The 60,948-nt window shown below is 36.0% G+C and overlaps 1 protein-coding gene across 1 annotated transcript; it reads right to left on the reverse strand.

Annotated features, from left to right (window-relative positions):
• Positions 1 to 9,656: 9,656 nt before the first annotated feature.
• On the reverse strand, positions 9,657 to 58,624 carry LOC129757182 (uncharacterized). Its single transcript, XM_055754314.1, has 5 exons — positions 58,446 to 58,624; positions 29,922 to 31,067; positions 12,664 to 12,901; positions 10,639 to 10,724; positions 9,657 to 10,577 (listed from the first exon to the last, which is right to left on the reverse strand). Exons 2-5 carry the CDS (start codon positions 30,259 to 30,261, stop codon positions 10,033 to 10,035), a joined length of 1,209 nt encoding a protein of 402 aa, XP_055610289.1. The 5' UTR covers positions 30,262 to 31,067; positions 58,446 to 58,624; the 3' UTR covers positions 9,657 to 10,032.
• Positions 58,625 to 60,948: the final 2,324 nt, after the last annotated feature.

The following is a 60,948-nucleotide window of genomic DNA, read 5'->3' on the forward strand; positions in this document are numbered from 1 at the left end:
TTGCTACATTCGTTATTCAACTCTACCATATAGCGAATTTAGCAATCGAACTTCAGGTATCAGAAATCACTTCTCAAGCATTACTTTTAATCATAACATACTGTGTTTTGAGAATGTTGGCTCACATCTCAACCGTTCATATTTCAATCACCAATTAAAGTTTTTATTTTCCATTTTGAACTGTCTCGTATTGGACCATTCTTGAGTGTTTTACCGAACAAGGTAAGCGATTATGGCAAATGTTCTACCCAATACTCCAACCTTACTACATTTCCTATCGAAATGTCGGTCAATTTCTTTTTCCCGGTACTTCAACCCTCTACGCAGCTACCAAAAGTCGATAGTTTCATCGCGATTTTCTGTCCCAGTACACAAACCTTATCCTAACGTAAAAATATGGTTACTTATGAAGGCAGCGCTATCTATTGCAGTTTAGAGTTAAAATCGATCAACTAACGGACTAACGGTCAAGCGTTTTGCTCTGCCAAAAAAACGATGTTAGCAAAGCGATGAATAACAGTATGCTCAACCAGCACGGAACCGGAACTGATAAGTCAAATTGACTCGATTGCACGCCGTGTGTAAAATAACAGTTACGTGCCACTATTTATCTGAATATATATGCTCCAAATCGATATAGCTCCAAATCGAATAGCGACAGTTTGACTAGCGACACTTTTTACTAGCGAGATTTCTGTCATTCGCAGGTTTGATTTTTTTTCAGTCCAGTAGGCTATATGTAGAACACAAACATGGTTTACGTTATTTACTGTTCAATTTCCCTTAGGTCATCAATGGCATGCTTCAAGTCTCTTCGGAAACTCGCGATGCGTCGTAATGATTTTAGCTGTAGGCATGTCGCTAGTATAGGTATAGCTGGCAATCTCAGTAGAACAGTTTTTAGTTATGCTTCAAATAGGAATATTTGGAAAAATACAAAAAGTACTTTAACTTAGATTCATATATCTCGGAATGCATAGCAGTAATTCGAGATCTCTTTTTCGCATACTAAAGGTGAATAAATTTTCTATCGTTCATCTGAACTTCATTTTGGCATTTTAGCAACAGTATTGTTGATATGAGTGACTTTATAAAAAAATTATAAAAAATGTATTTTTTTCAAAGAAAATTTTGTTTCAGGGTACCTTGAGACTCGATGGTAACATTTGAAAAATCTGATTTGCTGTTGGCCTTAAATGTCAATTTAAAACAAAGATTTCAAGTGGTTATTTATCAAAATCGTTTGAAAGTTGAAGAAGCTATGGAAGCTTAACAGTAATTTTTGCATTTTTGAATAATTTAACGAACCGCAGAATACTAATCACAGTATAGGAAGAATAAAAAATGATAAATCTCACTCCCAAAGTTAATTGTCAGCTTACCAGAAGGTAACATGCCAAATTGCAAAAATATATGACCATGTGGAGTGATTGCTTGAGTCTCAAACGTGAAAAGGATTTTAAGGTATTTTGTTCAAGAGGAACAAAAAAATACTGATTTTTCATGAATAACTTTTTTCTTGAAAAGCCAATGAGTACTTTTTACGCATTGCCTTTTTTGCGAGAATTTTCGGCCAAAATACAATATTTGAATCGCAATTACTTTTTTGTTTGAAGTCCAATCGTGTTGCAATCGTGTGTCTTCGAGTGAAATATTTGTCTTAGTTTAGACTTTAAGAATCTTATTCATAAAAAGCAATCGGCTTTTGAAGAAAAAGTTATTCTTGAAAAACCAGTATGTTTTGTCCTCCCGAACAAAATTCCTTAAAATGCTATTCACGATTGAGACTCAAGCAACCCCTCCCAGTGATCAGATCTTTCTGAAATTTGGCCTGTGACCTTCTGGTAAGCTAGTAATTAATTTTGGTTTGGAGCGAGTGAGATTTACTACGTTTAATTCTTCCTATACTATGATTAGTATACTGCGGTTCGTTAAATTTTTCAAAAATTACTGTTATTGTAAAGTAACCATTATTTCTTCAATTTTCAAACGATTTTAATAAATAATCACTTAAAATTTTAGCTTTGAACTGACATTTAAGGCCAATAGCTAATCAAACTTTTCGAATGTTACCATCGAGTCTCAAATTTTCGCTGAGACAAAATTTTCTTAAAAAAGCGTACGTGTTGATCAAACGCAAAAATGAAGTTCAGATCTGCCCATATTTGATAAACGGTCTAATGTGCTATGAACACCAATGCGAGAAAAACGCAAAATAAATGTTTTAACAATTTTTTTGCATCTTAATACTCAAAGTAAAGTAGATTAATGTGTCATTGTAGGTCATAGGCGGTTAAATTAGTTAATTCGTTAAATTGCAAATTTAGATAAAGAATTTATGAAAAAAAAATAATTTAAATCTCAGTAGCCACTTTATTGAATAAAACGTGAACAAAAGTTGACAAATAGCTTCGAATTTGCCTGCTGTTCATACGTTTTCAAATATTGCTGGGGTCTCATCTACAAAATGGTTTTTAATTATTTAAAAAACTATAGAAGCTCTAGTGAAAGCGAAAAGGAGGATGAAGTTAGTAGCAGATGCTTTCCAGGGCATAAGAGGACAAAAAGGAAGAAGCTGCGTTGGAAATTAAACGAAACGCTTGGAGCATCCGGTGCTGCCTGGCCGTTCAAGTTGCCCTTTCGACTGCCATTCCAAAATTGATAAGGATTCGCGCTACCGGATGAATGAAGTTTATTGGGAGAAAACGCAGGCAGGACAAAAACAATTTATTCGGTAATGTGTCCTCCCTGTAGAAATCAAATGGAGACGAAAGACACCGGTTGCTGCGAATTTTGATTCAACACATCATGCACATTAGACAATTTATCAAATATATTGCACATTAGACAAATTTTCTTTGGGGTTGAATGACTCTACCAATGGATTTTTTGATAAATGGATGAAGTAGGGATATTATATAGAGTATAAGCTATCAAATGGCACAATTTTCTCCATTTTGAAAAAAATGGCATATTAGACCGTTTATAAAATATGGGCAGAGATGAACATTTGAATAATATTCAAAAATGAGATCTCGAATTACTGTTAGTGTTATGCATTCCGAGATATATGAATCTAATTAAAAGCACTTTTTTCCAAATTTTCATATTTGAAGCATAACTAAAGAACTGTTCTACTGAGATTTTTTTGAATTCATTTTCGGATTCAGCGCTCGATTGTACATTAAAAATATAGGTCAATCAATAAAGTTTACGATTTTTTTAAAATTTAAACTAGAAAACGTCTTACTATAAAGATTTCAAGAATATGGATTTCGAAGCTACACAGTAAACGAAAATTACCGAGTTCGGTAATTATTTTACCGAAATCCTAACATGTGTAAATCGTTAAACTGTACGGTAATTTTTTCGGTAAAAAACAAACGAACATCGGTAAATGAAGAATCGATTTACCGATGTTCGTTTATTTTTTACCGAAAAAATTACCGAACAGTTTAACGATTTACACATGTTAGGATTTCGGTAAAACAATTACCGAACTCGGTAATTTTCGTTTACTGTGTAAACCTCCTGCAAGACAAAGTACAATAGACCTCTCGTTCCTCTCATTCTATCATTTGATTGCCAGTGGAAGGTGATCCATTATCCTAATGGTATAGTGAATTTAAATAAAATTTTTAGAAACATCGCTGGTGAACTGGCAATGAAACACAGACTTCCGACAATCTAGTACTTTACTTTTCTTTGTCGGAAGTCTTTCGCTGCCGTTCTAAGCAAGATTGTCCCATGTGGAATAACGTGCAAACGAGAAAAACGCGATTGAAATATCAGCTATATTTCCAATTTTTCTCTCAAACTAAAAATTCACCGACAGTTTCTCGTAGTGAACAGTTCAAGTTAATCATTTTGCAATGTTTTTTGCCAAACAAAATTACATTTCCTACAAAAAACAGCAAATTAGAGCCAAAAATGCTCCGTGTGACACTTTTGCGTAGAATCAGAACGCATGCCAATGCTAGTTCTACGAAAAACTGTCACACGGCTACAATTTTTCTATCATTTTAAAAGCTTGCGTACTTTATTTTTTTCCAAAAACACAGCCCGAATACGAAAATATTGTAACATGACGGTTCCTGTAGTAGTTATAAAACGTTAAGAAATAGTGTAAAAAAACGTTTAGAAAATGATATCTGAAACCATAAAAAACATTGCACTTAACTTGAATTCCAAAACGACGGTCTGTTGAATATGGCGTTAAGTTATGTTACTGTTTAAAACTATTAAAACCTCTATATGGAGGAACTGTAACTAGAAACAGTTCAAATAACGTCCAGAAAACGCTCTTGGAAAACGTATTCAGACAACCAAACTGTTAATATTACAGTTTTTCGAAGAGTAATGTTTTATCTAAACAGTAACATTAAAAGTAATCAAACGATTCAAAATAACGTTTTTTTCCAACGTTATCCAGAACCGTATACGTCAATGGCGGTCTCACATACACATAGATGGGAATATTTTGGAAATTTTCGGATGTTTGATATGAATTCAATTTTTTTACATTATCTTTATTGAGCTTAATTAACTTACATACGGTGAGAAATTAAAACCGATTGATATCCCAGGTTGATGATTCTTGCAGGGAGATCCTACCCGGCCATGAGCATAGCATATACATTCTTGTAGCTCCAGCGCTACGGAATTCCGGAAAGCCATCGTCACCCGGGTGATGAATGAGCGAGGAAGCTGAAATTAATTTATGATCATTAATATTATTAATATATTTAGAATTTATTATGTTTCTATACTTACGGTAATTATTTCCGGTAGCTTCCGCAGAACGAAAGAAACAGCCAGTAGAACCCCGATTTCGGAGGGGCGAAAAATTGTTGTTGTGTTTTTGTTGTGTTGTGTTGTGTTTTTTTGCAGTTGTGGGCAGTGGTGCCGATTAGACCGATTTTTCAAAATTGTACGGATACGAAATTAATATGTGAAAGTAAAAAAAAGATTTATAGCTTTGATGTTTCTAAGTCGTCTTTTTGCATGCATGCATAACACCAAATTTGTAATTGTTGGTTGTTTCTTTAAAATATGCAATATTTTTAAGGACAAATGAACTAAAATTGTGATTAAGTCCATGGATTCGTAAAGAAAGTTTCATAATCATCTTGCATAATCAGCGTTGTCAAAAACATCTTGCAAGGCCGATGACATAGGGAATTGGCGAACGCGATCAATGCGATCTGATGTGGCGGAACAAATTGGCATTTCCTTCGTCGCATTTAATATCAGGTTTAAGTGAAACTTTGATCGCGTTTTCAAGTACATATTAATTTTTTTTCTTGTTTTGCTGCCAGACATGCTGAAAACAGTTAGCATCCATTACCAGGGGGCTCTAATCGAGCTTTTTGGTGCGGGGGAGTGTGGTTGGCCGCTAAGAAAAAAAAAGTGATTCACATACATTTCCTTCAAATGTGGTTCACCGCATTGATTCGCATCGGATGGTTCGCATTGCGTCGCGTGCACTATGTCATCGACCTAAACCAAGAGCTGAACTTCATTTAGTATAATGAGGCTGGAACAAATATCAATTTCTTCTTTTGTCACCCCCTCCTTCGAAATTTACAAAAAACTCGAAGGGGGGAATAAATTAAGTTTGAAGTATTTATGTAAATTTTGACAAAATATTCTAATATCCAAAAGATTACAAGACAAAAAACTAATTTTGGAAAATGGAAGTTATTTCATTATTTTTTTCTCTTGATTTTGTTGAATTTTTCAATTAAAAATTACTTGATTTATAGGTTTTGTGCGATGACATAGAATGCAATTTTGCTGCATACAAGCTTTCGTGGAATTTATTTCAATTAATTTGTTCCCCCTCGCGATGTTCCAACTTCGAGCGACAAAAGAAGGATTTGAAATTTGTTCCGACCGATAGTAAAAAAAATTAAATTATTTCCATTATTGTGTACTAATTTTGCAAAAAACCAACTGGCATCTCTAGCCGGGTGTTCCGTTGATTTTGACGTGCGAATGTGACAAGTATGACAGAAGGGATGAATGGTTTGTTAAGCGGTTCGAGTTCAGTTTTACGATTAAAGAAAAATTGAAGGAAATCGTTCATATCGTTATATTACCTTTTCAGATACCATCGCACGTTTTCATATTTCGTTCATTTTTCGTTGTTATCGTTGGCGAATTAAAGTTTGGAAGAACAGCTACGTTTACAGATACAATCACTATTTCTGAAACCGTAGATGTATCGTAGAGACTGTTTAAGATACGGTTTTTTAGTATGCGGGAGGCTAAACCGTAATTCGAGAAATACGTTCTGGAATCCATTGAATGGGAAGTCGAGCACGATCTTTCTGATCCCAACGCAGCTGCAGAGACATTTACGAATATCCTTAGTTACACCATCGATCGCCATGTACCGAAACGTAGCTTAGGTGCTATTCTACGGACTCCGTGGGTCACTAAAGAACTGCGGCAACTCAAGACAGCTAAAAAACGTGCTCTTCGTAACTATAACAAGCACAAGTCGCTCTACGCTCAGAACGAATACCGCAAACTGAACTCGGCATATAAAAAGACCAGTAAGCGCTGCTACCAAAATTATCTTAATCGGCTACAGCGAAACTTCAAGACCAGTCCGAAAAAATTTTGGAAGCACGTAAAAAATCAGCGGAAAGAAACAGGGCTCCCGTCCCACATGTTTCTGGACAACAACACAGCTGATTCCGACCCCGAAATTTGTGAGCTCTTCGCCGGGAAATTCTCAAGCGTCTTTACAACTGAGGGCATTTCTTTAGAGCAACTAACCAGGGCTGTCCGGAATATTTTACCTCTAGGTTCATCTTTGAATGGATTCCTTATTGAAGATGCAGCCATCTTGAAAGCGACAGCAAAGTTGAAAAATTCAACCTCTACGGGCCCGGACGGTATACCAGCAACTTTTTTAAAACGTTTTATGCCACTTTTGCTGACTCCCATCAAATATATTTTTCAATCATCGCTGGACAACGCAATTTTTCCCTCATTGTGGAAGGAAGCTCATATGTTTCCTGTCCACAAAAAAGGGGACAAGCGAGATGTTAGCAAGTACCGTGGGATATCAGCCCTATGCGCGATATCCAAACTCTTTGAACTGGTTGTTATGGATCCTGTTTTCTCGTTCTGCAAGCCTCACATTTCCAACGACCAGCATGGATTCATGCCTAAACGATCCACAACTACCAACTTACTGAGCTTCACATCTTTCATTCAAGAGCAAGACTGCTTTGCCCGGAAGACCCAAACTGACGTCATTTACACTGATCTCTCTGCTGCGTTCGACAAGGTGAACCATGATATTGCTATTGCAAAGCTCGGACGCTAAGGATTCTGTGGATCTCTTCTGGATTGGTTCCGGAGTTATTTAACGGGACGGAAATTATCCGTTCGAACTGGTGAATCCTTTTCCAGGCAATTCCCTGCCCCTTCAGGTGTGCCCAAGGAAGCCATTTAGGACCGATAATTTTCGTAATCTACTTCAATGACGCACTCTCGCTTCTGGACGGCACCAAACTCGCTTATGCTGATGACCTCAAACTTTTTCACGCCATAAACAAACAAGACGACATCGACTTTTTACAGCAGCAATTTTCTGAATTTGCTCACTGGTGCGACATCAAATGCTCGGTTATGACATTTTCCCGTAAGCGGCACACTCTTCATGCTGAGTACATCCTTGGAAGCGATACCATCACCCGAGTCGAACACATCAACGATCTAGGAGTTATCCTCGATCAACGACTGGAGTACAAGACTCACACGAACTATGTTGTTGACAAAGCTTCTAGAAACCTTGGATTCCTGTTTCGCATGGCCAAAGACCGTCTGGTGCCCCTTCTATCAGAACGGAGCTGAACGAATCGAGGCTATCCAGCGGCGCTTCCTGCGGTATGCACTACGTCACCTGAATTGGCACGATCCGTTTCGTCTGCCAAGCTACGAAAATCGTTGCCGCCTCATAGATTTGGATACGCTTCAAGTTCGTAGGAAAGCTACTCGAGCTCTGGTTGTGGCTGACCTGCTGACATCAAGAATTGACTCTCCCACGCTGCTGGAGGCTGTTCCTCTTAGTGTACGACCCCGAGGATTAAGAAACCAGCATTTTCAGCTTTACGTTCCCATTCGTCTGAACAACTATGGGGCCAACAAAGCTTTTGTGGGAATTATAAAAACTTTTAATCGTTTTGCTGAGCATTTTGACTTTGACGTTTCGAGAAATGTGTTACGAAGGAAAATATTAGACGTGTCTAGAACTGTGTCGAGTGGATTTTAAGTTTAGAAAGTTAATTAGGATTAAGTTATCATTTGGATCAACATGTGATCCGTTGATTTTTTTTATACAAATAAACAAATAGTGTTATTAGCGCTCATATTTGGTTTTTTTTATCTGCATGTATAATATTTATCTAAAGAATTATAAATCCAAATAATACTTATAGAAATACCTAGGATTTTAAAATCAGGGACAATTGAAAAATGTTTTTATGTTTATTGTAAAGACATCACTTCAGATGCCGAAAAACCAAATGATGCCAATGTAGACAATTTCATCAGTGATGTCATCAACGGTTTAGTGAGTAAACAAATTCAAATAAAATAACATTTATTGCATTCCTAAATCTCCTAAATTCACTTTGCATAACATCAAAAGTTAAGTCGATTCCGAGACGAATTTGATTAAGTAACTAAAGCTTAGTTCTTTTAGAAATGGGACAGTTACGAATGCCTGTATCTCAAAAACCATTCGTTGGAACCAAATACTTTCTATGAAGAAAAAGAAGGTAATGTTATGATCTTTCATGAAAAAATTTGAAAAAAAATATTTACCGTTTTTTGTTAAAGAAATTTCTACTTTATTCTTGGTATCTCCCATTGGCCGACGCACACTTTTTTCAGTCGTGGTATTGATCAGTTTCTCCAACTTATACTTCGTAAAATCTATATTTAAGGTGGCTTCACCCTCCTTCTTCAATTTCTGATACTTTTTGGTCCAATACTTCTCTGGAAACTGGAAACTGGAAGCATTTTAGTGGATTCAGTTGTTTCGAAATGAACAAATTTGATTATTTTTTACCACATTTTTGAACGTTTTTTTTTTCGGTATCGGTTTTACAGCTTAAGAGCTTTGGAACTATCAAAAAATGGTTGTTTGAGGTTGGATTTCAATGAGTCATTACTACGCAACACTTTCAGTTTATCGGAGAAAATTGTTTTGGACATTTCAGCGATCTACCCTTAGTTTTTCGTTTATTGAAAATTAAAAATGCTGGTATGAGACTTGACTTCCTTGATGATCCTTAACCGTTGTTGCCGATCATGTGCTTCACTTCAATGCTTGATTTGAACTTTGTGGACATTATTGACAGTGTTTGCATACTTATCCACCACAAAAACTCAGTAATTCTTTGAATAATCAACGGTTTTGTCAGCTATCAATTTGATGATGACGTATTTTCAAGGAAACTGTGCAAAATTATTTTTTTCTTTTTCTCTTGCATCGTACATATCTCAAAAACGCGTAAATTTTAAATTTTGAAAAAAATAGGTCGAATAGTACTTTTTACAGGCAACAAAATGCTGTCAAAATTTTTAATATCCAATAACTAGTTAACGAGCTATTAGCAAATGAAAGTGTCCCATTTCTAAAAGAACTAAGCTTTAGAGTACACAATTCAGATCCTTACTTTCATCAATATAAATAAATAGCAATTCAACAGTGAATTTTTACACGACTGTACACGACATATTCACTATTTCTAATTACGTGTTACGAATATACTTTGTACATTCCATTTAAAGGTAGGTATCCTAATCTTAGATTTAAGTTTAAAATTAATGTATTTAAAATACGTTCCTAGTGTTCCTAGTCTGGGTTTTGTCAAGTAGGGTATTGTAGTTTTCAACGCTTGTCTCATGCAACTTTTTATTTTCCTACTAACTCAAACATTTTCAAAAACTTGCTGGATAAAACACTAAAACGATAACAAATGGAATTAAGAGATTAAAACTTCAGTCTCACACAAGCGTAGACAACTCATGTGGCGAGTTTGTTGCAGTGACATTGCTAATATCGAGAGTGGCCGTGTTTAAATTGGCTGGCATTCCGGGACTAACGGAACCGCTGGCATCCCGCCCTAGAAGTGCATTGACCTTGGGCGTAGGCGGAGTTGCCGTAGCCGCCCGAATCCCTCCGTAGGATGGCAAGTACGAGTGGTTAAAACTGATGTGGGAATGATTACCCGAAAGTGGAGTTACTGGAGTTAGCTGCGTTACGGGCGTGTGGTTATGAGTAGCGTGACTGTGATTCAGTCCCATATGCGGACCATGGCCGTTCTGGTTGAGATATTGTGCAGGTTGGGATATCGTACTGATCTGCGGCGAGAGTGTTAGGTTCAGATTGAGGGGAGTGGATTGTCGTACGCTGATCGTTTTCTCCCGTTGCCAGACGAACACATTGTGAACCATGGCGCCGCCACAGAAAACAATTCCAACTCCTATTAGTATGCTCGTCACAATAGCTGGAGTTGAGTGGAACTGTGTGAAGGTGTACAAAATAATTCCTGTAAGAAGCAATGTAGAATTTAGGCGAAATTTCAAAATCAATATTCGTTTCAAATTTACCTGTTAAAAATATAGGTATTGATATGAAGAATCCGCCAACCGCACAAACTCGACTAACGCTCGATTTCTGAAGATATTTGTTACCTCTGAAAATTGAAAAAAGAAACAGTTGATTAAACATGGATTAATGCCGCATGGAAATACTGAAAGATTCAACTTTACTACAAAAAAATGAGAATTACATTCTGGCCGTAGATTGCCCCAAATTTGTATGAGAAATTTCAAGCTTGTGAAATGTTATGCGCTGCAGGCTTAAATTGATCCTAGGCCTAGTACAAGGTCTCATGAAAAATTTGGACCAGATCGGATCACGGGAAGGGGTCGCTCAACGAGCCCTAAGTTTGTATGGGATTTTGAGACATTTTGTTCGGGAGGAACATGAAAATCCAGTTTTTCATGAATAACTTTGGCCCCCTTTTTCTTAAAGCTCAAACTATGACAAATATTTCATCCGAAGACAGCATTTCGATTCGACTTATGGTAAAAAAGTTATTAGACTTAAAAAAATGGGGTAACTTTTTTCAGGGTGATATTCATCACTGTTAATGCTGCGTCAAAATGTTCGAAGCAGTGTCTCTCCTGAATAGTAATGAATATCACCCTTAAAAAAGATAACTATTTTTTGAAGCTTAAAGGCTGGAACAAATATCAATTTCTTCTTTTGTCACCCCCCCCCCCGCCCCCCCCCTTCGAAAGTTCCAAAATCCTGAAGGGGTGAAAAAATAAAGTTAGAAGTATTTTAAGTAAATTTCAAATAAAAATTCAAATATTCGAAAGATGACAAGACCAAAAACCAAATTTTGGAAGATGGAAGTTAATTCACATTTTGTATTCTTGATTTTATTGAATTTTTAGATAAAAAAAAAACTTGATTTATAGGTTTATTAAATCAAGTTAAATAAAAAAATAAATAGTTTTATGCAATGGAATAGTATGCAAATTGGTTGCATACAAGCTTTCGTGCAATTTATTCCAATTTATTTGTTTTTTCACGTTATTTTTTATTGTCCCCCCCCTCGCGATGTTCCAACTTCGAGTGACAAAAGAAGAATTTGAAATTTGTTCCGGCTAAACTTTTGTTTCTTAACTTGAATCGAAATGTAGTCTTTGGATGAAATATTTGTCATAAATTAAACTTTAGGAAAAACCCTTTTTAAAGAAATCGGCCGAAGGGTACCGAAATTATTCATTGAAAACTAGATTTTCGTGTTCCTCCCGAACAAAATGTCCCAAAACCCCATACAAACTTTATGCTCGTTGAGCGACCTCTTTCCGTGATCCGATCTGGCCCAAATTTGGCATGAGACCTTGTCCTAGGCCTGGGATCAATTTAAGCCTGCAGCGCATAACTTTTTCAAACGTCGGGTCATTTGGGGCACTCTTATGCTGATGGTTTAACTGAATTGAGTTTTTTGTCACAAAATATTACTTCTTCCACTTCCCTTCAACCCCACTGATCAATATCACGATCAACTAATCCAGATATCAAATTGAGCAAACCCTAAGGATCACCCCAAACGCCCTGACGTTAAAAAATTTGTGAAAAAAAGTAAAAACTTCCATTAAAATTTCCTAATTATTTCTGTAAACACAGTAAAAAATTTAAAAACTATATTGAAGTGAAGGTCTAAGTCAGGGAGCAACTATTGAAAATACGATAAGTAGTTTTGATCAAAACAAAAATTAAATAATTCTTTTTATTTATATTTTATTGTTTAATTTTTTGTCATTTCTGTCACTTTTTTATTTTTGTCGTTTTCGGTAATTTTTGTTAGCGTCTTTTATGTATGTCTTTTATTCTCATGGAATTCTCACCCTAATTTTCAAATGTGGTTATTGGTAAGCGTTGTACAATAACTTTTTTTTATGTCACGATCGATGAACCTGACATGTGAATGCGCGCATATGAGGAATGTAACATTCAAACAGCCTTCTAGCCAAAAAAAACCAAGGGACCGTCGTTATTCTTTACGAACCCTCGAATTTTTTTTTTTGTCCGTTTGCTTTCTTTTATTATGTACTCACCTTCCGGTTGTTGCAGGTGCACGGACTAATTTAACAGCGAACAAGAACTGGATGGCACACACTAGCAAACAGCAGAGGTTCAGCGACAGTGAAAGGGCACACAGTGCCAGGGTGACGTCGTACACGATTGCATAGTCCTCGAGCACCGTGGGTCCAACCGTAGGTGGTGGAGGATCTCGACCGCCAGGAGAAATTTTCAACAAGAAAATTAACGATAATAAAGCTAACAGAAGAGACACTGTAAGAAAATAAAAGAAAAAAACAAATAAACATAAGACAATTTGAAATTGCTGTCATTCACTTAAATTTAAAGACTTCATCAGCCCTTAATGTTAGAAAGATAAATAGACACAACACATTCCACCAATGAATCTTTGAAAATATTTTAAATCAAATTGTAAAATAATTCATAAGCAACCGCTATAAAATGAGAGCTGCAGCTGAGTTGTAATCCAAAAATAACTTAAAGTAATATTCTGAATCTTGATCTATAAATTTGTGTTAAAGATCTGATAATTTTAATCTGTTTCTTTAAGCTTCGCCCTAAAAAATGAGGGTCTCAAATAAATCGTACGCAAACAATCCAACTGATAAAATATGGTTGTTTTTGCTTGATATATTCTGGATTTATGCTAAAAAACTGATAAGAGAGCCCCTCCCCTGTCCTTACCTTCCCCCCCTGCTGAATGGGGGGGTGGTTTTTAATAATCATACCCATTTTATTCATTCCCAAAAATCTTCTTGTATCAAATATTGTTCCATTGGTTGATAAGTTCTTAAGCTTTACACCAAAATTTATATGGAACCCCCTCCTTTCTTCTCCTTTCTACACTGTAAAGCGTAAGGGTCAATAACAATCGTAGAAACATATCTCATAACCAAATACCTTTCCATGCCATATTTGTCTCCATTTGTTGGCTTCATTAGCATAAATTGAGAACTAATGCTAACAAAATTGTATTGGGCTCACCTCCCTCCTCCTATGTACTTACTTACTCACTGAAAAGAGGATGGTGTGTCAGATAATCATAGAATCATACCAAAATGATTTTCCATGTTAAGTTTCGTCTATTTCTCGGAAAAAAAGTTAAGTGTAAGCTTTTCTCTTCCCTTCCTTTATTCCCAATTCTATCATCCCACCGTTTGACATAAAAATATTTCTCGTATTAAAATACCATCCCATGGCAAATTTGGTTTAGTTGCGTTGTAAATATTTGAGTTATTCATAAACTTGAAAGGAAGTACAATCCCCCTTCCGTTCTCCCCATTGAATGGTGGGGTGAGAACTTAATATTCATAAAAGTATTTTTAGTTCTCAAATACTTTTTGATACCAAATTTTATTTCATTTGCTCTATTAATTCTCGAGTTATGCAAAAAAAAATGTATGGAACCCCCCTTTCCCCCTTTAAATCTTTCCGTTGAAAAAAGGCGGGGCTTCAATTTATAATAGAAACATTTCTCGTATCCAAATACCCTCACATGCCAAATATGGTTCAAATTCTTCTCCCCCTTTTCATCTACCTTTTCGAAGGAGTGAGGGATACGAAATATTCATAGAAGCATTTCTCGTACACAAATATCATTCCATGCCAAATTTGGTTCCATTTGTTGTTGTAGTTCTTGTGCTATGCAATAAAAATTGTATGAAACTTCCCTCCCTCTTTCCTTTCTCTCCGCTGGAAGAAGGAAGTGGTCTCAAACAATCATTAGAACATGTCACGTTCTCAAATACCCGCCGATGCCAAATTTGGTTCCATTTGCTTAATAAGTTTTTGAGTTGTGTAAAAAATTATAAAAGAGGCCCCTCTACCCTTTATTTCTCTCTACAGGAAAGAGGAATGTGTCTCAAATAATCAAGAAATATTTTTCGAATCCAAATAATCTCCCATGCCAAATTTGGTTCCATTTGCTTTATTAGTTTTTAAGTTCCCGTGCCAAATTTGGTTCTAATATCTTGATTAGTTTTCGAGTTATATGAAAAATTGTAAGGTAGCCCCCTTCCCTCTTCCTATCTCCCCACTGGGAGGAGGGAGGGGTACTTTATATTCGCAGAAATATTCCTCGTACCGAAATACCACCCCATGCCAATTTTGATACCATTTGCTTGATGGGTGCTCGAGTTATGCAAAAAAATATCTTTTATTTGGGAGGGCCCTCCCCTCCTTCATGAGAGAGGGAGGGGTCCCAAACCATAATAGGAACCTTCCCTTGCCTCCAATACCCCCACCTGTCAAGTTTCACGCAAATCGGTTCTGTAGTTTTCGAGTCTATAGGGAACAGACAGACAGACAGACAGAAATTCATTTTTATATATATAGATATAGATGAAAAATTATGTCATGAATTAATTAAATTCTACTGAGTTGTGAAATTTCAAAAGTTCAGTAGTTTGAAAATTCCTTAAGGTATCATATTGATATTTGTTAAAAACATTTAAATTTAGCTCATAGTTCATCACAACATTTGTTGATGTTCTTAGAAACTTTAATTTGAAGTTGATAATGAATGGACATAATTCGAAAGAGCAATATACGTGGGAAAACCCAGTTGAAAGGATTTAAAAATATACCAAATATGTATAAAGAGTTCAACATATTTCAAAACTTTGATTAGCAAATTATTCCTGCGAACCTTTGCATTGCATCATGACACATAGTAGGAGTTTCATAAGGAAACTTTAAGGAGCTCAAGAGCATAGGTTTTGACTAGGGTGAATTCCATGTCACATTACCCTCACCCCCAAACATTCAGCGTGAGATTTGTAGAGGGATGGCGTACAGCAAATCTCCGCAAAACAAATCATCACATGTGCTGCACTTCCCTTCTTCTTATCGACTACATTGACTTGACCGGCGTCATTATTGGTTCATATTAAAGATTGAGATTCTCAAAACCGCACAGTGAGGCACATTGCTTGATCCCAGCAACCTTTCATTTGGTTCATTGTGCAATGTTGATTATTTCGAACCAATCACGAAGTGCAACCATTATGCCATTGGCCAGGAGGGGCCGTAGGTGGACCGTAGTTGATATCAAGATCAAGCTCAAGCTCAAGCTGACTGTCAAACAAACGATTAAAAATAGTGTCAAATAAGTGAATACACGTCACGAAAAAGTCTTTGACTTTTTCCTTATAAGCTTCACATTCAAGATTCGGCTAGGGTTCAGGAGAAACATCTGGAGCTATCATCATTTGGAAATCATTCAAAAATAATAACATCGCTAGAACGCGCACAAAGAACGCTAAACTGAACCGGATTGTTATGGTGTTACTTTACCCGAGCTTGCTCGGATATTTGACACAAAATTTAGGAAAAGTTTGGTGCGGTCAGTTTCCCGGATTTCGTGAAAAATGTCTGGATTCCTCACAGATTTTTTCACTTTATTTCAAAACTGATCAAAAAAAAACTTGAATTGAGTTATTTAAATATAATAGTTTTTATTTTTACTTCCAAAAACAATTTTTAGAGCATGTTTTATTTAAATAATCATGATCAGTTTTTCGGAAGCCTAAAATACGATGTAAAATCTGCTGATGTGTTTTGTTGAGAAAATATGTGTATTTTTATTGAATATCTCCGTAGTTTTGACCAAATTTGCCCAGATATTGTCCGGATTTTGCGTTGAAAAAAATTTTGCGAGATAAAATAGCTCGGATTCTAAACCTCCTAACCTACTAAGAACTCAACGAGTTATTTAATCTTGAATTTAATTTAAATTTTGAGAAGAAAAAATACATAAAAAAATATATTTGAATGATTTACTGTGTTAACCTTACGGAATAAGCTTACTTATTCAAGTAAATACTGAGGGATGAATGACGAAAAATTGCTGGAAACGTTCAGCAATCCAAATTTTTGCTGGAAACCAGCCATCGGTTTTCGAATTGCTGGATTTTTCAGCAATCGGTTGTGTTCTTGTCATTTTTGCTGAAAAATCAGAAATCGGTTTTCAAATTGCTGGACTTTCCAGCAATTGGTCTAGTTTGCTGGAAAATCAGCAATCGAATTGTCACATTGGAGTTTGTTTGTTTTCGTACGCTGAAGCAAGGTGAGACTCTATTTTACGAATTTTGGTTAGATTAATATAATTATTTTCATTTTCCTCTATATTCTAGCAACCAGACATAAGTCAAGGGTGAGTTTTTATTGGACAGATTTCATAAAAGGTACTAATCAGAGCTCTTTTCTCAGGTGTCGAATGATCAACACTTTGGCACAAAGCTGCCACTCCAGGGCCGGTGTTGGAAAATTAAAAAAAACAATCTTGGAAATAAATGCAAACATAATTTAAAAATGAAACAGCAAAATTTTGCTGGTTTCCAGCAAAAAAAAAATTGCTGTGTATATATCTTGCGTGAGCTTTCATTATGTCGTATGAAACATCTTAAGAATTCACAGAAAGCTGCTGCAAAACTTATAAAAAAAACTTGAAAATTTGTATCTCACATATAGAATATGTTGTCCAGGCTATGATGATTCTAAATGGATAGAAATTGCGACTAGTTTATGTCAGTTTTTGTAATTTTTCGTTATTAAACTGTTTGTTTACATTTTGTTTTTGTTCCTAATGAAAGCTCACGCGAGATATATAAAAATGAATATTTGTCTGTCTGTCTGTTCCCTATAGACTCGAAAACTACTGAACCAATCATTGTGAAAATTGGTTCAAAGGGTTTTTGGGGCTGGAGATGGTTTCTAAAATACTTTAAACGGCTCCGACTTAACGGAAGGGGGACTCCCATACAAAATTAATTAAAATATGACATAATTAGAACAATTTTCAGAAACAACTGAACCGATCAATACTTGGTGTGTAACCGTTTTAAAGACTGGGAATAGTTTTCAAAATACTTTCCAACCCCTGCGGATCCGAAAGAAGGGCTCCCTTACAAAATTAACAATAATTTTTCACAATTCGTACAATTAACGGAAATTACTAAACCGATCAATGTGAAACATGGTGTGTAGACGTTTTAAAGGCTGGGCATAGTTTTCAAAATACTTTCAAACCTCTCAAAATCCAATCAAGGGGGGCTCTCATACAAAATTATCAGAAATTATACACATTTTGAACAGTGTTCGAAAGCTTCTGAACCGATAAACGTGAAATTTTGTGTGTAACCGTTTTCGAGACCGAGAATGGTTTTGGTAATAGTTTCAAACAGTGTTCAGAAAATCACTAATTTTCAATGAATGTTTCTGCACTTCGCACCTGAACGTACAGCAGTCGGGTTTCGTTATTGATTGCTACTGGACCTACCCGATCATCGATCGTTCAATTCATCGCTGAAATACAGATCACCTTGCTGTCAAAACAGTGCAGCACCATCATCAAATTGGAATCTCACCAATGCGCAATGCATATGGCGAATCATGTTGGTCTTCGATCAGGAGTGAATGGATCAGGCAGTGAGTGAGTGATATATGAAACCGATCATTAGCGTATTTTGTTTGATTTGAAACATAGCTAATTAATAAATTTATTTGTTGTTATAACGTTTTTTAACATCAGTATGATCAAAATCAAACTGTAGTTGTGTTCGTGAGGGAAAGATGTTCATTTTGCCATGGTTTTCCATTTTTACAAGTTCTCTTATTAAACTGTCGTCCGTCACGTTAAAATTACAGAGAATTTATGGTGTCACGCACAAGTGTTCGATTTTTCTCGTCCTGCAAAAAATAATTTTGAATTTCATATAATTCAGGCAGATACTGAGTGAGCTACATTCAGAATGGATCAGTTTGTATCTCACTCGTCTCCGATAGGCGATGTTTGCTAAACCGATGATTCTGAATGATGCGACTCGGTTTGCATAGCTGATTGGAGCGCTGATCGAGATTGCATACCAGCCAGGCGAAGCAGTTGCGAGAGGCGCTATCCCATTATACAATCAGAATGTTTCCAACAGGAAACGCATCCTGAGTGTTTGTTTTGATTGACTTCCGGAACACAAAAATTAATACATAATTGACAAAATTTTAACAATCCTTGAAGGATTATTGGTAAAAATTGATAAACGTAAGCGTTTTGACTAAATGAGACGATCTTTGGAATTGACAAACAAGTTTTTCTTAACCAAATTGGATGATATATTGTATTGATAGACGCTTCCCATTTTAATGAAAGAAGATCCTCATCTAAATAAATAAAAATGAATTTCTGTCTGTCTGTCTGTTCCCTATAGACTCGAAAACTACTGAAGCAAGTTGCGTGAAACTTGGCATATGAAGGTTTTGGAGGCCGGGGAGGTTCCTATAATAGTTTGGGACCCCTCCCTTTCATCCTACGGCCTTGGTGCGTACATTTTGTAATAGTACAGCTTAAAAAAACAGATTTGTGCAAAATTTCAGCTCAATCGGACCTGATTTTGGACGTATGTCATCAACGAGCTCAAAGTTACTATTTATTACTCTAAAAAACACCAAATATGGTCCAGTGAAAACGGGAAAATCAAAATTTTAATTTTGATGCCAAATGACTTAAAATTGTCTAAAACATCTAGATCTGATTTTGATTTCAAAAAACATTTTTTTGTCAAGAATCAACTTTTTAAAACTTACCGTTTATCGAAAAAAAACCGATAGATTTCTATGAAATGTTTAAGAATGTAAAATAAATTACAAATCGCGACAAACCACATGAAGGCATGTTTAAAATGCATATAATATTTAATTTTTCACTAGAACGTTCCATTTATTTTCCTTTGGAGGGTAGGTGAGAGCTGGGAAGGAGATGGGGAGTGTCTTAAAACCCTCTAGAACCCAAATTTTTTTTTGCTGAAAAATTCACAAAAAGTTGTATTTTGTGATTGAAAACAACTTTTGTTCTACGAAAAACCATATTAATGGAAAATATTTGATTTAGCAAACAAAATATTTTTAAACAAGTTTTGAATCCATCATTTTTAATCAACTTCGGTTATTTTTTTTTTTATTTTATCAATCCAGCATTTTTGTAACACTTAAGGCTACAGATTTATAATTTTTTTGATCGAAAAATTATATAAAACTATGTGATCTGAATTTAAAATTATTACAATTATTGTGTTTTTTTAATGTTGATTTTTGAAAAAATGGGCCATTTTCTCGTTTTTATTGGTTTTTAAGCTTCGCATAGCTATAGCGAATGCCAAGCGCATGCGTTTTTTTGTAAAATAACTATTCGATGCGGGTTTTTTTTTTGTCTATTTATGAGCAGGGAAAAGCCCGCGGGAGTGTTCCTCCTCTTGAGGTCCTTCTCCAGTGGGCGCAAAACCTCCTCATCATTCTTTATTTTTTATGTTTTTTTTCAATTTTTGTTTTTACAATAGGTGCATTCACTTCGTTTGTTAACACTTCTTTCAAAGTACATTCAAAATTTCACTTTTTTAACACTTATAACAGTTTTTAGCGTTGCTCTCGGGTGAAGTTGATTGATGCCGGCAGGTGATGTTGATGGTTGGTGGCGGTGGTTGATGAGGGCGGTTGGTGGTGGCGGTCGGAGGAGGCGGTTGGTGGTGGCGGTGGTAGTGGCGGAAACGAAATAAATTTAAACGGAATTGTAAAAATTTTGAATTGTTGGGGTGGCTGTTGCCTATTCAAAACAGGCGAATGATGGGAGGTATATGTTCACATTGCTTCCAGCGAGACAGATCTCTGTAAAGGAAGCGCTTATTGGCTAGGACTCACTAATAGAAATCATCGGATTTCGGAACGTTAATTAAAATAACTCCCTAGTTTATTTCTTATGTGTCGTTTCAGCATGGCTTTGAACTTGTTCATATTCGTTTCATCCCTAAGGGCTCTAGGGAGATTGTTGTAAACGAGTTTACCGTAGTAGGGAAATGCTCGCCGAGTCATTTCAGTATTCGGTCGACTTATTGAGATGGTGGCTTGGGCACGAAGGGCATATTCGTGGCTTGGTTGTTCATATACAACGTTGTGATGAGCACGTTGGTCATTCAAATGCGAGTGGATGATCAAGATGGCTTGTAGTTCTCTTAATGCTTTTATAGGTAGAGTTGAGTTCAATGCTTGAGAGTACAGCAGTCTTGAGGCGTACATTCTCGGTCGGTTGTAAATAGCTTTTAAGCAGCGGTTTTGTGCAGCTTGAAGCTTTTTCAAATGTGTCTCTGCTGAACCGCCCCAAAGAAACACCTGATACTGCAGCCTAGACTGGACGAATGCTTGGTACATTAACAGTAATTGTTTTCTTGGGACATATCTCTTCATTTTCCATAACAAGCCACATGTTGCGCTTACTTCTGTTTGTAGTTTTTTAATGTGGTTGGACCATTTTAACTTGCTATCGATGTTTAGTCCAAGATAAGTAAAGTTTTCCACTTTTTCGATTGGTACAGATTCAACCGTAAGCTCTTCATGTAGCTGTTGTGATCTATTGGACGCTGATACAATCATATATTTGGACTTCGTTAGGTTTAACGATAATAGGTTTTCATCAAAGTAATTACACAATACTTTTAAATCGTTACGCATGCTTTCCACTATTGAATCAGCATTTCTTCCGGAATAAAACAACGAAGTATCGTCAGCAAACAAACGAGGTTTACCAATAAGATTGAGGTTAGGCAAGTCGTTTATGTAAACAAGGAATAGCAGTGGACCCAGGTTACTGCCCTGAGGTATACCAACTCTCAATGATTGGTTACAGCTTCTAATTCCTTTTATAGATACGTACTGGCTTCTACCGGTGAGAAAACTCTTTATTATTTCCAATGGTGTACCTCTTATGCCGTAGAATGAAAGTTTTTCGAGTAATATTTCGTGGTCGATTGTATCAAAAGCTTTTTTCAGATCGAGGAAAAGAAGTCCTGCGGAGTTTTTCTGGTCTAAGGATTTGTAGACATCTAGGAAAAGCTCGTAGGTGGCTGTTGTCGTGCTAGATCCTTCTCGAAACCCATATTGACACTCATATAAAACGCGTTGGCTCTTGAAAAAACTCGTAATCCTAGTGACCAGCAACTGTTCTAGGATTTTGCTTAAAGCAGTCAAAATTGAGATCGGTCGGTAGTTGTTTACGTCAACCTTAGATCCTGATTTGTGAATTGGTATAACTTTGGCAACCTTTAAACAGTCCGGATATTTTCCTGTGTATAGGCTTTCATTGAAAACATCTCGTATCAATTCAGAGAAAAATCGATAATGACTTTTAATGAAATGAGTGGGTATACCATCGGGTCCAGCGCATTTGTTAGGATCTAGATCTCGTATCTTTAAGATAATTTCTTGTTCGGTTGTTGGTTCCAAGAAGATCGAGTGACGCAGGTTTGAAAAGGTACTAAATCGATTAGAATTTCGCTGGCTCGTGATAGTGGAGGCTAGTTGGGGGCCAATATTGCTAAAAAAAGTGTTGAAGGTATCAGCAACAGTTTTCTCATGACTTGTGACATTACCGTTGACTACTAGTTTCAGCGGAGCAGTTTCTTTGGATCCGTTTCCACTCAGGCTGTTCAAACACTTCCATATATTTTTGCTGTTGGAATTGTGGAACAGATTACTGTAGTAAGTTTTTTTTGCATTTTGTTTGCACAGATTGAATTTCTTTGATGCATGTTGCAATAAGTTTTGTGTGTTTACATCGAAAGGATTCCTTTTAAATTTAGCGAACAGATTATTTTTGATTTTCATCCATTCCCAAACCTCAGCTGTCATCCAGGGGCATATTCCTTTAACTCTGGCGTTTACTACAATAGTTTTAGAACATTTGATCTTGAGTTCTTCGTACAATGAGATTATTTTAGCAAGAAGTTCTTCTGCAGAATTAGCTTGAAGATCACGAGCTTTTTCAGCAAACATTTGATTTAGCATTGTGTTGTTAACAATCACTTTTTCAAGTTTTCGAGTGGTTACCTTTTTTTTAAAGGATATTGAGGAAATAATAAGGCAATGATCGCTGATGTCGGACAAAACGGTATCGTTTATTATATTGGATTGTACATTTTCCGAGCAGACAACATGATCTAGTATGTTGCTACTAGAAGGTCTTGTTATGTGGTTGTTTGTGACTTCATGACAATTTATGACAATTTATGACAATTTAAGTAAAGGCGGGGTTCGGCACTAGAGAATTAAAAAATTAAAAAATTGGGAAAAACATAAATATTAATGATAAATTATACAAAGTTTGAAACACATTTCAATACATTAGAGTTGCTCATGATTATACTAGGCCCGGGATCCCCCACTCCCCCTTCATGGTAAACATTATTCTAGGCGTACCAAACAGTTGGCAAGCCAAAAAGGATATACCGTCAAATGGAGCAACATGTAACACTTTTCAACTTATATGGCTTCTAAAAACTTAACGTCCACAGATAATCATTCTGCTTATACATCAAAAGTTTTAAGGTTGATGGGACACCAAATTGACGTAGTCAGAAAAATTATTGGTTTTACCAGTTATTTTTAAATTTTCAAAAACATTTTTTTTTGTTTCGATTATAGTCGTTTTACAATCATTATGGCATTCGCGACTTTATCAACGTTGCAGTTGGCGGATCGTTATTGAAAAACTTGTCCGGTACAACTATATCGATGTTTACTCTTCGGCTCGGACTCGCGGACATCTGCTCAGAAGACAACAGACTTGCCAACTGAACTATATCACAAGCCATTTTCAAAAACATGCGATTTTCACCCTACTAAGAGAAAGGGATAAGTTGCAAAAAATTCTGTTATTAATGAAAAATCAAATGAAAACGTTTGAAAATTTACAGTATTTGATACATTTGTAATGTCATACATAACGCATAAAGCACCAATTGCAGTTATTTTTATTTGTTCGAATAAAATTTCACATTTTTCTATCAAAAATGTTTTTAAGAAAAAAGTGTAAATTTGCTGCATACGTTTAGGGGTAACAAAATACTACAAATATTCTATTAGCTTAAATCATGAAAATAAATCTTAGGATGGATGAAATTTGAATGTTTTCAATTGGTGATTGTCCGAAAAATATTTTTACACCAACAGTGTTGGTATAGGATAATGAAAGTAATATAAAGTTTGTAGGTGATGCAGGGCCGGATTAAGCCATTCGGGGGGCCCGGGGCAATTTTTCTCGGGGGCCCCTATGATTCGCTTTTTTTAATGCTATCCCACACTGAACCCAAATTCACTCTTAAAATACACATGATTTTTCACTTAAAAACAAGGATCCAGTGATTTTCTTCCATTCAAGTGCGACATATACATTTCACTTGGCAGTCACTTAAATTTCAAGTGAATTCATCCCCATTCACTTCAGTCGTCACTTGAATTTGAAGTGAGAAAAAATTTTCACTTCCCCATCACTTGAATTTCAAGTGAATGTCAGGTTGTAATTGTGTTTATTTTCAGAGTTCAAAATGGCAAATTTTAAAGATCAGCGTTAAAGCTTATGCTGGATTTGGATTTTCCCGATTCTTTAATAGACGATTTTGGCGGTAGTTTGTGTTAAACGTGATGTAAGAAAAAGTTATTTAAAGGTGTTATCATGTTTCAGCTTGTGGGTTGAACGGGACAGATTTTCTGGTTTGCAGCAGGGAAGATTTAGAAGTCGCACTATCCGCAGTAACCGATCTGCCTTGGGATTACGATAGAATTTTCCTTTCGCCATAAATTTATGGCGAAAGCGTAATGTAAGTATTTGAAATCGTAGTGCTGTTATATTAAATGTTCTTTTATTTAAAAACGCGAGAGATAATTAACTAGAAACTTACTTAGAAACTCAGATAAATTTCACTCGAACGTCATAGTGTAATTCACTTGACCGGTCACTTAAGTGAATTCACTTGACCCATCACTTAAAATTCAAATGAAATTACGTATGGCGAGAATTTACTACAGATGCCACTTATTTTTTAAGTGAAAATTATTTTGGGTGCAGAGAAAACAAAATATTTTAAACGTATAAAAGAAATGGAGATGAGTTCAATATATTCTCTTCAAATTGCCATGATGTCTGTGTAGAAGACTGTTTCTGATATCTTCAAATAAAAATTGTTAATCAATCACTTGCAAATATTGCGGAAGAGTTTAGCAATTTCTCAAAAATTAAAGCTCTGATTTGAGCTTCCAAATGCAAAATTTATTTCTCAATTTTTTATACCCTTATCTTTTTTTAAACTGTGACCCAAAGATGGGTCTTGACTCAAACATTCAGTCAGAGAAACTTTTTTTGTAGAGAAATGAATCCAACTTAGATGAAATTTCAGGGACTAGATAAGGGAAGATTGATGTTGAAAAACATGCGAAAAAAAAAATTCGCCTTGTCTCCCGGTGAGACTTGAACCGGGGGGGGGGGGGGTTCAAGATGTGGGTTCAAGTCTCACCGGGAGACAAGGCGAAAATTTTTTTTCGCATGTTTTTCAACATCAATCTTCCCTTATCTAGTCCCTGAAATTTCATCTAAGTTGGATTCATTTCTCTACAAAAAAAATATACCCTTATCATTTACTAAAATTTTCTGATTTAGAATAAATACCAGATAGATATTTTAAATGTTTTTTAATTCATCATTGATCGTCTGGTTTGTGCTTCATCGAGAAATTTTCACCTTATGACAAATGGAAAGTATTATGAAAATTTGAAACATAGAACACTCAATTCAAAAATATAAACGTATATATTTGCCGCAGCCCGTGGCGTAGAGGGTAGCCTTCAAGTCTTCTAAGCCAGTGGGTATGAGATCGAATCCCGGCCACGGCAGACATAGTACACTTTCTGTGGGTTGGTGGTTTTAGCATTTGTAAGATGCCTAGCTATCATATCCTCGAAAGATGTACGCTTAGAGTTAAGAAGAAAAGGATTCTCTTCGAGGAAACTTCAAGTTTCATTGAGATCCTGTATGTGTTTGTGTTCATAAACAAAACAAATAATTTCAAATTTCATAGAGATACAGATATAAGAGTTTAAGAATTCAAAACTTTAAATTAGGTTATTTTCAGAACCACAATTCAGTGTCTCAAAGCTAAATCATAATTTAAAATCAAGTTTTGAGAAAAGAAATATGAATTAAACATAGAAAAATAAATATTTAAAGTTACAATCAGAGCCAAAGCAGAAGTTGGACTAAATTTTATTTCAAATTTTTTATCTTTGAAACACAAAAAAGCGTTTTCATGAGATGCTTATGAATATGATTCTCATCAGATAAAAAAATGTTATCAAATTGTTATTTTAAATGTGACAAAAATTTCATTAGATTCCCCCAAAACCAAAAGAAGTGAAAAAATGATCGTTTGAAAAAAAATCTGAATAGAGATTAAATGTTTAAAATACAGAATCAGTTATCATTGAAAAAAGTCAGATTAAAAATCCATTTGAGTTTAGTACCTTAAACAAAGATCCTTAGTTTTCAAAATTCAGAAAAACCATGAATCTGAACTTCAATAACTGAACAAATAACACAAGACTTGAAAATCTCAATGAATTGAATCTGGAAAAATATAAGATGAAAAAAAACATAGAAATATTCATGTTAAGAGAATCACTCAATGATATTAGCAACTCAACTATGAGATCATTTTAATGATAATTTGAGAATGATCATTCATAATTGATATGATGAATTCATGATATTTACTTCAGTAGATGGTAAAGTTTTGGTTGAATCAGTTGAAAATTTTCAAATACGAATTTTAAATTTTTTTTTCCGAGAATTTAACAGCACGGTCATTTCCCAAGACCACGAATTTTAAACCTAATACAGAAATTTAGATGGAAATTCAACAAAGAAGCTCATTTCTGTCGACTGGTGCTATTTAAGCAACTGCAGTTTTTTTTATAGATTTTTTTTTCAAAAATCTGGAGGGAAAAGGGTTAGAATTTATCAAACCGGTAATTTCAATAATAATGGTTGAAACGTGAAAAGTTTTAATAAAACCCGGTATTAACCCGGATACTGCCCGGGTAAAATTCTGAAATGTTTATCATAAAGCTTTTCTGTTCTCTTTTAGCACTGTGAGCCAGTTTCGACGAAATTACCTGCTATTTTAGAGCAGTAACCATTACTAGGAAAGTTAGCGTAATAATAAACATTATAATTTTGCAAGCCGTTCGAATGGAATGTAAATGAGAAGATCCTGACAGAATATCCTGACAGAATATCCTGACTGACAAGTTTCGATAAGGACAATTTGAGGTAGTTTTCTTCATTTTCTTCTTAATTTTTTTTTCGAATTCGGTTTACATATTTTTTTCCAGGTTTTGGGTTGAAAATTTTGAAATTCAATACCCAGATTTTGATGTTATCAGTCCAAAAAATACGGGAGAACTTCATTACTGCTTACTTGTTTGGCCCCTTCATTTATGTAACAGAAAAACTATTCTAGATATTATTTCACGGGGCCCCTTTAGTTGTTATATTTCAAGTTTTCATTCCGATTTTCTTGTTTTGATTACTTTTCATAGATATGCAGAAATTTAGGTAGTATGATTAAAGTAATGTTTGAACTTTTTTCCCTCGGGGGGCCCCCCTGAGCCGGAGGGCCCGTGGCAATTGCCCCTTTTGCTCCCCCTTTAATCCGGCCTTGAGGTGATGTCATTAAGCCAATCCGTCATACTTGGAAAAGTTTTTTACGGCATCGAAAAATGTAAAAATTAATAATTTTATTGCTCGATTTTTTTAATTTTTTTAAGAGAATTAGAAACTTTTAAAAACTCTTTCACGGTGTTAAAAGCTATGTCATCATCAATTTGTTATCATTCAATGATAACTTTATTACAGTATATTGAAACAAAAATTGAATGAGTGTTGTGATATACAAATGTTGCATCTTTTAAGAGTACATGTACCCTTTTTTAATCGAAACATGAGCGTACTCTTCTTTTTGTGAAATTTTACGAAATGTACTCTTTTTTCGTCGAAAGACATTTTAACATTAAAAACAAACTTATTTCTTCCAGTTTATGAAGTTTTTGTTCCTCATCTTATACAAAAATTACCCAAGAAATATAACTCACATAAACTTACTTAAATATCCTGTTTTCATAAGGGGCATCTTTAAGTCATAATAAATGGTGATCGCGATAAGCGCCTTTGAGTATGCAATAAACGCTTCAACAGTAATTAAAGCGACGATTGCAAAAGCGACCTTCTTAATTGCATCGTATACAAATAAAAAGCAAACAAATAATGTTTGTTAAAAGCAAATATGCGTGTCTTTAAAAAATATCTTTTTCCATTGCGAATTCTGTCATGTTTTGTGTGGTTTGTCAGCTTAACATCATACACTACAATCCCTTCGTATGCTGTTAAGGGGGGAGTAGGGTCTAACACTTCCGAAAAATCGATTTTTTTTTTAATTTTAAAACATTTTAAGAATGTTGTGTCAAATTTTCAAGTCAATCGAAGCAAAACTGTAGAAAATATAGGCCTTTATCTTCTCCTATCTAATACTGCAAGAATTCTAGAGCAGAAACTTCAAACGCGTTTTTCTCGAAAGCACATTTTTAAAGTCAGTGGACATCGTCATTTGAAAACTACTTCACCGATTCTTTTCAAATTTGAAACATATTTTCTACATATAAAATACCAAACTCCGACGATTTTCTTTTTTTGTTTTTTTTTTTTACTTTGAGGAGATTTTACAAATAAAAAATGGCGGATTTGTTCGTGAAAAATCGTAGTTTTTACTTCAAACAGCCACAAAAATTTCATAAATTTTTTTTTAAGTTAAATAAAATCGTTGAGGTCCAGAAAAATATCTATTAAAAATATTTTGCTCTGATTTTTTGACTTCAGATGGTTCTGTGCTGAGATACAGTGTCCATCGCAAATCCTGTTTTCTAAAAGGCATCCTCGAAAGTGCTCCGTCACCGGCACATTTTTCAATATTTTTCTACGAAAAAATTACTTAATGTTCTTTTAACAATGCTTGGTATAATGCAAAAATTGTTAATACATTTGTTTGAACGATAGCTCTAAAAAAAATCGTGAAAATGGTGTTTTTTTTACCCATTAGACCCTACTCCCCCCTTAAGCTAAGAATATTTAGCTCCTTCTTTAGAAGAATTAAGCTAAGCTAAGAATAAGAAGAACTAATAATATTCAACTCCTGACTTTTCACTTTTAAACAGTTGAAGATTATTTTACACGCAAACGTCTAACTATCATGTATGTCACAAAACTTTCAACAAATTGGTGGTACTTGAATTACTCTAGGGAACAGCATTTTTGGTGCTTACGTTTCAATTATCGTTTTTGGATGATTTTGGTCTCCTGATTTCGAATCATTTTCCGATTTTGTCTATTAGCTCTTGTTGAAATTTTGAAATTGATCGATTTCGAGTAACATAAAAAAATAATAAGACCTTTAATTGAATTGATCGAATGATTTTTTTTCCTTTTTCTCCAAAGTTATATCGGAAAAAAACTTGCCAGGAAAAAAAATTGCATATTTAAAATCAGCGCCCCGAAACTAGTGTTAGACAGCTCCTCCTAAGTTGTTTACAAATCGGAAAAAGGCAAATTTTGTTACCTTGTGTAATCTCAAATATCTCGGGTAGTCAAACTCTGTAACTTTCCCCTTACTTTTTGGAAAATTATCTTAACGTACTCTTTTTGGCGTTGCAGGATAAGGTAACCCTAATCTAACCCTGCTTTTGCATGATGCCCCGTTTGACGGTATCTTTAATGGGTGGACACTTCGAAGACCGCTATGAAATCTAAGATGAGAAACACCAAAATTTGGCATTTTTTATTTCAAACGTCGATGGACTAAATTTGTGTTCAATTTTGTAGAATAGTTCTTTTAAAAAAATTATAATATAAGAGTTTTGCTTCGAAGAGTAGCATATTTGTGGTTAGCGAAAAAACGAGAATTCGTTGAGAAAAACCTGTATTTGAGGTAATCCAGTCATACCATTTTTATGCCATCTTTGAACATGGTTTTTGTTTTGTTTTGAAGATGTGCGATTCGCTAGCAAATTTTATTTTTAAAATTCAGCCTTTCTGTTAAAAATGTTGACCATTCATGGTTCAATGTGAAAAAGTCAAAAGTTGTGTTAATAATAAATCTGATAACCCCCGGCGCCAACCCGTACAATTTTGAAAACTTTCAATTTGTAATATTTTTATTATTATTATCCGTTATTGTGTAAATTGTAGTTTAGTTTAACTTTTGAAAGAGCCTGAGTTGCTCGACACGACGGTTCCCAAAAACCTTGACCTTTTTATTTTAAAACCAAAAAATTGTTAATAAGTCACCAATTCAAGTCAGCAGGAAAACATTAATCATCAGCATTAGGTATTGTTGAACTTCAAATTACTTACCTAAACATAATAAACCTAAGCTCGTTAAAGCTTCTCGAGCACCTAGCCTATCCTTATTAATATTCACAGTCGTGCTGCTTAGAATGTTGTTATTCGTCGTAGAGTTGTTATTAGTGGTAGCGTTGTGATTGTTGTTATTGCCGGATGACGACACTGACGGCAGAGGCGTGATGAACGATGACAACAATCGGGGAGGCCCTCCATTCATATGCTTCACCGATGTCGGAGTGGCCGATGTTGCGGACACCGTAGATACATTGAGCGGCTGCGGTGCCCTGCTCAGACCCCGTGTTGACCGATTTTGGCCAGACACGGGGCCAGAGTGTATGTGTTTCAGCATTTAACTCGTTCCAATTCCCAGTGGATTACATTTTCACTTGTATAACGGAATCCGAAGTACTGCTGCTGCCTTAGCTGGTTCCTTTCAGCCGGTTCTTTTACTATTTCAGCAACATTCATATTGGGTACTTTCATCCTCATTAAAGAGCACATTTCGATCATCACAGTTGATTTGGGTTCCTCCGCCTGTTTTCATTCATTTGGAGTGGCTTATGTTAACCCGTTCTATACATCACTTAAAACACACCCACTCAACTGAACTCTTCAATCCATCCAAAAATGGATACCTTTTACGATATATTTCACTAAATCTCACTTGATGCACGCCTTACATCTGGCGGTAATTGCATTTACGACGGGAATTCACCTACTTCAGACACCATGATAGATTTATTACTCTTCCGGTATCACGAAATTCTTCTTTGGGCAAACAACAATAAAAAAAAGTAGATTGATCTAAACACACTTCCTGGTTGGATGAGCTAACCATTTATTCTTGCTTACACCAGAGCTAAGGCAAAGGTGCCAGAAGACGCAAACCGTTTCACGCTTAATTGCATGAGCTCACATCACTACTAGGTATACATCCCAGACCCTGCCACCTCATTCACGAAGCATCATCTTTCTCTCAGCCAGCAGCTTCTCAATGGTCATCATTCTGCGATACACCGGGGAAAAGAACGCCTGTTGATTCGCCGAGCCCTACTTGATGACTGGTCTGGCGGCGCAATGATCGGCGGAATGACTGCGCGCCGGTTCTGGCGACTGAAGAATGTGGTTGAAATCTTGTTTTACGATGTGGAAAAACTGGAATTGAAGCCGAACATGCAGAGTTAGTAGGTAGGTATGCTGGTGTATACAATTGATGGCTGAGAGCGATTCTCAAAGGTCCAATGAAGGAAACTGGGAAGAAAAATGTCAATATAGGCGTACAACTACAGTTATATTTAGAGAGAAAGGCACACAAACTAAGAGATGCTACGTGGTACCTTCGATGCGCGAAGATCGCCGATTGAACTTTTCAGATCAAAACTATCAATGCGATCCACTAGTAAAAGATAGATGTCATAACACATCTCCAATTGATTATGCACAACCAGTACAAATACCTAAAATTCCTAACAAACGATCAAGGGCCTATGCACTCACTGCCAGAAGACAAGACAAGATGCGGCCATGATATCAAATTTAAACTTAATGATTACCTACTCTTGGTTTCGATACAGAACCTTATGGCGAGCATGATGAAACAAACTTGTTCACTTCACTACTTCTGAATGTTACACCAGCTTCACTTAATCGATCAAAATAGTTTACGCGTTGGAAATTAAAAATAACACTCGCCAGTAGTCTGTCGTCTAACGTTAATTTACTTTTGTCTGGATAGATTTGATCAGTTGCTCATCTCTAAATTTGGTAAAGTTACAAAACAATGAAAAAATACAAAGCATTTCGCTAAAAAAAAAACAAAATGTAAAACGAATAAACTGTAAAGGTTGAAAAAAAAGATAGAATCATTTAAAATTTTGTAAGTTAATTTAAATAATTTAGATCGATACATATTAAAGTGAAATGTTTAGGCCTGTAGGTATAAACTGCTCGAAATGGTTTCACTTTTTAAAAGATTGTTCTTTGGCACATTCATTCAACCGTTATGAAAAAGCTTAAAAGTACCAAAATGTCCCTTTAGGTTGGTTCCAGAAGACAATGGCTTATTTAGGTTAGTCTTACTGGAATCTATGTCTAGAGTTTGAACCAATTACTTTTAGAAATGATTGGCCTTAAGTCGAAAACACTTTGAGGCTTCTGAAGAAGCGTAACAGCAGACAGATTTTTTTTTTGTAACATTTCTTTAACGTTTTTCCCATACACGGGTACGGTTACAAACATTGCAAGCACCAGTAGCATGAATAATATTACATACATATTGAGTATTATTTGCATAAATAGCAGTTTCTCACACAAACACCGTCTCTGATAACTCAGCACTAGTGCCCCGATATTCAATGCCACCTGTTTAATTTATTCAATCATAGGGTTGCAAAGTTTGAAAAAAAAAATGTTGTCTTGACACTTACAAAACTAAAGTTGTAAAACTTTATGCATATCGCAGACGACTGAAAATGGTAAAACATGTTCAATGGGGTCTTTAATCGACCTCTAGAATATTGACGGCAACCCTAGATGAGCCACGCTAAACTTCCACCTTGCCAGTAAAAAAAAGTACCTACATAAGATTGAAGAACTGGCTCAAGGCGACGAGGTGGTTCATCTTATAAACTGTGTAATAATTATCTAGTAAGCACATACGGCCTGTGGCGCAACAGGTAAGAGCATGAATATTAAATATCGCGTTATAGATATTTACTGGAAGAAATAACTGTCGCATCCACCCGAGAAAACGGTCTTATCTGATATACAAAAACAACATTAAACTTTTTCCATTTTTTCCCAGATAGTTAAAAAGTAATTCCAAAAGTTTTTTTCAATATAAGCATTATCATATTTCCTGCATGGAAACTTAACCTTTCCAAATTATGAAAATTTATTGCATCATCCTGGTATCTATCAATTTAGCTTTTTTTTGCAATTTTTTTTTTCATCTGTGTCATTTTGTTACTTTTTGTATAATTTTTATTCATTTTTCAATTTTTGTCATTCTTGTTGTTGTTGATTTTGTTATTTTTGTCATATGCGTATGTACTACTTAATATACGTTGTAAATCAGTTTTGTCGTGTTTTAATAATTTTCAAGACATTTTTAATATTTTTATTAATTTTAATATTTTTATCTCTTTTAAATAGGGTAAATACTCTAGATTTCGACAGGAGCTAGTTTTCGACAAAATTTTAATGAAAGGCTTATCTTTCTGTTTGGTGGCTCAATCTATCTATGTTCATATTTTTCTAATTTTGCTCTCCCACTTTAGTATACGTTGAATATAAAAATTCTTCTAAATAGGTTATTGAATAGTAGTAAATCAAAATTGAAAAGTAACATTCTAAATCACCTGTGAAATTCAATGCCATCGACCAAATAAGAATGATTTTGAATCACGAAAAAAAACCCCTTCTATTCGATTAAAAGCAGCATAAAAGGAATCAATGGATGGATAAGGTTCTGAAATCAATATTTTCGGTAATTTATTTTATATTTTTGCTAACATTTAATGAAATTTCAACTGTTTTTTGAGCTGTCGAAAACTAGCGCTGCAAAGGAGGTGGAAATATGCTTGTCGAAAACTAAAACTTTTTGTGTCGGAAACTAAAATTGAGTGTCGAAAACAGATCTTCGAGAGGTTTTAGTAAAATAATAATAAAAACTTTGTTTTGAAACTTTTGACCAATAAAAAAGGTAGATAATGAAGAAAAGAGTCTGATTCACATAACCAATCATATTTGAAATGAAAACCTTAAGTCAAATAGTTTATTTACATGGTTTTTCTGACAAATCAAGCAAAAACTGTCGAAATCTAGGTATTTTACCCTATATTTATTTTTATTTTCAATAGTTTTTGGGTCCACCATAGTGAACAAGTAGGCCACGTTGAAAAAAAAACAATTTTGAAATGTCATTTGAACATTCAACGGCTAAAGTGTGGCTTGGAGCGAATTTCGGATTCACATTAGAAGCAATTGAAGCCTCAGAAAATTGATTGTTGACATTATTTTTTTCAATGGCTCCCGACTATTTGTGTATCGTGAACTGGGGGAACTTTGATCACTTTTTTCATTCATTTTTTAATACTTTTTCGTAATACCTAAAAGTTTTAAAACACTTACTGAAGTGAGGAGTATAAAACATAATCATTGATTGCAGTAAATTCAAACGACATTGGTAGTTATAATTAAATGTTTATTACAAAACCAGATTTCGAGTTTCGGGGTAACTTTGATCACTATGGTTTTTACGTACCGTCAAACGGGGCATCATGCAACAGCGGGGTTAGATGCAACATTTATATAACACCACACTGAATCAATTTTTAATTTAATGTATGTATTGTGATAAAGTTATCTTTGATGATGACATAATTACCCTCATCTTAAGCTAGTTTTTCAGAGTTATTTTCTTTTTATACAAAATTTGAAAAAACGAGCAATAAATGTACAAATTTTAACATTTTTCGATGCCGTAAAAAACTTTACCCATTATGACGGATTGGCTTGATAATATAACCTACAAACTTTTTACTGGTTTCCCCATGCTATACCAACACTGTTGGTGTAAAAATATTTTTCGAACAATCACTCAATTTTTTTATATAAATATTTTTATAATTCATTTAGGTGTCTGGGGTGAAATGCAACAAAATGCAAATCAAAGAAACACCTTTAAATCTCGTTTCCATGTGCTGGAATGTGCATGTTTTGCATCACGCGTTTGTATACATCAAAGTTTCATTCATCCAAACATTTATTTTTATGATTTCAGCTTGTAGAATTTTTCGTAGTATTATTTAACCCCTAAATGTATGCAGCATTATTATTTTCAGAAAAAAATTAATTAATTTTCAAAGACCAAAAAATTACTACAGTTGATGTTTTCATGCGTTAATGGTCTTTAAGGCACCGCAAATATATTTAAAACTATAAATTTTCATACGTGTTCATAAAATTTTTTCACTAAAAACAAAGTTTGTTGCAAGTTACCCCATTTTAAAAGGAGGGTGAAAATTGCATGTTTTTTGAAAATTAAAAATAACTAAAGAAACCAATAGTTTTTCCTAACTACGCCAATTTGATGTCCCATCATCCTTAAAACTTTTGATGCATGGGGTAGGATTAACTGTGATCATAAGTTTTTTAGAAGCCATTGAAGTTGAAAATTGTTGCATGTTGCCCCAGTTGACGGTACCTCAACATCTCCAAAATTACTTAAATGGTGCCATTTAGCACAGAAGGTATGAACAAATAACAGTTATTTTTGTTTGGACTAAACTGATTTTATCAATGCGTTTTTTTAAACATTTATAATCAAAAGATGGGCAATGTTGCTGCATACATTCAGGTATAAAATTATAAACATTTCTCAATTTTTTTTTACCTCAAAAACAAATGAAATATGGTCTTCATGCAATTCCCTAGGTTTTCGCACTGTTCCCATGTTCTTTTTTTCATCAAATTGAACCTTTTAATAGGGTTTTAGCCATTTTTATTATACGGGCTTTCTCATGGAAATTCCCCTTTTTTTCAATATCCAAAAATTATCACCATATGACCATAAAAATAACACTTTAAGCTAAACCTAAACAAAGAAAAACAGTTGAACTTTCACATAAAACAACCCATTTCCTCCTAAATGCTTAAATTTCATCAGGAGAGATGTTTGTTTGAGAGCCTTCGAAAAAACCAGATATTTTAAGATTCTAAAATTACATTTTGAGGAGTACCAAAAATCTTCTTATAAAAACCAAATTTATTATATTTGTAACTCAATTTATAGGCTTTCAAACGCAGCAAACAGTTTTCAAATATTTTAACTTTTTACTTAGTTAATGATGATCATCTGGAAAAAAAACATGTTGTTAAAAGTTACCCCGGTGATCAAAGTTTCCCCAGTTGTATGTTAAGTAATTTGGATCGGAAGCAATTTGTGTGATTGCGGCCCATAGTACATGGGAAATAACAGGTAGGCCATTGCGCTTAACCTCACTTGAAAGCTCCGTGTATGTACACAGCATGCTTGCATACCAACAAAAATAGTTATGAGAATTTGGCAGTTTTATATAGAAGGGAGTTCAAAATTATTGATTTCTCCGTCGATAGCGATTCGATTGCTTTGAAAAGGGCTTCAGATTAAAGATTGATTCTTCAGGCTCATCGGAAACTATTTGTTGCTCTGAATTTTTGGATCTGAACCACAAATACAGAGCATTCAAAAGAAATTTTCATCGTCGTCCCTCTTTTTTTTATGTGCCTAAGCAATGTAATATTGTCTTCTGTCTATGTTAAACATTTTATAAATGATTTCTATGATAAAAAGTCAACTTGTTTGGATTTTTATTCAAATCACGCAAGAAAAAGGGAACACAAAGCAAAAATATTACCAAATTTTAGTTTTAAATCGACAAAAAGCCTATTGCATGTTACTTTTAGAGGTGTTAAAATATTGTTCTATGCATTAAAATGCATCAGTGCATATTTTTCTCATAATTTTATCGCTTGTCAATTTTAAGACAAATATGATTTTTTTGATAAATTCCATACATTTGCCGGATTTTTCCATAACTACTTTTCGGGGCCTCTTACTTACCAATACGTTGAAAGAGAGCGGAATGGCCTACCTTGTATGTTTCAAAATACTATGGTTGCGGCCAAGGTTATCATGACATCGAGCATAATGTTTGGTCGTGCGAGGTCCATCTTGTCGCTCCAACGAATTTCATAGACTCCGGTCGGGCCCTAGGAAAACCACCCTATGTTCCAGTGAGAGATGTGCTGCCTGTGATAGACTTGGAGTACATATTCGAAATAAACCTTTTCCTAGAAGCTATTGATCTTCGTCTATAATTCTTTTCATTTTCATATTTTCCTATCTATTCTCTTTTCTCTTAAAAAAAAGTGAACTAGAAGTAGGCAAACTATTGTAAAAAAACGAAACGAGTTTGACTCCTCAAAGCCTAAAGGTTTGAGCCGTTTCAAATAAAGAATTTATAAAAAAGAAGTAGGTAATTTGGATTTCATTTATTTATCGATTTTCACAACTTGTTATTGTTAAAGGGTGAAATCGTTTATTTAAAAAAACAAATTAAATTTCTTTTTCAAGTTTAATTAGTATAAAGTTCAGGAAAAATATTCAGTTAGGCTTCCGCTTTTCCAAACCCGAGTTGCCGGGCCTTAGGCTTAAACCCTGCCATCACATTTTGTACAGCCACCTTGTCCACCTTTTTCGCTGCAGAAAGCCAGTTTGCCTTGAACTGCTGCTCGTCCTTACCAGTTTTTTTTTTCTTCTTTAGGTTCCGCTTGACAATAGCCCAGTATTTCTCAATTGGGCGGAGCTCTGGCGTGTTGGGAGGGTTCTTGTCCTTGGGAACCACCTGCACGTTGTTGGCGGCGTACCTCTCCATGGCCTTTTTACCGTAATGGCAAGATGCCAAATCCGGCCAAAACAGTACGGAACAACCGTGTTTCTTCAGGAAAGGCAGCAGACGTTTATTCAAACACTCTTTCACGTAAATTTCTTGGTTGACAGTCCCGGAAGCTATGAAAATGCTGCTTTTCAAGCCACAGCTACAGATGGCTTGCCAAACCAGATATTTCTTCGCGAACTTTGACAGTTTCATTTGCTTGAAAATATCTGCTACCTTTCCCCTTTTGCCGTATAAAACTCCTTTCCCGGAAGCTGCTTTTAGTCGGCTTTGACGTAGGTTTCGTCGTCCATTACCACGCAGTCAAACTTCGTCAGCATCGTCGTGTATAGCCTCCGGGATCGCCCTTTGGCCGTCGTATTTTGTTTATCATCGCGATTTGGAGTCACTACCTTCTTGTAAGTCGATAGTTCGGCTCGTTTTTTGGCTCGACACACGGTTGTAGACGATACACCCAGCATATTTGCGGCATCTCGGAGAGAGAGGTTAGGGTTTCGCTTGAAACTACCGGCACCTCTCTTTGTCGTCTCAGCGGCTTCCGGTTTTCGATTTCCCCCCGATCCAGACTTCCTGGCTGTCGACAAACGTCCCCCAAACACTTTAATTACATTTGTAACGGATGATTTGGCAACTTTTAGCGATTTTTTCCAGCTTTGCGTGCGAGTAGCTCGGATTTTCGCGATGCGCGAGCAAAATTTTGATACGCTGCTCTTCTTCCTTGGACGGCATTTTGACAACTGAAGAATGAATCCCAAAATCAAAATAGGAGCAACATTCTACACACACACACACACACACACACACACACACACACACACACACACACACACACACACACACACACACACACACACACACACACACACACACACACACACACACACACACACACACACACACACACACACACCTTCAAAATGAAGGGTGTTTAGGTTTTTTAAATGCAAAATTGAAAGAAATACGTCAAGTTGATATTGACCAAATTTTGACCGTATCACCCTTTATACTAAAAAAAACTTATCTAGTTCTGAATGAAATCAAAAATTTTCACAAAGAAAGAAAATTTAAAAAATAACTATAGGTTTTATTTGGACGATGTTTGAATGTTTCAACTAATAATTTGTGGACTACTGCGGTCGATTGTGAAATGTAACACAGAGCCGTGCAGATATATGAATTTTGGAAAGAAAAAATCACTTCCAAAAATGGAATTACTTTGATCGAGCACGAAATGTAAATAGGAAAATATTCTAATTTAAATTTAAAAAACATGCCACTTTACGGAATGACAATTTTCATGAGAGAATTTATATTGGAAGCTCTTAACAAAACCTTCTAAAATCTTGAAAGTTTGTTAAAGATTAATTTTATATCAATAATCTTCGCAACTTCTTATAGAAGAGCTAAGTAGGATGGGGCATATTTAGATAGACGTGTTTTCTGGCAGAAAATGTTTTAAAGCTCCAAAATAAGAAGAAAAAATCTTAAAAAAGAAACTTTTGGAGTTTTGCGTTTCAAAGCTCCGCTAAATTGTGAGAAACTTAATTTAAGGATGCCCCATAAAGGAATCAAAACTTAGTAAAGTGATCCTGCAGGAAAAGTTTAGGCTTAAAAGCGGCACGATCTCCTAACATTCGGATAAATCGTCGAGATTTAATTGTATCAAGCAAGAGTCAAGACCTGATTGTCTATAAATGTGCTTTGGTAAGATTGTTTCATTTTGATCTTATCGAAAATTGAAGGGTTTCCCGTAGAAGTAGTAAGTCTGCGGAGTCAAACTGTCGCCTGTACAGATAGTCAAGTTTTAAAGTAAACATTAAAATTTGGACAATTCAGAAAAATTTAGAAGACAAAAGTTTCAACCATACATTGAGGACAGCTCATAAGTTTAGTTCACGTGGTTTGATTCAAGTTTCAAGCTTCTCAAGGGAAGATAAAAAAAGAATTGAGTTACATAAAATTATGCTTGGATTACTGGTCTCATCACGTTTTACTTTAATTATGCTTCCACAGCGTTCTACTGTTTTTTGCGAAGAAAAATAAGATATAAGTTAGTCGCCTTCACTTTCCACCAACAGTCGAATAGCACGTCAAATTCGAATTTATAAATAAAAAAGTGAGGTGGCAACGTTTAAATGGCCCTGTTAATGGATCAGCTAGGTAGCTAAAGCAAACTGACGACTAATAATCTCATTACGACTCGGCATTTCATTCCTTCTTGCCCCCTGACATATTTCAGTAAGCACTTTGAAAGTGCGCCGTTGATTCGCACTTATATTTATGCTTTTAAGCCGATCCCAACTGGGAAAAATCCCCATGTGTATTAAATAATTACTCTCTGTGAAATTAAACAATTTTAAAGTTATTAAGTATCATTCAATTATGTAGGGCCGGTTTCAACAAGCACTTTCTGCTTGCACCATATGGCTCCCAACTGAAAAGAAATTAAAGAAAAAAACTGTTTTTCTCATTTCGGCATACACCTTTTGGTTTTTCTAGGCTGATGTGAAGATAGCCGAATTCAATTTTTTAATCATATTTGGCTTCGTTAGCGATCAACGATTTCGTGAAACATCACTAAAGAAACCCATAATAAAAAGCACAGGTTAAATTGCTCGAAGAAAGCTAGCAACCACCATGCTCCATTGCTGTGCGGACAGTAAAATATGCTAATACCGAATGAATCCATTGACCCTCGCTCGTTCCCAGCATCACTAATATATAAAAAAAAAAAGAAGTAGAAGAAGAAGAAGGCCAAACCAAAAGATGCAACAAGTAAAAAATAGGTTTCCGGCACTGGGACAAGAATACGGAATAGATCCTATGAAAAAAAAATAAACCATTGTTCTGCAAACCCGGTCCCGAAAGAGCAAACAATTGTGAGAGATTTCAATTTTCCTTTTAGTCTACCGCGACCCAATCTATTTCTTAGAGTAGCAAGCAGTCTTCGCATTAGCAAGAAAAAACAGTTTACCAACTAGGTGCATTAACAAGAGTCAAAAAGTAAAATTGAAAAATTCAATCCGAGACACTTGATTATGAAGAGAGCGTTCTAAGAATAGAATCTGAACCAATCCGGTTTAGCCGGAAGAAATAATCACATCAACAACAATCCATCTCGCGCATCACTATATTTCTCAGCCTTAGCATATTGAAAGGATGTTTCGCAGATGAAATCGCGAATGTAGGTACCTATAAAGTTGACTATGTCGATAGCCGTTACTTTTATCTCCGAAGATGAGATTGTCGAGAGAGAATGACGTGGTCTATTTCCTGCGAATTGGAGGTATTGAACAACGTTTCAAACATCCTGTTGGTTGTTCAGGTTGTTGAACACTCTCTAGAATATTACCCCGCGGAAAATTTATCATAACGATTAAAATACATTAAAGCAATTCCTACAGGTTTCAACAAACACTAGGACCGGAAACTCATCTTTTTGCTCACCGATTCCCCAAGTTACAAAAAACATAGTGTTGTCGTGTTATCGAGTTGTTGAAAATTAACGTAGAATAAAACGAACTGTTTGCTTAAAAATGAAAAACAGTTATTGAAAATTAGCACAGTGAAACTTGTTTAGAAACATAGCGAAGATTGCGGGTTCTACCGGTGAGCTGTTGTATCATTTTCAAGAAATTCATGATATTTATGGCTTATGTTCTATTCTTCATTTTCTTTGACCCTCATGTTTCTCTAAACTAAAATTTTCCTGCACTTTGAAAATTTGATATTGATTACATATCGTAAACGGAAGGAACTTTGATCACTACACGGAGTAACATTGATCAACAACCAACAATTTATGTATTGTTCAAATTTCAAATTCCTAAAAATATGTACAGTACCATTCATAATTGTATAGAAATTGTATGCACGCGTACTGTCACTTCGACTTTGAACTTCCATAACTTTTTTACTCTGATGATATTTGTTGGCCTAAAACAAACTCTGCTGCTGATGAACTGGAAGCACTTTGAAAGAAATGATCGACTTTACGCGAAATTTTAATTCTTCAGCTTTGAGTGAGAACAGTTTCTTTTGTTTATTTTAAATTCATTTTCATTCAATCCTAAAAAACACATAGGTACACCCATAGAAGAGGTAACAGAAATCCAATGCCTTCTTAGCAAATCTCTGTGCCGATAATGCTCTGAAATGTGCACTGTGCCGAAGACGGTATGATGTTTGAAAAACTGTAACTGGCATAAGGACTCGGCTTCTAACCAAAATTATGCATGACCACTACATTCAAGCGAAACAAGAAAAACATTTTATGGGATTATCGATTAGAGTTAAGATAAAAAAGTTATTAGGCTTCAAAAATGAGCTAACTTTTATAAGGATGGTATTCATCACTATTAATGAGTCGGGGCGGTGGAACATATTGACGCCCCATTAACAGTGATGAATACCACCGTTTAAAAAGTTAGCCCATTTTTGAAGCCTAACAACTTTTTTATCTTAACTCTTATCGATATGCAATCTTCGGATCAAATATTTTTCATAATTTGGAGTTTAAGCAAAACCGTTTTTGAAAGAAATCGGCCGACGGGAACCAAAGTTATTGATGAAAAACTGGTTTTTCGTGTTTCTCCCGAACAAAATGTCTCAAAATCCCATACGAACTTCAGGCTCGTTGAGCGACCCCTTCCCGTGATCCGATCTGGCCCAAATTTGGCATGAGATCTTGTACTAGGCCTAGGATCAATTTTAGCCTGCAGCGCATAACTTTTTCAAAAGTCGGGTCATTTGGGGCACTCTAATATACATGCGTAGGTAACTCAAAATGTGAATATCTAGTTTCAATTGAACAAAACTAAAAATAAAAATTCTGTTATTTTCAAGCTTTGAATGGCTTTGAATAGTTGAATGGCATCATAAATTTTTCACCAAAAATATTATGGTAGAGGCTTCAAATGAGTTGGGAGATCAATCGTACCTCAAACTACGAAATTGGTTTCTGGTTAAACATTCAATTGTAGCTACACCCAAAGAAGAGGTAACAGAAATCCAATGCCTTTTTAGCAAATCTCTGTGCCGATAATGCTCTGAAATGTGCACTGTGCCAAAGACGGTATGTTTGAAAAACCGTAACTGGCATAAGGACTCGGCTTCTAACCAAAATTATGCATGACCACTACATTCAAGCGAAACAAGAAAAACATTTTATGGGATTTCGTTCCTATTGGATAATCCATCCCAGAAACAAGAAAATAAAAATAATAACCACAGCGCCGTGGGGAGATTCGAACTCAAATCATCATTCAAATCGTCTTACCAGTCCGACATCTTAACCAATCTTAACATCTTAATCTCAATTCTCTTTTTTGGTATTCGTACGCCCACTTCAATGATGAAGTGATGCAATTTATTTGTCAAATTCAATATTAATCCTTCATTTCCTACATGTACTATTCGAGCTTCATGCAGGACGAGGGAGGGATATTTGTCATAGACTTTCTGTCACCGATCAATCACAAAAAAAAACGCACAACGGCGGCTTCCCGGCGTTTGGCCTCCTTTCAATCCATTCGGAACGGTAGTGAAGGAAACGGGAAACCCATTGAATGAGAACTGTGTTTGCTTACTGCCTGCTATTACATACACACGCTACATATACACAGCCAGTGATGTCAACCTTCCAGATTTTGTCTGGATCTTCCAGACTTTTTGGATTTTTGCCAGACATTTTTTCAGCTTTCCAGACTTCCAGACTTTTGACATTTCTTCCAGACAATTCCAGACTTTTGGCTTAGGACGTAAATTGTTCTAAGAAACTATGAAAATTCAAAATAAAATGCAAATGCTTGAAGTTAAACGAACACAAACACAAACAGGATCTCAATGAAACATGTTTCCTCGAAGAGATTCCTTTTTCTTAACTCTAAGCGTACATCATTCGAAGATATGATGGCTAGCATCTTACAAATGCTAAAACCTCCAACCCACAGAAAGTGTACTATGTAAGTCTGTGCTATGTATGCCGTGACCGGGATTCAATCTCACTCCCGTTGGCTTAGAAGACTTGAAGGCTATCCTCTACGCCACGGGCTGCGACGGGCTGCGAGTTGTGCGTTAAATTGAGAGTCAAATAGAACACGTAAGTGATAGTGCCTGAAACAAACGATTTAGTGGCTATCTGCAACATTGGGATCTGGCGACCAAAAAAAAAGGTCACCACCTTCCCAAAAGTACAAAAGTAAGCTATTCCAGACTTTTCCAGATATTTCCAGACATTTTTTCAAAATCTTCCAGACTTTTTCGAAAAACAGTTGGCAACCCTGTACACAGCTGCTAAAGCCGGGCAGCTTGGCCGGTGCGTGGTTGTTTGCCGGTGAATTGAAGGAATGCTTTTGTTGTTGCTTTTGCTACATATACACGCACAGCTTAGCCGTGGTTGTTTGCCGGTGGATTGAATTGAAGCAATGTTTTTTTTTTGTTGCTTTTACTGCATACAAACGCACAGCTTAGCTTGGCCGTGGTTTGCCGGTGCCGGTGGACTGAATTAGAAGGATATTTTTGTTGTTGCTTTTGCTACATTCACACGCACAGTGCTCGGTTCGCTGGCTGCCTGGTGTTGGCCGGTATTTATTTCCATCCTTCTTCGTCTTGTGATGCGATAGGGAGGGACGTGCAAACGTTTTTATTTTGTTTCTTTCAGACATACGCAATTTGGTTAACTTGGGAGATTAATGCCAGTGGGAGCAAATCGAATCAGCACCGGTCGCGTTATCTTCTTGTACCAATGATGCTATGTAATTGACTACACGCCATTGGCACAGAGGCTGAATTTTGGGTGTAGTCAAGACGTTCGAAAATTTTGCGATAACCAATCAGGCTTTATACTTCTTACCAGAGTAAGTGTTTCAGATGTTACGAAAAATGAACACCTTCGAGAATATTTAAAAATAATGAAAAAAAAAGTTATCAAAGCTCCGCCAGTTTACGGTATTAAACTTTTGTTTGTCCTAGAGTATCTATTTTAGAAAGAGATCAAACCATCTTAGGGGTTCACTAGACCCAGATATTGACAGATAAATGTAAACATAACATCAATTTGATTCAATCGCGAATGTCAGATGTAAAAAAGACTATTTTTCACAAATTAAGAACTAGCTCATAATAAAAATGACAATGTGGAAACTGATCTGCTAATTGCATGTTTGAACTAGGTAAGTTAATTTTTATCAATCAACTTAACTGCCTGAGTTCAGTTCTTTTTATTTTTGCTCTGTAGATTTTTGCTAAAGTTTAACAACGAAAAAACAGCGAGTAAAAAATAAAGGTGTAAAATTCATACAATTTGGTTACAAGTTGGTTTTTTTTTGTACAAAACTTTACTGATTGTTCCAAAAGAATATAAATCAGGATAATTTGGAGTTTGCCTTACAACCGAGCACAGAATAACTGGCATTATTGGAGAAAAAAACTGACAAAACTGTGAATAATCATCGTTTGTGGAATATGCCGTGTGTTTTAAGTGTTTTATTCTATAAGTTTTCTAATATTTTTTTAGAGGGTTCGTTGTGCTCTTAGCAAAAGTTGAGTCAAAAAAGTTTTGAAAACCACTTGACTTTTTTTTTCAGTCAAAAAATCTTATTAAAAAATTTCTAAATTCTGAATGCAACATTTCTTAGTTCTCAATTTAAATTGTAATTTTAAATCTAGATTCAAAAGTTTTTGATCTGAGTTCTAAAAATCCAAATCACAAAATGTGTTGTTTTTAACTTCTACCTCGAGTATTGTGTATTTTTTATGTTTTTTTTTTAACATCATGACCATAAATAATGTAAAAAAAGTGGTGTAAACCCGCACTTTTCAATCAGTGAATGGTCAAAATTGTTTCAGTCACACTAGAAAATTTTTGGAAAGTGGATAGGAAAATTGACGTTATTTGACACATTTTGGTTTCTTCAGATTCTCAAAACACGAAACACAGAATTTTTTAGAATTTCTTACACCGAAACTGAACTTTGCATTGGAATACGATTCTATTATCTTCGCAATTATTCTATCTTCGCAACAAAACTATATTCACCAGAAATGCAATTTCATATCGGTTCTATTGAAGTAATTATATAAGCGCTGTGATGCTCTACAAAAATATCTGTTTCAGGTGTTTGAAGAATTGGGAGTACAAAAATAGTGAAAATATCAAGTGAGCTTGGTCTTTTACTGTTGCTCTGCAGTTGATCCAGGGGTACAACACATGTTGTTCTGGTTGTCAAAAATGTCCTAAAAGAGCGAAAAAACAAGAGGGGAAAGGACAGTTCTACATGCATATGTGGATTCGCTTCAAACGGACGGAAGGCTCGAATAAGACTTCTGGTAGGTAGCTGTGGTGTATGTATTTATTTTTTACACCTGATTTCCGCTTCAATGATCAAGATATGAAGGGCCACGAGGAAGAAAAAAGAATTAAAATGTTTATACCTGACGCCAGTTGCAGCGCGTGGCAAGAAGACCCATAAAAACCGTTGAGAAAAAAACGCATCCTGGGCTCTGGCAAGATAATCGCTGTCGGCTAGTCGAAGGTACCCCTCCTGTACAGAATTACATATACGAACATTTTTTTTCGATCCACCCTTATTGCTGTACAATTTTATTCGAAAGGGAAATTTAGTAATTTAGCATCACAGTATACAAATTCCCTTGAAAACATTTAGAACTCTTCTTAACTGCCCAAGTAACCATTAAGCCCTGATAAATGGCCCTAGTTTGGCCTTATAGTCGGTTTTAGAAAATGCTTTACTGAACCTTCTAACTTTATGCCCCGCTTTAGGGCTGATCAAAAGCCACTTTTGGCCTGTATTTCGGCTCATTAAGTGCCTATAGGAAGCTGTCAAAAAGAATTTCCCAGTGGGTACAACCCACTGGCTGAAAAATAAACAAAGAAAAAAAACTTTAGGTTTTGTCTTTTTCCCTCAAATTTTTTTGTTATCCTATCTCAATTACTCTTTCTTTCCACAGCTGTTTATTTTTTCTGCCGAATGGTATATTTGCTACAGAAGCAGGATTCGAACTCTAACCATCTAACCACCCTTGACACAGATGTGCTTAGCGATCATCGGCGCCTCTACGCATATTACTATTTCATCCATGCATGTTTGCTGGGGAATTTTACCTATTTAAATTAAAATGCCCAAGTGACCCAATCAATTATCTGAGCTCAAAAATGGAAAAGATGATTCATTCCTGAGTGATAATTAACAAATGAGCTATCTAAAGGAAGAGATTAAGCATACAACATAATATTACTCAAGTGAAAAACAACTTTATATTTCCATTCTTTTAGGTTAACCCAGGACAAACTTTGCACAATTACAAATTCACACTTTTTATTCGAAAAAACAAAAACAATTCTCACTATAAGATTAGCACAAGATTTACACTAGGAGGACTCCAGCTTGTTTTATTTTCTCGTTCGGCACCTTTCCGAGGGTTTCGTTGCCGATGCTGCTTTACCAGGCTCGAGCGAAGATTCACTTCCGCAGATAATTTTCCGTTGTTATTCGGTTTCCTTTTTTGGATTCCTGTTAGCTGACGATCCGAATCCCCCAAAAAGTCCCGACTCAGGGCCATGGGAAATGATTCGAAAACCTGAGAAAGCACTTTTTAGATTAAATATCATCCACCATTGACAGCTTGTAAGGGACCAATTACCTGTAAAAATTTCGCATTGACGATGTCCTGAGAACCTTTTTATGACCAGAGATCGTCTTCTAATTCGGTTACCTCGTACAAGCAGCTTGTCCTCAGATTCAAGGTTCTTATTTTTGGAGAATAATTTTCCCAAATTTTTAGATTTTTTTTTTTTCATTGAGTTCTGTGGGTGCAGTTTGCACCAGAGCAAAACAAATAACATTTGACATTTGTATTTGGCACTGAGGTGTTCAGTGCTACAAAGCCCTAAAGCTGCAATACAGGCTGATATGGTGCTTATTTCAGGGCTTTAAGCTCACAGTGCCTTTAAGCATTTGTAAACATCTTTTACGACTAAAAGGCACTGAAGTGCTTTTTTTTGGCCCTTATGTGGCTTACAACAGTGCTTACTGGTTTGCTGGGTGTTTAACCAATTGCTTCAAAATCGGGACATGAACAAAATTGCCGATCATGGCGTGAGGTGTCGACCATCAGAATATCTTAGAGACTGCAACAGTGCAACACTTTTCTTTAAGCAGATTAGTTTCCATCATAATCGCATTATCCGGTTTGTATAGCAAAGGAAACACTGCGCTAGAGGATTGAAATATATATGTATCTCTCACGTCCACGTCACGATGATAAAATCAAAAGGTAAAAAAAAGTCAAAGAAATGAAACATCGATTTGGTTTTAGTTTTAAGCGATTTCGTGCATTCGAAGCCCACTTTTTAAAAATCCAACTCATTTCCATTTTGGGAAAAGTTAAATATACAGCGTAAAATTCAAATGCTGGGAACGAATATTACACTTCTGATCTTAAGTGGAAACTACTCTTCAAGCGTGTGGTAGAAGACTAAATTCCGAATTCTAATAAAGATGCTTATTTTCGATTCTTTATACTTATTCTCTGTCCCGACCGCTTACTATTTGAAAGCTCATTCTAAATTCTGAATCCAAAGTCTCGATTTGAATTCAGATGCGGAGCATAGCTCGATTGACTACCCGCATCACCTCAATTATTCTACATAAGACACATTGGCGAACTAGATAAGAAAACGACCACGCGGTAGTTTGTGCTGAGTTATGAAACTTTCAGAAAGTAGAGCGCTGATGTGGTCTAGTGGATAGGCTGGCGCAAGTCTGGTAACCCAGGCGTACTGGGTTCGATTCCCGGTATCGGCAAGAAAACTTTTGGGTTCGAATCCCATAAGTTGCCGAAAGGTAAGATGTGTTCAATTGTATAAATAACTAAATGTAAATATTGAGTACATTTAGGGAATGCATCTGGGGTTTAATCTGAAGAGACTATTGCAAGCGGAGTGGATTCCCAAGTAACCAAAAGTCACATATTTACTTGAATGAAGTTGAAAGTTACATATTGGCTGAGAAAGAGAATCAACTGCCCAATTCCCTTGAGTGAACTTTATGTACTCATTGATGAACCTGAAAGTTGCAAAAGTGATTAATATGTACGCTGAATGTGACTTCTTTTGCCCAATTCCCATAAGTGAACAATATGTACTCATTAATAAACTCTAAAGTTGCATAAGTGATTTATATGTACGTTGTTAGGGACTTACAACGTCACATAAAATCACATAAAGGGCACAGAAGTGCTCAAAACGGGATTTACTAAGTTACAAAAAGTGAATTGAGGCGCTTTCTTCCTGACTAGCTGGCTGTCTGGTTGGGCATGTGTGCAATCATATCACATCATAGGCGTGGTCCAGTGGTAGCGTGTTCGATTCTCACCACGAAGGTCGGGGTTCGATCTCCAAGCCGGGCAAGTTTTTTTTCAATATGTAACTTGATATTTGAGTCACCATTCGCGATGCGATATATGTAGGAAAGAAAGAATTTTAATTTAATGATTAATGGCATTTCGGTGAATTATACATTCTAATAGGAAGAATTTCAAATGAAAGTAATGAAAATTATAGACGGATAGATTAGATTAGGAAGCATGAAAGGTGTTGAAAATGAGCCAAGAGCGTGATTTGAGAAAACTTCTTGCCGCACAAGACCATTTGTCCCACATCGTATTATTGTCTTCCTTTTGTCCGATCGGGGTACGAAAAAACACGTGCTTCGATCCATCCATGTATCATTGTATAGATCAATGCAAAATCAGCCTATCGACTTTGCTTCTTCTAGACAATAATACGATGTGGGACAAATGGTCTTGTGCGGCAAGAAGTTTTCTCAAATCACGCTCTTGGCTCATTTTCAACACCTTTCATGCTTCCTAATCTAATCTATCCGTCTATAATTTTCATTACTTTCATTTGAAATTCTTCCTATTAGAATGTATAATTCACCGAAATGCCATTAATCATTAAATTAAAATCATAAACCAGCGGTGATAAAACTGTTAACACAAACAGAAAGAAAGAATTGCCAATTGAACAAATCTCGGCAAACCGCAATTTGTCGAGTTTGAAATCCTGCACGTGGCATCATGGCGGCACCATGTACTGAACATAGTAAATAATCATGAGAAGGTGATATGAACCGATGCCAAGGGTGCGATTGAGATAGAGAGAGAGTTTTTTGCTCATTTTACGATTTTCGGAAGCTGAATTAAAAGGCCGCTGGAAGCTGAATAGAAGGTTTTTAAGACTTGTTTTTCAACTTGAATGTATCAATAAGAACTTAAATTTTGAGCTGCATAGAACGTATTTCATATCAATGATGGAGCTGTGTAAGCTTTTTTGCACCTGTTTTATGGGACTTTTGGTTGCTTGGGTTGCCAACCATAGTAGACCTCTAAAAGTTGGAGCCTTCCCTCGACGAACCATCGGCCGTGGAGGCCCTAGAAGCAATTCGAAGGCCAAGCCACACAGACATAGGACCTTGCTACCGATGGGGGAACCATACATACAGTACCGTTCATAATTGTATAGAAATTGAAAGCACGCGCACTGTCACTTCGACTTTGAACTTCCATCACTTTTTACTTTGATGATATTTTTTGATCAAATTTTCTGCGTTAGATAGATCAACTATCACACTATTATACCACAAAATTTGAGCTTTCTGAGGTTTGTGTGACCTGAGATACAGTAATTCTACGAAAATCGAACTTTTTGGAATTTTTACCATTCAAACTGCAATATCTCAGAAACTACGCTACATTTTTGGACTTTTTCCATTCAAACTGCAATATCTCAGAAACTACGCTACATTTTTTATTGAAATTTTGCAGAGTGATTGTTGAAATATGAAGTTAGCATGTCTGAAGTTTTTGAAAAGTTCTATCGATAGGATCAAAAGTTCCGCGAGGTACAATATTTCAGGCATGAATCTAGAAATGCGTTTTCTATAGAATTTTTTCAATAACATCCGCCAAAATGACCACATGTCTCGAAGTATTTCGTGATTTTTTCGAAAAACGGCATGTTTTGCTATTCTAGCGCAAAGTGTCATGGCGGCCATTGTTCAAGGCAAAAATGAAAATTTCAATTATTAGACTTTTGAGGGATGGGTATACCTAGAAATCTATATATTTAAAAAGCAATTTCTGTGGGTTTGTTTGTTTGTTTGTTTGTTTGTCCTCTATAGACTCAGCCGTCTTAAGAGCTAGAGAGCTGAAATTTGGCATGGATGCTCGTTAGGACCAGGAATGATGAAAAATGTTTTCAGAATTTTGGTTGACCCCTTCTGAAAAGGGGTGTCTTGTATGGATACAAGACAAATATTGTTTTTGCGTTTTTTTGGTGTTATTTATCGTCGGATCGTGATGAAAATTTGCACATGTTCACATGTTTGGTTTTGAAAGATAAGATATCGACTTCAGGTATAGAATTTGGGGTCAGGGGTCGGCTAAAGGGGTCGTCCATATTAATTTTTCAATATTTTTGTGATATTGACGTTAGTGTACATCGGATTGAAATGAAAATTTGCGCTCGGATGTTTTTAAGGACGGGTAATCGATTGCCGGTATCAAATTTTGTGTAAGGGGTCAGCCAAAGGGGTTGTCCGTATTCACTTTTCGCTATTTTTGCGATATTGACACACACGTAAATTTTTAATAACGTGCAAACGATTTCAGGTATCAAATTCAGAGTAAGGGACCGGCAAAAGGGGTCATCCATATAACCTTTTCAATTTTTTTTTTGTAATATTGACATAGGTACATAGGAATTATTAAGGACGAACAATTGATTCCAATTATTCAATTTTGGGTCAGGGGTGGCCGAAGGGGTCGTCCATATTAACTTTTCACTGTTTTTTTTTGCGATATAGAGCATTTCCTGAGACAGATGGTGGTAGGGTAGCATATTGTTTTTGTTTTGAAAAATGTAAACACCTACTGGTCGCCATTTTGAACTTGGGAGATCAGCACTGTTAAATTATTTCTTCAAAAGATATATTTTTTTCAAATTAACATTACATAACATCAACATTACCTTCAAATTATGTCATGTCTACATTTTTTTAATTCTAGCTAGTTTAAAAAATTAAGAATTATGCTTAACCATTTCTATTGCACCGCCAATTTGGTATGGTTGCTATCCGGCCATTGAACATGCGTAGTGTTGTTGTTATTTTTACCCTACCATCAGATGCCGAAAATTGTAAACATGAGAAATCAGCTGTTCGGTTGACAAGTCGGGAAATGCCTTATTGTCGTTATTATGCAATGGATTGGTTTGAAAATTTGCACACGGGAGTTTTGAGGGAAGGGCAATAGATTTCAGAAATCAAAGTTTGCTACTAAATTGATCGAGTCGAAATTTATTCACGGGGGTTGGGACGGTCTATTGATTTCTGATTTCAATATTTATATCAAAGGACAAAAAAGGGGGTCTTCCATATTAACTGTTAAATTTGTTTCTGCTACAATTACGTGAGATGGTATCGCATCAAGACGACAATTCATATACTGGGGTTTTTGGGCACGGTCAATTGATTCCTGATTGTTACGCAATGTGCGACCACGCCTCCATTATCAATCAGCCCCCATCAGAAGGCACCTGCACTGCTTTAAACCAATATAGAAAAAGAGATAGGACTAGGTAGACAGGAGAATGTAAACAATGATCAGTTCGGATTATCATCATGCAGAATTTTATCTGATACCTCACGTGTTGAACAATATTGTTTCATTCGAATCAACTTAAATTTAAGGCATTTAATTCGCTCTCAACTTACCAAGGTGTACTAAAAACCAAAACTAGACAGGGAATCGTGCTTTATTCAAAGGTAAAAACCATTTGCTGAACACTAATAGTGCTAGAAATGACCTTCTGTTCATCTTAGGATTTCCTTGGTTAGCCACTCCGTCTAGGGACGGAACGACTCACGATAACTATAACGTGTGACTAGGACTCAAAAGGTAACAACTGTTCATTTAATTTGCTACAAAGATTGTAGACCCTAAAACAAAATAACTTTCAAGTCAGGAGCTACGTTGAGTTAATCGCTGCTACCGTACTGAACAGGATACCGGGTACACGAAGATTTAGCAAAAAGAAACACTAAACGTAAGTTGATTGCAAACTTAGAAAGTAAGTTAAAAAACGAAAGGATTATTGAAAGAAAATTGTAATCTATTGCAGGAGAAATTTAACGGTTGTATTAAAACGAAACCTGTTTAAATTCACGGAAGTTTTTTCGATCTTGTTGCCTCTGACGGGAACAAATTAAATTTCTCGTTTATAGTCGCTTCATAATGGAAAGGTTGGGTTGGCCACAACTCCATTTCCTGCCAGATGAACTGAGGCCCCTTGAACCATCGACTAGAGGACGAAAAATCGGGAGTCTTATGCCACTTTGTGCCTTCGTCAGCAACGTTGCTTTTAGTTGGGACCCAGTTCCATTCGGAGAGCTCTGTATTCTCTAAGATTTCGCCGACCCTTGCTCCAACAAATTTGCTGTATTTACGATGATCTGACCGTAACCAACACAAAACGTCCCTGGAGTCCGTCCAGAAGAATCTTCGGGTGATTCGTATTCTGTGACATTCGCAAACATCTTTAGCGAGTCTCGCTCCGATCACGGCAGCTTGAAGCTCCAATCGGGGTATCGAAACGTATTTCAAAGGAGCAACACGAGTTTTCGACGTAATAATTGAACACTCGATTTGGTGTTTCTCTTTAATACGGAAGTATGCGACGGCGGCATATCCGTTCTCGCTTGCGTCGACGAAAACGTGTAGTTGAATTTCGTTGCAGTCGTTAGATGATGTGATTCGGCGGTAGCAGCGGGGTATTGAAATAGTGCTCACTTCTTGTAGTACGCTGAGCCAGATTAGCCATTTCTTGAACTGTTGCTCGCCGATTGGTTCATCCCAGCTGGTGCCACTTCGCCATATTTCCTGGAGTAGAACTTTCAAGTACATAAGGAAGTTTGACAGCAGTCCAAGTGGGTCATAGATTTGCATAAGTGTTCGCAAAACCTCTCGCTTTGTAGGGATAAGCGTTCCATGCAATAGTTCCTGTTTACAACGCGGTGGCACTTTGAAAATGAAACTGTCGTTAGACGTATTCCACCACATTCCTAACACTTTCTCTGTGCCCAACTCGTTAGGCATATTCAGGTCTTTCTGGTAGACAATACCCTCGCCCATGGACTTGATCACTTTCTCTGAATTCGATAGCCAGCCACGAATCTCAAAACCAGCTTGCGAGTGTATAATTTTAGCTGCCGAGGCGATTTGAATGGCTTCTTCTTCGGTTTCGACACTGAGCAACATATCATCTACGTACGTATCTCGAAGAATAGCCTTTACAGCTTCTGGATATTGCAATGAAAAACGTTCGGCATTCAAATTTTTCACGTATTGTGCGCAACTTGGAGAGCACGTTGCGCCAAAGGTCATCACTTGCATCACGTACGCAGCCGGGGGTTCTTCTATTTGTCCACTATTCCACAGGAATCGTTGGCAGTACTGATCCTCCTCATTCATGAGAACTTGGTGGAACATCTCACGAATATCACCTGTTACTGCAACCTGGTATTCCCGAAAGCGTTGTAGGACGTGAGGTAATGATACGACTTGGTCGGGTCCTTTGAGCAGAAAAGAGTTGAGTGACAAGTTGCCAACTTTTGCTGCTGCATCCCAAACTATACGAAGCTTTCCAGGCTTGTTGGGGTTGAGAACGGGAAATATAGGAAGATACCACGTTCGTCCTGGGTAGTTGTGTTCTTCTTCGACTGACAGCTTGCGTATGTATCCCTTGGTTTCGTAATCCGTAAGTTTTTGCTGTAGATCCTTTGCCATCTGAGGCTCTCGAAGCATGCGTTTTACTAGACATTGATGCCTTTTAATTGCCATTCTTCTGCTGTCTGGTAGGAGAACGTTATCATAACGCCATAATAAACCAGTCTCATATCTGCCTTCTTTGAGGATCGTTTTTGACTTCATTAAGTCTAAGGCGCGTGAATCGTCTTTAGATAGGAGTTGATTTCTTGTGGCTTGAATTCCCAAACTATCAAAGGAAAAATAGTCTTTTATAACAGAATTCAATGATTCACACTGGCAAATGTGGTAGTTAAAGGCTTTTTTCTCTCTCATAACCGCAGTTCCATTAGATAAGTTACAAGGACCATAGACTACCCAACCCAAACGTGTAAGTACCGCGGTTGGTTGGTTTTCGGGCCCTTCCCTGGAATCCAATGGATATTCTAATCGGATGTTATCCATTCCTAATAAGATTCTAGGTTGGATGTTGGTGTATGATTCGATTGAGACGTCAGATAGATAGCTATATCTTTGTACCAGTTTGGATGTGCACAAAGTTTGTGGTGGTAGACCCAAACTTTCGACGGTATGTACTTTAGAAAGAAGAACACGCTTGCTAGTTTCAGAACCCGAAATGTATATAGAGCACTTCATAGAGCCCGACTCATATCTACCCTGCCCAGCTGTCCAATTGATGCAAAGCGGATAGTGTTCTCCTTCAACGTTCAGCTCGTTCCATAGACTATGTTCCATGAGCGTGCATGTGGAGCCTCCATCTAGAAAGGCATAAGTGTCAATCGATTTTCCATTTCCGTGAACGGTAACTCGCACGTATTTCAGAAGAACATCATCCATTGTATGTTGATGGGTGTTACAAAAGGCGTCCTTTTGATTTGTTTCGTCAGATTTCTTATGCTTTTTATCATCGTGTAGCATCCAGTGATGTAGATATTTACAGCCATTTTTGTTGCATGCTACCTTGCGCTCACAGGCTTTGTAATGCCTCGCAAGACACTTTCTACAGATGTTTTTATCATGAATAAGTGTCCAGCGTGACTGAATTGACATATTCTGGAACTGAGTACAATTTTCGAGTTCACTACATGCTCCGAAACATGCAAGACAGGCCCTTTCCTGAACCTCTTCAGTCGACGTGGTGTGCAAATGTAAAAAGGCTCCTTCTTTTCTCGGTTTTCCATGCTGTTTCGACCAAGCCTCTGGTCTTGTAACTTTGCTACATGCATCGGATATTCTTCCAATCCAAACACTAAATTCAAACAGGGAATTCTCATTCGTTTCTTGGCGATGCAGAGCCCATCTCATTTTCAGTCCTGGTGGTAAAGAATCCACTAATTCCTGCACTAGAGTGGCATTGTAGAGACGTTCTTCCAGTTCGCATGCCTGAATGGTGGAGCATAAATTTTGAACTGCAATGCCGAAGTCAATTATTGTTTCAAAACGCTCGTCTTTCGGCATCGGTAGTAGTCTTACACGCCTGACCATTGTTTCAATGATGGATTCTGGGTTACCAAATAGCGTTCTCAATCGCTCAATAATAGCCGGAATGTTATCGGGATGCAGGAGTAGACTTTTCACGGCGTTTAACGCGCGATCGTGCAGAGACTTTTCCAATCGGTCCAAGAGCTCATTGTTGCCAAACGCACACATCTTGGACGTTCTTTCAAATGCTGCGATGAATCGTGGCCAATCCTCGGGATCTCCTCCAAATTTCGGCAGATCCTTAACGGTTTGTCTTGCTGCTAGCTGATTACTCGTTAACGGTTCTTCAGTAACGTTTATTTGATGAGGAAATTGAAGCGATGTTGTTCCTGGTCTACGTTGCGTTGAGTTAGAATTGAAATGTGGATATATACCGATCTGGTGGGAAGATTCCTGTGTTCCGGACACTCCGAATTTATGTCGAACGTCAGAGTATTTGGGAAGAGGAGTCTCGATTATTGGCTTCGGGTTCCTAGAATAACGATTTACATCCATTTCATTCAACCACTCGTCGATTTGGTGTTTAAATTCACGGAAGTTTTTTCGATCTTGTTGCCTCTGATGGGAACACTGATTTCAAATTTAGTAGCAAACGACAGAAAAAGTGATCGAACATTCGAAAATGCCTGACAATTGACATTCATTCAAACTGTTCATGACATATTCTTAATTAAAAGCGAAACGGAGTTCGTATGGGATCAGCTAGTATTTATAAAACAGGAACGTTTTAGTTTGTGATTTCTTGTTTCTTGTTCTTATTTTCACCCTGTGTGTTTTTATTTTCCCAATGGAACATATATGATCCACCTTAAAACGCAAAATTATCGAATGGATCATTAAATTAGCCTAAAAGTATGCATCTTTTGATCTAGAACTTGAGTTATAAATCAATATTTCTATTTTGAAAACGTAATAAACCTCATGGGAAGGAAAGGGTTTAATATGCTAAATTCTGTCAATTTTGCATATATTTGCACTATCCCACTATTATCTGAAGAGATTTGACGTTTCTTGGGAGTTGTAATATAAAATACAGCAAGTCCACAAAAATTTGACTACAGTTTGAACTGTAATATCTCACATACGATCCAGACTAATTGTGGCTCTTGAAAAATACAGAAAACATGTGTATTTTTTTTCAAAACTAATCTGTAGAAGAGTTAATAAGTTATGCAAGTAGAAAGAAATTACTCTGTCGGTTTGGGAAATCGTGGAACGCATTTTAAACCTAACCAATCTGCATGGACACTGGACACGCACACCCTCTCATCGAAATAGAATACGTCCTTCAGACATTCCGGAACATAGCTTCAAGTGCCACGTAACCAATTGGAACAAGATTTGCACAAATGTGCATGTAACTTTAAAATTCGAACAGCTCGAATTCCCAAGCCATATTCAGACGAAAGAAAATAACAAAAGGATCATATCTTATGTGGTGATCATTCTTTTCTGCTTTGATATCGCAATTTTTCTCAAAATAGAAACGTCTACCCAAACATGAAAAAAGTGACGGTTGGGCAAAAAAGAGAACCACAGCACGGTAAATATTGTATAAACAGCACAAGATTGCGGGGCGAAGGTCCAGCGGCTCTTCTCGTGTGAACCTGTTTGAGCCAACACAACTGGACCGGGACTTCAAACAGAGCAACGTTGGAGCTGGAGTTGGGAAGACAATAATTTCCATTTGGCTCTCAGCCAAGCCCAGTCTTCTAGACCTTAGAATTGAAGGAGAAAAAATACTAACGAGCCAGAAACAAGTTCGTACTGTGGGTCACTTTTAAACTTCCCTCGGGAAGTCTCCTATACACCTTGCCTTATCGTGGTCACCACAGCCATCGGAACAGGCCGACGACGAAGCTTTCGAAAGACGCGACCACAGATGTGTACCTACTTGTATTTGTGCAGCGCTGAAATTGCTTGCGGACTAAAAAGTGGCAGTTATTATTTCCTCTTTTTTTTATTCTTCACAAGCCTGAAACCTATCTACACTTCACTGGGAATGACGATCAAAGCTCTCGCATCGTTCGCATATTTTATGCTGTCCCTTCCTTCATTCCAGCCGAATCTATCTCTTTCATTGATACATAGGTAGGTAATAATATGGCTTGCTGGTGCAGAAGAACCTGATCCCGCCATGCCGCAACATCATCTCATTTCATCCAGGTGTATGGAACAATTTCCTGCTGAATATTTCATTTTCAGCAGAAAATTTGGAAAAAATATAAATCATCCACTCAATCTAATTTATATTAAACTGAGTTTATATTAATTTTCGGTATGGTGGTAATCCTAAGTTGTCCACGTTTATTCAGCCTGTTAACCCTCAATCGGCTAAACCGGTGTATATGTATCTTTATTTATTCTACAAAGCTTTTTTCCGATACTTACTTATGTTTTTTAATAATGCCTGTGAACATTTAGTGATAAAACAATATTTACTTCTATTTGGATACCTGATTTCGATTGATTCTGATAATATCAATATTTATGACAATTGAGTAACTTAATTTGCTACAATTTCCATAACTCTTAATTTAAATACTTTTGAGATTGAGACAGTTAATCTTCACACATTTCCTTGACAGATATGTAGCTCTCATCATATTTTATTAATATTTCTTAACTCAGTCAGAGATTTCCAGTTAATTGAAAAACAAAATTTCCAGCCTACATCACAGCTACATGCACTACTTTCATTTTAATGAATTTAGCATTCAAATTGTTAGGTTTCCAAAATTTTTTTGAGTAAAGTGTTTCTTACCTGTAATCAAGTGTTTCAGAATTAAAATCACGTCCAATAACAGTAGAAGCAATATAAACAGCGACAGTGACAGTTGATTAATCGGGGTTTTCTTCACAACGCGTAAATGATAAATTGGATTTTCACGATCAAGGCATCTTCATCGCAACGACGACGAATACGACGCAACTCCATCAACGATCGCAGTGCAACTGATTAAATAGCGAAAGCAGTTCTTTTTCTGAAAACCTTTTTCAATCGTTTCGTTTCCATTATTGTTTTGACCAAGGTATTCGTCAGCATGGAAGGATGCTTTCTCATTCTCCGGAAAGCAAATAGGAAGGTAGGTACCTAAATATGTCGGTTGATGATGAAGCAGTTGCTAACGTGTTCAGTAAAGAGGATAACGTTAGAGGGATTTGAATGCACGACACAGTACCAATTAGATTGCGAGAATATTGTCAATCCGGGTGAAAATCCGGAAAATCCTTATTCTTGTACTAATGTTTGACAACCCCGACACAGTAAAAATAACGTAGTAAATTTAATTCTAGCAACGCAGTACAAGTCTGAAGCTGTGTGATTGTTTCTAATCTATGTCGGTGTAAAAAAAAATTTGTAGAAAATGTGTTAGATTTCGATTTGAAATTTTTACGAAAAATGATTTGCGTAGCAGCATTCTCCGTTTAATCCTGAAACTTTAGACCCAGCGGGGTGAAATTTTGAAGAGATTGCAGAACGAACTTTTCAGTGGGAACCAGACATATCTCCAGTCCAAACTTTTTCGTTTAAAAGTCTATCCTGGATTTCCCGGAAAATAACAAGATCAAGTTGAGAAATTCAATGTCTACACAGTAAATTTTTGCCTTGATTTTCAGCATAAAAAAATTGCTGGAAATTTCAGCTATCCTAATTTGTGCTGGAAACCAGCAAACGTTTTCCGTCTTGGTTATTTTTCCAGCACTTGATCTTCATTGTTGAAAAACCAGCAATCGATCTTTTAACACTAAACATACCGACACTTTGTATATACCTATTCATACCGCGAGCGGTCAAATGACGGTTTACACTGTTTTCGCTAAAACTTTCTTGTTTCTCAACCGATTTCTTTAAAGTTTATAGTTTTGAAAAGCCTATAATGTGACTCAAATATGTTTCTCAGACAATTTTCAGCTACAATCAATTTTTTTAAAGTTATGTTAAGTCCAAGAAATTTTTTAATGAAAAAACATGCTTCAGGAAAATTGCTATAAATCTGTTCATCAGTGCTCGAAAAAAATTTCACTTAATGCATGAGAAAGCTGAAGTTAGAAGCTATATTTTGCACATACGGAAATTTTTATCAATTTTTTTTAAGATCATGACCACAAAAAATGTAAAAAAGTTGTGTAAAACCCGTACTTTTCAATCAATCAACCGCCAAAGCTGTTCCTGTTACAGTAGAAAAATATCAAAAAATGAATTGGAATGTTGACGTAATTCATCATATTTTGGCATCTTTAGATTTTTTAAAATACGTAATACATAATTTATGACGAATTTTCAAAGGTAGCTGTTTTTCAAATGTTTCATCAATTCGGATTTTTTATACAATTCCTACACCTAAATTCAGCTTTGCGCTGGATTTTGAGTATGTTATCGTAAGGTTTAGGCAAAAAAAATTATATGCAAATGAAAGAAAATTTCATACCGGTTCTAATGATGTAACTACATTGGCGGTGTGATGCTTGACAAAAATATAATAAATATATTTCTGAAAGTAAAACCAGAAAATTTGAGCGAATGCTCGTTTTGTTTTTTCGTTTCCTTTCACCCGTCTTCGTGTGCAAAAATACTTTGAGATATTACCACCCACTGCGCCCGTCTGCCAAGCAAGAATTTTTGCTGACTTTTCAAAATTCAGAAACTACCTCACTGTTTTATTTATCATATTTTTGTCAAGCATTGCACTGCCAATGCAGTTACATCACTAGAACCGGTATGAAATTTTCTTTCTTTTGCATATAATTTTTTTGCCTAAACCTTACGATAACATACTCAAAATCCAGCGCAAAGCTGAATTTAGGTGTAGGAATTGTATCAAAAATCCGAATTGATGAAATATTTGAAAAACAGCTACCTTTGAAAATTCGTCATAGATTATGTATTTCGTATTTTAAAAAATCTAAAGATGCCAAAATGTGACAAATTACGTCAACATTCCAATTCATTTTTTGAAATTTTTCTACTGTAACAGGAACAGCTTTGGCGGTTGATTGATTGAAAAGTACGGGTTTTACACAACTTTTTTACATTTTTTGTGGCCATGATCTTAAAAAAAATTTGATAAATATTTCCGTATGTGCAAAATATAGCTTCTAACTTCAGCTTTCTCATGCATTAAGTGAAATTTTTTTCGAGCACTGATGAACAGATTTATAGCAATTTTCCTGAAGCATGTTTTTTCATGAAAAATTTCTTGGACTTAACATAACTTTAAAAAAATTGATTGTAGCTGAAAATTGTCTGAGAAACATATTTGAGT

The sequence above is a fragment of the Uranotaenia lowii genome, chromosome 3 (genome assembly GCF_029784155.1).
Source record: "Uranotaenia lowii strain MFRU-FL chromosome 3, ASM2978415v1, whole genome shotgun sequence".
In the NCBI taxonomy this organism is placed as follows: Eukaryota; Metazoa; Arthropoda; class Insecta; order Diptera; family Culicidae; genus Uranotaenia; species Uranotaenia lowii.

What these genes read in the sequence shown, in the direction of transcription:
- LOC129757182 (XM_055754314.1), bottom strand. Translation starts at nt 30,261, where the DNA reads ATGCTGAAACACATACACTCTGGCCCCGTGTCTGGCCAAAATCGGTCA. An exon ending in CTTAGGTTTATTATGTTTAG is followed by an intron (nt 12,902 to 29,921) that starts GTAAGTAATTTG and finishes ATTTTCTTACAG; the next exon opens with TGTCTCTTCTGTTAGCTTTA. An exon ending in GCACCTGCAACAACCGGAAG is followed by an intron (nt 10,725 to 12,663) that starts GTGAGTACATAA and finishes TTCAATTTTCAG; the next exon opens with AGGTAACAAATATCTTCAGA.